This window comes from Megalobrama amblycephala, linkage group LG2 (assembly GCF_018812025.1).
Source record: "Megalobrama amblycephala isolate DHTTF-2021 linkage group LG2, ASM1881202v1, whole genome shotgun sequence".
In the NCBI taxonomy this organism is placed as follows: domain Eukaryota; kingdom Metazoa; phylum Chordata; class Actinopteri; order Cypriniformes; family Xenocyprididae; genus Megalobrama; species Megalobrama amblycephala.
Window position 1 is genome coordinate 28659196 of NC_063045.1, and position 72089 is coordinate 28731284.

A 72089-nucleotide genomic window follows, 5' to 3' on the forward strand; every position below is an offset into this window, starting at 1 on the left:
TGGGGAAGCGAACCCGTAGGGGACGCTGCGGAGGCCACTACCTACCCAATGGGGGAGGAGTTTACGTGGAGAATACACATATGGACTGGCCCGGGGGGCAGTATGCATATGGAGTCCCTGGGATGGCTCCACCTGGGTAGGGGGAGACTCATCTGACAGGTGACAGCAGAGCTGGCTCTGCTAAGGGAAAGACACGGACTCGGCCCGTAGGGAGTTTTAAACCGTGGATGAATACACATATGGGACCGCTCACGTAGAGGAGTCACGACATATGGGCCCCAGCCAACAGACAGCGTCAGCGACGGATGTAGGCCTGGCATCAGACACTCCGCAATGTCCGAGCCGAAGGGGGAGGCGGAGGAACTCGACAGGGTTCGCCAAGCGGGGAACACGACTGGAGTAAAAAGTATGCACGTATCCGGCCAAGGGGCGGGAATGGCATTGCAAGCCGACACTTAGAGCGGGTACAACACGTCTACCGACTAGTGGATGCGAGTACACGTGAAGATACCGGCTCTACACGTAGGCTATAAAACCTAGCGAACGTGTTAGGTGTCACCCAGCCCGCAGCTCTACAGATGTCTGTCAGCGAGGCGCCATGAGCCAGCGCCCAGGAAGAGGCCACCCCTCTGGTGGAGTGGGCTCTCAACCCGAGCGGGCAAGGCACGCCCTGGTCATACCCAAGGCGATGGCATCCACTATCCAGTGGGCCATCCTCTGCTTGGAGACAGCCTTTCCCTTCTGCTGGCCTCCGTAACAGAAAAAGAGCTGATCTTCGCGTTCTGTCCACGTACACACGCAGAGCACGGACGGGACAGAGCAAGCTAGGGCTGGGTCTGCCTCCTCCGAGGGCAGCGCTTGCAGGTTCACTACCTGATCTCTGAAGGGAGTGGTAGGAACCTTGGGCACGTATCCAGGCCGGGGTCTCAGGATGACGTGAGAATCACCGGGCCCGAATTCTAGGCACGCTTCGTCGACCGAAAACGCATGCAGGTCCCCTACCCTCTTCAGGGAAGCCAATGCGACCAGAAGGACAGTTTTTAGAGACATTACTTTCAGGTCGACTGATCGCAAGGGCTCAAAGGGATGACCCCGGAGAGCTGAGAGAACCAGGGTCAGATCCCAAGAGGGTACGGAGGAAAGGCGAGGAGGATTCAGTCTCCTCGCCCCCTCAGGAACCTGATGATCAGATCGTGTTTCCCCAGGGACTTACCCTCAACTGCGTGGTGATGTGCAGCGATAGCGGCAACATACACCTTCAGGGTGGAGGGAGACAGCCTTCGCTCCAACCCTTCTTGCAGGAAGGAAAGCACAGATCTGACCGAGCATGATCGGGGGTCCTCTCGGCGAGAGGCGCACCATTCGACGAACAGGTTCCACTTCAGCGCGTAGAGATTCCTAGTGGAAGGAGCTCTAGCGGAAGTGATGGTGTCTACGACCGCTTGCGGGAGATCACTCAGAACCTCCGCATCCCGTCCAGGGACCACACGTGGAGGTTCCACAGATCGGGACGCGGGTGCCACAGGGTGCCCCGTCTCTGAGTCAGGAGGTCCTTCCTCAGAGGAATCGGCCAGGGAGGGGCTGTCGCGAGGAGGATGAGGTCCAAGAACCAGGTCCGAGTGGGCCAGTACGGAGCCACTAACAAGACCTGCTCCCCGTCCTCCCTGACCTTGCACAGGAGTTGTGTGAGAAGGCTCACTGGGGGAAACGCATATTTGCGTAGACCCTGGGGCCAGCTGTGTGCCAGGGCATCCGTGCCGAGCGTGCCGCCGGACAGGGAATAGAACCACTGGCAGTGGGCAGTTTCTGGGGAGGCAAACAGGTCTACCTGGGCCTCGCCGAAATGCTGCCAAATCAGCTGAACCGCCTGGGGGTGGAGCCGCCACTCGCCCGCAAGTGGAGGCTGCCGTGACAGCTCGTCGGCCGCACGGTTGAGCACACCTGGGACATGAGTGGCCCGAAGGGACCTCAGATGCTTCTGACTCCACAACAAGAGATGGCAGGCGAGTTGCGACATGCGACGGGAGCGTAGACCACCTTGATGGTTGATGTACGCAACGGCCGCAGTGCTGTCCGAACGGACCAGTACGTGCTTGTCTGACAGCAGCTCCTTGAAGCGGGCCAGAGCAAGACGTACTGCTAGCAACTCGAGGCAATTGATATGCCAATGCAGCTGAGGCCCCGTCCAAAGACCGGACACTGCATGCCCGTTGTACGTGGCCCCCCATCCCGTGGCAGAGGCCTGGACACTTGTTCCAGGGGTACTTGTTCCAGGGGTGCTCCGGCCCGCAGGAACGAAGGGTCCGACCACCGGACAAGGGTGCGACGGCAGCTCGGTGTCACGGGGACACGGAGCGTGCCGCGCTGCCACGCCCATCTCGGGACCCGGCCGCGGAGCCAGTGTTGAAGCGGTCTCATATGGAGCAATCCGAGCGGCATGACCGCGGCTGCAGATGCCATATGCCCCAGGAGCCTCTGAAAATCTTTCAGTGGAGCCGCTGTCCTGCGCTTGAGCGAGCTCAGGCAGTTCAACACCGACTGGACGTGCGCCTCGGTGAGACGCGCAGTCCGTGCGACCGAGTCTAGCTCGAGACCGAGATAAGAGATCCTCTGCCCGGGGGCGAGTTTGCTCTTGTCCCAGTTGACCCGAAGACCCAACCGGCTGAGGTGAGCTAAAACCATGTCCCTGTGTTCGCACAACTGCTCTCGCGAGCTGGCCAGGATCAGCCAGTCGTCGAGATAGTTGAGAATACGAACGCCCTGTTCCTTGAGGGGAACAATGGCCGCCTCCGCAACCTTCGTAAAGACGCGGGGGGACAGGGCCAGCCCGAAGGGTAGGACTTTGTACTGATATGCCCGACCCTCGAACGCAAACCGCAGGAAGGGTCTGTGTCGAGGCAGAATCGAGACATGAAAGTACGCGTCCTTCAGGTCGATTGCTGCAAACCAATCCCGGGGACGGATGCATTCGAAAATGCGCTTCTGCGTGAGCATCTTGAACGGCATCCTGTGAAGATACCGGTTCAGGACGCGCAGATCCAGGATTGGCCGTAGCCCACCGCCCTTTTTCGGTACAATGAAGTAGGGGCTGTAGAACCCCGACTTCATATCGGCTGGAGGGACCGGCTCGATTGCATCCTTCGCCAGTAGGACAGCAATCTCCGCCCGGAGAACAGGTGCACTGTCCAACGACACTTGAGTGAAGTGGACACCCCTGAAAACCGGGGGACGCCGGGCGAACTGAATCGCATAGCCGAGTCTGATAGTGCGAATGAGCCAGCGGGACGGGCTGGGAAGCGTGATCCACGCCTCCAGACTCCGAGCCAGCGGGACCAAAGGCACCACAGACGCACCGGGGGTGGGGCAGCAAGGCAGAGTGGGACCCGACTCGGACGGCATGGGAGCGGCCCGGAGTGTGGTCAGACTCTGCAAGGCAGCAGTGCGTATGGGAGACGGCGCACGGGGCGCGGCCTGCACCATCACACTGCCACCTGCTGGCGATGTGAGGGGGGCTGCACGTGACAAGGCAGGGCCTCGCACGCTGACAGCCGCAAGCAGAGTACGGGGACCCGACTCGGACGGCATGGGAGCGGCCCGGAGTGTGGTCAGACTCTGCGAGGTAGCAGTGTGAATGGGAGACGGCACATGGGGTGCGGCCTGAACCACCACACTGGAACCTGCTGGTGAAGTGAGAGAGGGCTGAGAGTGGCAAGGGGGGCCTTGCACACTACCAGCCACACCCTCTTGGGACCTGGAGGATCAGATAACAGTTCTATTCGTGGGTACCGCTGGACTCCGGAGAGCCAGCGGCGGAACAGACCAGAAATCTCCACCCGGCCCTCCTCCGGGGAAAGAACTGTTTACTTCAGCTGCAGGTCACCATATCCCCAGGACCGCCTCCTGCTAACCAACTGGGTTGGCTGCGGGGAGAGCGGGCTGGGTTTTAGGCCAGCTTGTGAGATGAGCACATCGAGAAAGTGTACTTGACGATGACACATCCCAGCAAGACCAGCCAGGGGTGTTTCCGGACCACCATGGTGGACATTGTCTGGCCAGAGGCCTGCGCTATGACCTGTATCATGCGTAGCTCAACCCTGACTCAGAACTACCCACATGCAATGAGTGCTTTGGCCTACCACGGACTTGCCGGGGGCCAAGACCCATGCAGGGCAGAGGTGGTGTGCCCGTAGCACTGCGACCCCACCCTAAAGGGTAGTGAGAGAGAAAAAACTTGTAATGCAGATTATGGCCCCCTTGGCATTCCATATTTAATACCAAAGAGGCTACAAAACTGACAAGTTTTTCAATGCACGTCCGGGCACAGGGGGCGGGGCAAGGCGAGTGCGCGTCACACAACGCCCCCAGGGGCCCGGGAAAGCATGGTTGTCAAGTCTGAATCTGATTCAGCATGAGCACATCACGACTGTGTGACGCTCAGCATCATCTTCATTTTCAGAGCCCAACAATACTCTCTCCAATGTAGCAGTCGACATCTGATCCTCTGCTGGAGCTCCGACTAAGACGCTAGGTCCCTCATGAGAAGGACCAGCAATCCAAGCAGAAGCTACCAGCCACGTTGGACAGTGAACGTGGCCGTCCAACTGGACGACACATGGCGCACTGGGCGCCGACGTGGCCATGTTTTATTAAACATGAACCACCCACGGACATAGTCACAACATGTTTGCGATGCACTAGAGGAGTGGGGGGCCCACGGAGAATGGCTCGGCGGGTATAGCCCCACTGTGATCCTCTGGTCACCCAGGCTTATTAAACAAAGTAGTATTTTTCTTATTCAGAAAAATCAACTAGATCGGGGAATAAGTGAGGGGACTCCACCTCATTAAAGGCGCTCGAGTCTCGACCGTGCATCTAGAGCGCCAGACGACGCGCAGGGTTTCCATGGCAACGCGCGCTGTCAGCCGGCAGCTCGACGGCACACGGCGCGCTGAACGCTCAAGCCCTTACGAGAAAGGCAAGACAAACAACGCGCCGACGTGGGCATATTCTCATAAGAGAATATGAGCCACCCACAAACACAGTCTCAGCACGCTAAGCAGACATGAGAGAAAGTGATTGTGGCCGTCAGTGAGGATAGGAAACGACCGCCTCCAGAAACGCACAGACAGAATGACGTCTTGAAAAAGACGCAGTGTCTGTCTGTGAAGCTCTTTTAGAAGGGGGAAGAGTCAGCTCTCTCGTGCTGAAGCACACAGGGAGTGACGCAATGTGTTCAGGTACACCACTCCCCGAACACACCGGGAGGAACCAGCCCAAATCGCAACAGACAACTGCGTTTTATATGGGAATTCAGTTGCTGTTAAAACAGCAGTTGAGAGCTTAAGCTCAGGCTCCCCGGGAAGCTCGCGACCTCGCTGTTGTGCCTTAACGCCAACACAAACAGACGCTGAATCTCCAAGGCTGTTTAGTTTCACTCTTGTGAAGTCTGAAGCTGGACACCAACTGTTGGCTCCGAAGCGAAAGACAGAGTGCGATTGCATCTGCTTCCTATTTATATACACCTGTCGGAGGCGGTGCGCATTATGCAAATATCGCACACCAATTCCATTGGCTTGTTTTAGTTCACTCGAAGCTGATAGGGCTCTCTAGCGATATCCCAATTCGTCGGTCACTACTGACGTACGTCGAACGTGACCGACTGAAAGGGAACCATAATACATTTTCATATTATTATTAACAATGTTGGGGGTAACACATTACTAGTAATGCAAGTAACGTAATCAGATTACTTTTCCCAAGTAACGAGTAAAGTAACATTTCAAATAAGTAATGCAGAGTACGAAGTTTTCCCATTTATTGACAGACAGCTCTCCTGTCCTCATGTTGAGAGAAACAGGAAGTGCAGAGGCGTTGTGTGGGCTGTGTGAACATAACACACTAGCAAAAAAACATTATTCCTCAACTTTTTGTTTGTTTGTTTGTTTGTTTGTTTGTTTGTTATGAAAAAGCAAGCAAGCAAGCCCAGCCCAGATGAGAAAAAATAACACAAAAATAATGTAATGCATTACTTTCCATAAAAAGTAACTAAGTAACGCAATAGTTACTTTTTAAAGAGTAACACAATATTGTAATGCATTACTTTTAAAGGAAACTTTCCCCAACACTGACTACTGAATAATTAACACATTAGCAATAGTCAATTCTTGGAATTATAAAGAAATATATGATGAAATAACTTCTGATCTACATTTTACTGCTGAAGCTGCTGCCATTTTAAATATTTCCGCATGAACATATTTTACTTGGCATGAATGCAGTTTAAGCATGATTTCAGATAAAGAGGCTACATTTACATTGTTTTTAGATTGCATTGCTGATTTGAAATATGTTATTGAAATCAAAGCTTAGAAACCAGTTGTCAGGTTTTATATTGTAGTCTTTCTCCATTCATTACAAGCCAAGAAAATGGTGATTTCTAAATGGTAACTGCTATGTTGAAAAACTATTGTGCCATTTAGGCTAACGCTATCATTCTTAGCTGCAGCAAATGCACTTCTGCAAGAGTTTATGCAGCAAATGTTTTGTCATTTTCAAAAGTAGCTGACCAGAGACATTGCTAAGTGGGTGCTGAGTAAACTTTATTGCCTTAAAGGGGCAACATCATCTGAAAGACGATCATTAGCATTTGATTGGATTAGCATTCTAAATGCTATGTACATACTGTACATTTCTGATTGTAAAAAAAAAAAAAAAAAAAAAAAAAAGTCTGTTTGCAAATATGTGAATATGCTTGCAAACAGGCACTAATGTAAATGCACCTCAGCTCTTGAGAAGCTGGTAGTCATAGAAACGGCAAGAAAAGAAAAGAGAAGGTAGGTAGACACTGAACAACGGTGACAGGTCATTTCTTTGCAGGTCTTACCCTTAGTAAAAGGACAGCTCCATTCTGTTGAGTAAAGACATTGCTCCTGTGGAGAGAAGGACATTTTCAGGAGCTAACTCTCAGAGGAAGCCATTTCGGGTAATGTGCAACATTACAAGAACTTGTATTGGCTAAATTTGCTTGTAGCACATCTCTCGTTTTCTTTTTTTGTCCATACCTGGAACTGTTTAGCGAGTTAAACCTGCTTTAATCCCAAAGTATTTTTTAAGTAGAACAACTGAAATAGTATTTTCTTGTAAAACATACTCCAATAATCTTTATAACCTCAGAAAATCTATGTTTACAGTGTACTAAAGCTAAATGCTGTTACATGAATGAAAAAAAAAAAAAATGTAGTTAAGTTAATATACTGATTAATTTATAAATTTGATGAATTTTATTTGAAATTTCATTTTGAAATTTTTTTTTCTCCCTAGATTTCGATATCTTCCACTACATAAAAAAAGGATCCTCCTCAGTTTTTTGTTTGTTTGTTTGTTTGTTTGTTTTGTTGTTTTCATGTACAAATATTCAAATATTCCTAAATCAAGATACATTAAGAAGCAAAATGACTTAACGATATTTTGCTTAAAACAAGAAAAACATATCTGCCAGTGGGGTCAGAATAATACTGTTGTTTCTAACCCCGTATTTTTTTATTCTTATTTCAAGCTTAAACGTATTTAATTTTAATACATTTTTTACACCTTAATATCTCAAGTCATTTAGCTTCTCAAGTGAATGTATCTTAATTTTAGAATGTTTAGATATATGTTTGGAAAACAAGACAAAACTAGTGAAGAAGAGCATTTTTTTCTATTTATTTTTTTTGTTTAATTTTATTTTTTGCAGCTTTGCATTGCTTTCTAGGAAAGGAAAAAAATACATTCTGAATAACTTTTGTTTTAGAAAAATCAGAGTTGTGTCCTTACCTACCTAAAAGCCCTTATACTTAATTATTATAATAGTTATTATACTGTAAGTAATATTTAAACATAATTATTTTGTAATATCTCTATAATTATATACCTTTTTATGCTGTAATGTGGATTGTTTAAGTGTATAAATGCAAATGACATGAAAGGACATCAAACATCTCAGTACAACTGAGAAAATCTGGTCACTAAACCAGTTCTCAGATCTTTTACTAATTACTAATTATCTACTCTTCTTTTAACAACTTGTAATTAGCTGTGGAAGGCATAATTAAGAGTTTAACTACAGGAGGCAGCTCTGTGGAAAGATCTGAAGCCAAAAGGATTACATTCTAATCTCCGCAGAATTCTAAAACTTGAACTCTAAATTGTATAGCGAATTCTAAAACTTCAAAGTTCAGCTAAACTGAAAATGCCTAAATGTGACAAAACGTGGGAGAAGTCATTTTTCTCTTTACTTTAATATGAAAGGTACAAACTCTAATACAAAAGCAGTAAAAAAAAAAAAAAAAAAAAGTTAGTTTATGGGAGAGAAAACTTACAAAACACAGGAACACAGTAAGCCATAAATGAGCTCTGAGTGTTACAGGGCAGCTAACTAGCTGTCAGCTGAGAGGCGCTTTGTGGTTTGCTGTCCAAATCCAGACAGAAGTTTGGAGAGAATGGAAAAGCTTAGTGAGTAGCCTTCATTATTTTCGGTTTACCTGAGCACCAGGGATTTAAAGTAAACAGTGGAATACTTTGTTGACACCAATTAGTTTAAATCTTTCAAATGCCTGAAAAGGAAAAAAAAAAAAAAAAACAGTAAATAATGATCATCAGCACACCTGAATTCACATTTCAGGGTAATTGTAAACTTTTAGTGTAAATATTCACTAAGTAATGTTATCTAAAAAGAAATGTGTGTGTGTGTGTGTGTGTGTGTGTGTGCGTGTGTGTATTACAACGTAAACATGGTTTATTAGGACACTTCCTGTGTCCTAAATGGCTTAAAAAACATACTAAACATACTTTTTTTTTTTTTTTTGAAATTCAAAAAATGCAGACAGTTTCCTGTGATGGGTAGGTTTAGGGGTAGGGGTAGTGTAGGGGGATAGAATATACAGTTTGTACAGTACAAAAACCATTACGTCTATGGAGAGTCCATGTAAACCACATATACAAGTGTGTGTGTGTTTGCGTGCCTTACCTGACTGTTTTGGCTGAAGTCTCAGTGGCTACGCCTTCCTTGGAGCCGTCAGTCGGGCTTGATCTGTCAAGAGCACCAACATACACTGCCATTATTCACTCATCTGGCTCAGGTTATGACAGCATGGCTAATCACCAGACACACTCAAATAACGACATTAAACATCAAGCAGGTTTCAGATCTGTTAATACAAGACTATGACTGGTTGTGAATAGTCAGCCATAACAGGAAATGAACTCTGAAAAGCTGAGGTCACTGGCTCTGTTTGCATTCTCATGAGATACGATGATAATGGTTACCTGGTATTACCTTGCAACTGTAGTGCTTCGAACGGCATTCTTGTTAGCTATACTTCCATCTAAAGTTGTGAATTTTACTTATACACAAAATTGGAATATTGTATAAAACATTTGCTCTTTTTTCATATATCATAAATGACTTGCACGCAAATGAAATGAAAAAAAAATAAAAAATGCTGTCATGTTATCTCGCATTTGAATGCGGATACCTGCTGTTTGGGAATGCAATCGTGTGAGACGCTTCTCAGAAGGAATTATACCAAATAATTTTAATGACAGACTTTGGCTCAGTCATTTCAGAACAACCAAACCAACGTTTGAGATGCTGTGCGATGTGATTGGTCCACTGGTTAGTCCAGTTAGCCAATCATATCCATTGATGAGGCAAAGTCAGGCGTGTTTTTTTGTTTGTTTGTTTTTTGCACATTGAGGAATTTATTCTGTAAATGTGTTTCCATTGTAGTTCATGGCATTTGTCTTTTTATTGGATAAATTGAGCACATAAGTTTTTATGCACATTTTTAGAATGTATGTGCGTCTTGGCATTTCCATCCAGCGTTTGTTATGTGATATCCCAAAATTTGCATAAAAATAGGTGGATGGAAACATAGCTATTGTTATTTTAATCAAGGACGAGTTAATTTACATTTAAATTTATGATATGATATATGATATGATATGATATGAAACTAACCATTAAGCAATACATTTGTTACTCTATTTACAAATCTTCGTTAACGTTAGATAATAAAAATACAGCTGTTCATTGTTTGTTCATGTTAGTTCACAGTGCATTAACTAATGTTAACAATATTTTAATAATTTCAACATTTGCTAATACATTAACAAGAACATAGACTAATAAAGGCTGTAAAAGTGCAGTTTATTATTAGATCATGTTAAATAATGTAGTTAACTAATGTTAACTAATGAACCATATTGTAAAGTGTTAACTTTTTTTTTTTTTTTTCTACAACAATCCATGTTGGATATAAAATGGTCAATACTGGAAATTTAATATTCTACTCATTTGCCTTATTTTTACATTTTGCTTACTTTTGCTGTCATAAGTTAAAGTAATCTTTAACAAATATAAAAATAAATATTTTGTTTTCATTATTTTACTACATTTTAATGATGTGATGTTTAAATTCACTTACAGCATTTATGATTAATGATTTAACTAGCTTAAATATTAGATTTTAATATATAATTTTATTTATATTTTATAATTATCATATAGTATTATGTTTGATTAGAAAATCTCATGAAAATGTTCTACATTTCTAAACAAACAGTCTCAAAATCCAATGGTGTTTGGGATGATTTACATCAAATATCTTGATGTGCCATATTTGAATGCATGTCTGCTTCAGAATGCTTGGAATATAGTGCAACAGTGATGTGGAGAATATTTTTGGTAAATTTAAGAGCTCAGTGGCATTTGTCTCCATTCAGTTCATTTCTGGAAAAGAACAGCGTAAACATTCTGTGAAATGTCTCTTTTTGTGTTCCACGTAAGTAAGAAAGTCATACAGGTTTGGAGCGACTTGAGGGTGAGTAAAAGATGAAAGAACTTTAATTTACATTCCTTTTCAGTTCATAAGCGAACCAAGTTGATGTCTACAGGCTGTTTTCAGCGTGAATGAACACACAATCTATCATTCACCATTTAGTTCCATGAAATAAAATGACGCACAGTAAGAATGATAGATCGAATTTAGTCACAAGCATCCAGACGCAGTTTATCAGTTAAGAGGTTTCATTTGAAGTCACTCAGGTGAGAGATGAATCACTACTGAGCTGTTCTGCTGAAGACCAAACAAAAGCATGAATCAATGATTCATCCTACAGTGGTCATTTGCTTTGTATTTCTGTTATAACACAATGAACTTTCTGGACAGGCCGGTATTTCAATGAACTAACAATTTGTATATGATAGTGAATACACCAAATCCATGATTCACCCATACATCTTTCAATAAGTAACAATAAAGTACACAGAGGCATTTTTTGCTCGGAAGTCTAGACCTTTCCGGTATGTGATTACTTTTCAACTTCTCCCAACCCATTTTTCCTCGTCTTTTCTGTTGTCAGTCTAGCAGGTGAGACGGGTCTCGAGGGAGATGTATTGCTTTAGGCTGTACAACAGCAAATTTACTCATTCTTCCCTTCTCTCTCTCTCTCTCTCTCTCTCTCTCTCTCTCTCTCTTTCTCTCTCTGGCCATTTCTATCTTTCTTTAACAGTTCCTTTCATCTCGTCACCTGTCTGCTTGACTGACACGCTTTCAAGTTTATTTCTGGTTTGGAGTGTGCAGTCACACACATAAGTCCCTGAGTTAATATTTGATCAGATCGTTCACCTAACATGCCCGCAATTCTTCACTTATTACTTTGTCTGTCTCTATTATTATGCAAAATTCGTTGTCATCACAACAGTAATTGTATGAGTTTGGCGGCTATGACAGTAACATTTAACAATGACATTAACGTCCTAAAATAGGTTTGGGTTATATCTGTTTAAAGAGTATTCCATAAATATTATTTATATATTTATATATTATAAGCTTAAATATTCACTCGACAACCGGATGAAACAGTCATATTCTTTCCTTCTTAAATGTGCAGTATGTAGTTTCTGCAACACTAGTGGAGCCTACAAAGAACATAAAAAAATAATGCATATTTTGCAAAAGCTCCTTTTGCACAGTGCACCTCCCCAACTTGTGAAGGCATGTGTCAATAGGTAAAAATAGGCTACTTTCAATAAAAAGTCCAGCATATTAGAAATACTTTTAGCTGTGTTGCTATGTGTCATGATGAGTATGCAATTGAGTAGACTAACTCTCAGGCACATTTTTGACATTACCCAGAGAGCACAGGTATGTCTCTAAGATGTCTGCTAAAGAGCACTTAATCTTTAAACAGATTAAAATCTGTTGTGTGCAAACATCTGATAAACATCTTAGAAAAAGCACTTTTACATTCACTCTAAATCAAATATCTTAATGACATTTTCTAAATGTCTATTTAACATCTGACAGGAAATGTCTTAGAGACATATTGCAGATGAGCAAACACTAAATACGTATTTGAGGCCGTTTTACTGGACACATCAAAATAAACAATATAAACTGGAACATTTGTCTTTCTGAACGTGTGCATGATAAAGTTGTATTCTCATCCATTGTAGCGTATTGCATCGCACTGCCTCGTTCGTTTTGACGTGGTCATGACCTGTTTAAGCATTGAAAGTCTAAATGCATTGAATTTTGGCTTGCACTCCTGTACCCAAAGCATTTTCCTATGTAACATGTCAGCTGTGGTCCCTCAATCTCTAAACGCCCTCTGGCTGCTCCTACAACACTAGCCACGGCCCAAACTCTCGCTATTGGTTGAGATGGAAAGACATTTACTGATCTCTCAATGGTTAAATTGTGCCTGGGGGGCTCAATATTGACATTTTTGGGGGAAATAAACCCATGTTTGGCATGCTAATAGTAGTCAATGAACGATAAACTGGGTTAAGAATGTATTTTGACAATAAAGATGGGAGTGTTTAAAGTTAGCATGAAACAGAAGTCGCAATATTCTTTTCTTCAATATTGTGATGTGTGTGTATATATATACACGAGACTTCTGGAAATGGCTTCTCTAACAAGAAAAAAATATGTAGGGTGGGACTCGATGTTGTCATATTTCCAAATATTTCTGTATGGAATTTCTTCATTCTCCATTTTTTGGGTGGAGGGAAGTAGTTTAAAGGGTCATGAAACCCCCCTGTTTTAGCCTGGTCGCTCACACAAAAATGGCCGTGTAAAGCTCTGGAAAAGTGGGATTGTAGAGGGTGGATGAGGGGAGAGAACAACCAATGAAACAGAGACATACAACAAACTCATTATACAGAATAATGAATATGAGCATGGAGAAAAATGACAACAAACTCCCAAACACAAGGGACAAATGCGCAAGAATATTCAAAAGGGCTAATACTTTCATTATGTTTATGAGCACTAGTCTTTTGTCCATCAGAATAATCGTGTCTTTGCGTTCAGATACACTGTGTCGAGTTTGCACATATATTTGAAGAAGACTTGATGAAATATGTGTTCATAAGCCATGCTGATTCTTGTTTGGTGCAGGAGAATGTGTGAAATACATCTATAAAAACTTTAAACATGGATACTTTATGCTCTATAATCCACGTGGATAGTGTTGTTAAACTCATCGCGGAGCTCAGCGCTGAAACCGATCATATGCACGCTCCGCATGTATATCATAACAATTATTCACGTGTTCATATTCAAACTCCAGTTCTGACTCATCGCTGGCAAAATACAAAAAACACTCATGTGCTGCTGTGCTGGGGGAAACATACGGCTCACGTGTCTGAACTAGAGGTCTACAAAGAAGACCCGAGACCCGAGGACCCGGGACCCGACCCGGGACCCGTACGGGTTCGGGACTATATTTTAAATGATCAGCCGGGTCCGGGTCGGGTCCTAATCTATTACTTCGGTTCCGGGGTCTGATTAACATTGTGTGTATACCGGAGCCAATTTGATTCGGAGATCACCCAGCCGTGTTGGGAGTCAGTCAGTGCTGTGCGTGTTTTGTAACTTGCAAAGTATGAGCTGGGAAATAAGGTGAAAAAACACGAGTGACCCCAGCCATCAGAAGCAGAGCGGGCGGAGTTAATGCAAGCGAACGGTGATCATCGAGTTTTACAATTCCTATCGTGTGCAACAGTAATGCAAACAAACTTCAAATCTCAAGAACTGCTTGTAGCCTTGCACATTCGCATTTAAATAACATAGCCTATTTCAAATCATTAACAAAATATGAACTATCACACAAATGTTTTCTGTGACGCTTAAAGCTTATGTTTCAGGTTGCTCCAGCTAACGCGCATGTCTCATGTGAACGCACTTTCTTTCTCCTGTTTTTATAATAACATTATGCCGTCTTGTTATATCTAAAGTCGGCTCAGAAAGCACAGAAATGACCGCAAATAAGTAATGCTAACGTCAGCGGCCATGTCACTGAACAAGCAATCGTTATTATAGTTCAAAAGGGCAAACAGTCAAAGTTATTTTATTATGTGAGTTGACTCGAGTCTCGAGACACAACGAAATAATGCAAAACTGCAAAGTCGCATTTGTCATCGTGACAGCAAGTGAACTTTTAAAGCTGGAATAATGAGTGGATTAAGCATTTCAATCGGCAAAAGAGGAATAACGGATGAACTTTCTTGACAAGTGCATCACAGTCAGGTACAAGGGAGAAAGCTATAGCCTACTAATATTAGGTAAGACAACACGTTTTATTTTCGCAACTTGTTTATTGACTTATTAATAGCAATTTGCTGTGGAATAGACCTATGTGCCGATCGGGTCCAGACGGGTCCGGTCAGGTTCGGGTCCAGCTTAGACGGGTTCGGGTAGTATATTTATGGCATTTCTTGGTTCTGCACGGGTTCGGGTCCAACTTTCAAAGTAATAGTCGGGCCGGGTCGGTTCCGTGCAGCACATTTACGGGTCTCTTCGGGTTTGGGTATGAATTTTTGGACCCGTGAAGACCTCTAGTCTGAACGCAGAAGTGAATGAACAGCACTTTTGTGACATTTGAATTCTCCACTGCAATGCGATCTTATGCGAACATTTGTGCTGGTAGATCACAGCAAAACAAACCACCTGCACCTAAACTTCCTCTAGTACAGTGGTTCTCAAACCTGTCCTGGGGACCCCTCACCACTGCACATTTTGCATGTTTCCCTCATCTAACACACCTGATTCAACTCATCAACTAATTAGTAGAAACTGCAAGAGTTGAATTGGGTGTGTCTGATGAGGGAGACATACAAAATGTGCAGCGGTAAGGGGTCCCCATGCAGGACAGGTTTGAGAACCACTGCTCTAGTACACGATGACATCATATTTTGTGACGTTGCTCCGACTTTGCTTTTCAAACCGGAAGACAGAAATTGCTCTGAAAAAAGCAAAAATAACTCATTTCAACGTATAAATATAATTAATAAGTACATTTAGTGTTTTCAATGATGTGCAGCCTATACATATCTGTTCACAGCTCAAAAAAAATGTGTTCTGGGGTTTCATGACCCTTTAAACACTTCAACAACAACCTCTGGAAGAAAGGAGGAAATCAGACATCTTGCCTGCATAGCAGAGGATATCTCATCACGAAAAACATCACACTGCATGTGACATACTGACCATACAGAAAGAAACAGTAATGTGTGGGCTGATATGAATCTGAAACATAAGTAATGCAGTAATGCAGGTATGTTTCATATCACCTTGAATCAAATAAACAAGTCTGAGTTCTGGAGAAGACGCACTGATCAAAGGAACTACGGGTGATGGTTCAACATCCTAGAACAGCCAGTTTACCTTCACAATCTACAGCCATTTATCTGAAATGAAAACATCTTACTGCTGGATAACATTATACTCATTTCCAAATATCTCAGATAGATTTGGCTTCTTTGTTCCGTATTTATTTATTTATTTTTATTAGTATTATTATTTTTTTTTTTAAGTTAAAGTTTGATAAAGTTCGCTATAATAAAATACAGAGAGGCAGTTCTCTTTCTGGACTCTGCCAAAATATGTTTCACGAACACTCACAAAGCAGATACAATAATCTCAATACTTTTTTTTTTTTCATCCAATGGGTCCAAAACAGTCAAATGCCAAGGTTTGCCGTTTTTCTCAAATATATAGGCAGATATATATTTTCAACACCCATATATACTATATGAGAAAATATTTAACTATCAAATTGAACTGATATTTCAGAAAATTAAAACTATTGTGAATGTATATCCAAGCGGATATACAGCTGCTTGAACATGAAGAAAAAAAAAAAAAAAATGTAGGGCTGGGCTTGATATTGTCCATGGGGATTTGATTGGATGGCATGATTTGATTGCTATTGGTGGATCACATGTGTGTAACAGGTTGCTCCACCCTCATGCCAGTAAACATGTCATAAGATGCTCTTGTAGATTGTTGTAGTTTCCGTTCACTAGAGGCCTGTTGCATGAAGCTAGCTGAACAAACTTTGAGTTTCAGAGTAGGTTTAGAGTTTTAGAGGTTTAGAGGTTTAGAGCTTTATTGCATCAGATTCATGTTACTTTACTCACAGCTGATTGGTCCACTTTAGGTTTGCAATCTTTAACCAAGAATAAAACTTGCTCTGGAGTAGGTTAGCCATGTAGCGTAAGTTACCAATCCACCTTCTTGAGCCCGAAAAACCAGAGTTTGTTCAAACTAATCTCAAACTTTCCTGGGTAGCAACTGAAGTTTACCCAGCTATGATGACTTCTGCTTCTGAGAACCATGGAAATGTGAAAATGGTCCATTATAAACTCAGTGCTTTCCATCCAAAGCTATGAATTTAACTTGTGCGCAAAATTGGAATATCGCATAAATAAATGAATCCCATGAATAAAGCAGTGTTCCATCTCATCTGTTCAAGAGAACAAAATTGTCACTTCCTGGGAAAGTGCTGCAAAATACCTCTAATAAAAAATGCAAGTTGATGCACTATGGCTCTTTTTTCATACATCATAAATGTCTTGCATCTCGGAGCGTGCAGACAAAACTTTGTCATGTTCTGTCATGTTCGGATGCTGGTGTTTAAGAACCCAATCATGTGAGATGCTTATGAAAGGAAATTAAACCAAATCATTCTGGTGACAGACTGGCTCAGGCATTTCAGAATGACCAAACCAACATTTGAGATGTTGTGCGATGTGATTTGTCTGCTGGTTATTCCAGTTATCCAATAACATCCACTGTTTAGGCTCACTGTTAGTCACGTGAGTTTTTTGTATTTTCATTGCAGTATATGCGCATGTCTTCTTATCAGATAAAAAAATGACTTGCATCAATTGAGCGCAGAAGTTTTTATGCTCATTTTTAGAATTTATTAAAGCCAACATGAAATCATCAACTCCAACCACTTTTCACCGTCCAGTCAATTGCTGATGGATAAGATTAAATTAGATTACAGTAAAATACAGTAAAGCAAAATGGGTTTCAAACAACGCTTCACGCTGACTTTCAAGCCCCAGCACATGATGATTATCTAAACAACCAGAAAATAAAAAGTTCCTTGTGAAACTCAAAAGTTCTTTTGACATCAGCCTGTTTCATCTAAATTTATATGTTCAAATATGTGAAAGCTGCCATATTATTATTATTATTGGTGCTGTGACTGATTAATGTGCTTTGGTATCCCAATGATGGAAGCCTTGTCCAAACACAACATGTAAATTGTTCTAGCTCTAACTCTAGTGGAGTACTAGATAGCTATCTGTCACTGCATGAAAAGAAGTAGTCATTTTCATGGCTGTATAGTTGTACCTCTTTACAAGGTAACCTTTCTCTGAGTAGGGAAATGTGCGGACATCATGGGCGTAGTTTGGATTTTAAAGTATAAATTGCTTTTCATCCTTGTTTAGGAGGAAAAGAAGACATAAAATGCCAGGCTGCCTTTGCTCAGACCCCATCAAATGCTATTCAAACATAAGTCAGATTACTTTCCCTCTCAAAAGGATGGATGGCTCAGCGTAGCAACTGAGTGTTTTGCACTAAGTGAACAACAAGGCATTTGGAATGGTGTCAGGAAAAGGACATGGTGTGATTAATACTTGATGTTGTTCTGGCACCGTTTCTTCCAAAGAAGGCAACTCCAGCTGGTAATGTTACGGATACAAAAGGGAGCATCGCTTTATTCGCCAGCAGGGACACATAAATTACTCTTGTAAGAGGCGTTTTGATTTATTTTCCATTGAGGAAATATAAACTCCATGCAACCTTTCACAAATTTGACCCATACATTATACTCCATCATGAATGTATGCATTTAGTTAAAACCATTTGGTCTGTTGTGACTGACGACATTCTTTTTCTTAAATATTATATTAACATGAAATAAAAACGAAACCTGTTGTCTTTGGTAATATACTGAGAATGACTTTTCGGTGCAAAATACTATTATTAAATTAATAATTAATAATAATATAAAAAAAAAAAACAAATAATATAAATTATTATAACATTTCAAAAATTATATTATAAAATTTCAAAAACGTTTGTGTGTGTATATATATATATATATATATATATATATATATATATATATATATATATATATTATAGTATAGTATAGTATTGAACAATATGTACTTATGTGATATTTAGGTTAATAATTTGTAGGGTTAGGGTTAGGACTTGGCGTGGGGTTAGTTGCAGTTAATTACGCATAATTTACCCTTATTACTAAAGAAACCCACACATGTAATATAACAGCCTGGCCAGTCAATACGTAGGAATTATTATGTAACTTTCAAAGACACATTTTTGTACGTTTAGAAAGGTGATGAAATGTACAATATTGATGTATTTATAGCACTAAAACGTAAAAATACTTAAGTTTTTTCAGAGAAAAATATTTCGTGTCATAAAGATATTCATATTTATATAGATCAATGATTTTGCCATTATGATGTCATCTAGTGGCATTTAGCTACCAGTTTTAGCTACTTTCAAATGAAAGCAATTGGCAAGACAGATCAACGAGCGCGGCCTATGACTGTGACGGTAGCTGCTGAGAATGAAGATAAAGATCACCAGATAAAGGGCTGAATTTGGATCTGTTCCTTGCAAATATATGGATTCTAAAGATTTGGAGTACCGCAAACAAATAAAATTGATGTGATTTGTGAATTCATGTTGTGCTTTGGTGTACCTTACTGTTGTCAGTCGCTGCATAGGAGAAAACGCCTTCTGTGTCGCACAGCAAACTAACTAAATATTACAAAATGGTTAAACAATTACAGAAATTGTATTCATTTTAAGGTTTCAAAGTGTAGTCTTGTTTAACATTATGTAATCCTCCGAAACGATTTTGCAGCACAAGTCATGAACAGAAATGTTATTTCATATTAAGTAGATGAGTAAAATGAATTCGACTAAAAACATATTGATAATGATTTGAATATTAATACATGGGAATTCAGACACATTCACAGTTGGATACGTAAATGATTTACATTTTATTGCTGTTAATACATAAGTATTTTTACGTTTTAGTGCTATAAATATTGTCAATATTGTAGGTTTGTGTGCATATGAAAACATAAGTAAATATATGTGTGGTAGAACCACACTTTACGTAAAAATACACACGTATTCTCATGAGATCATGTTGAAAATAAGGTGTAATTACCAATAATAATTAGGTCACTAGCTTGTAGTGGAACTAACTAACTAACTATAGCTAACTAGTTTGGTTAACTTAACAGTACTTTAACAACTTTAAATTATGAGCAGCTTGTCGTTTAACAAACTACAAGCTCAAAACAGCTTCCCCAACACTGGTCTGTAAAGTTAGAAAGTACAAACAAATATCAATCTCCATTACCGTACATAAAAGTAGACTTTTTGAGAGTTTATTTATCTTCAGATTTGTATTCAATGTGCAGAATTTAAGACGGCTCTCTTTTCAAATTCTGCGATTTGTGACGATGCTCTAATGGATTGTGTAAGATGTTTTCAACAGGTACAAGGAGGTGCGGTGCGCAGATGTACTTGTTGGCTTGAGTGACTGAACTTAAAACAGGGCCAAGCCAAACAACTTCTAATAGGAATGAACCTTGTCTTTGGCAATGCTTAAGAACTCCTCCCTGGAATGATAGGACACTCAGTATCCCTCCTTATTTGGCTCTGAGAGGATTGGATGAGGTTATCAGTTTTAAACAAGGAGATAAACTCAAAACATACCAGACACCTTCTGGTCAGGATCTGTCAAGTAGTTTTCCAGCAACCTATTTCATTAAGGACTTGGTCTATGAGGTTCATGGACAAACTTGTTTAAGGACTGTGAAAAGAGGAAAGAAAGACTTCTCACTATTTCTTCCACACTCTTATAAATAAAGGTTCTTTATTGGCATCTATGTTTCCATAAAAAATCTTTCACATCCCTGGAACCTTTCCATTGCACAAAAGGTTCTTCAGATTATTAAAATGTTCTTTACACTCAGACAAATGGTTCTTTACTTAAAGGTTCTTTGGGGAACCAAAATGGCTCTTCTATGGCATTTTGTTGCAAAACCTCCTTTTCAAACTTTTATTTTTAAGATTGCAGATCCCAAAAAACAAGAACCTAATTATACCCCTCTCTTATTTCTACCACCTGTGAACACATCTATCAATCAGTCAATCTGACAGCTGTGCCAGCGGGGCTGAAGATGAATATGGATTTTTGAAATGCTGCGGGTCATTACAGTGAAAAGATAAGATGAGGAATGGACCTTTAGAGACTGATGTGCTGCTTAAGAGTGATTAATTGGCCGTGTCGGAGAAATGTACACAGAAAGAAAAAAACAGCTGTTTTCATTTACATAACTGAGTCAGGAATGTGTGCTTAATATGACAGCGATAGTCTCTACAGAAAATGTACACAAAAACAATGAGAACTGGTTTAATGAAATAAAGCTATATCAAACAAAGTGTAAACGTGGTTGAATTAAAAATATAAAATTTCATTGCATGCTTTTTGAACCCACAATAAAAGGGAATATCTCTTGAATTCAAGGTTACCCCTATAATAGCAGGTATGGAAATGCACTATTAACCTTGTTGAGAGATAGAGAGAAACTTTCAGTTTTGGTATCTCAGTGGAGCAAAGATAAGGCCAGGGCGTCTGCTTTCGGTTTTAAACGTCCCTTATTACTTAATTAACTTGAAACATTCAATATCTATTCTCAGGAGAACTTCTAAAGACTGGAAAACCTACAAACATGCATGACAAAGAAATACCAATTTGTTGGTGTGGTTCTGATGTACACAGTGGAATCTGTGCCAATTTGTTCAAAAATGACATGAAAAAATATGTACATTCATATACAAACTAATCACACCTCTTCTATGGTGAACATTTTTTTTAGCTTCCAAATATATATTTTATATCTGATTGCCAAAAAAAAAAAAAAAAAAAAAAACAATTATAGAGATTAAATCTAAATTATTGAAATTAAATTGAATAAAAACCTTAAAAAAAGTTTTATTTTATTTCTAAGAACAATTAATAGAACAGTAAATTATTGTTATTGTATTGAAAACATACAAATTAAACATTTATCCACCAAATGCAAGTGACCCATTTTCTTATCAGGTGACAAGAAAACCATAAAACATGAATGAATGAATACATACATTTTTGAAAGTAATATGCGACCTGTAAATATATAAATGAATACTATGGTGTAGTTTACAGCTATTGCTGGATTCAGAACTCCATTATTCCATATAAAAACTGTTCCATTTGAGTTTTCAAACTTATCTTCTTCACAAAAACAGACCATCATTTTGTCCCAGCATGCAGCATACACTCGCACAAGACAGTGTCATCCATTCCTGTGTCATCATGAGAAAGAAATATTGACTTAGTGCCTGACTATAAGACAAAGACTATGGTGAGAATTGATCTTATGTCATTGAGTGAGGAACAGGCTTTCGACTGGTACCATCTTTAGCATTTCAAGAACACTTACATCATTAATGCTAGAGGAACCACTCGACTCAAAGTTTAGTATGAGAATACCTACAAAGATCCTGCATTAGTGAGAGATTAAGAAGATTAGAAGCATCTATTTGATTTTCATATGCGTGGTCGGCGTAATTGTGCCTTTGTTTCCTGGGCGAGTTATTCACAGATGATACTTTCCTGCCTCAGTGTTGTTTTTCTCCCAAATGTCTTAGTCATAGATCCAGATTCACTTGAAAGATTCAGTACACAGCTTTGGGCATTGTTCTTCACTAGATAGGAGCAGATAATGCAAATTAAAACTAAAGATGCTTTGGAAACAATGCATTTCAAAAAGAGAGTTGCTTTAATCGTGAATCACTTTTAAGCAGAATTTATAATAATAGTCCTAAAGAACTACGAAATATATAAAAAAACAAACAAACAAACAAACAAACAAACAAACAAACCAACTAACAGGAAGCAATTTTGTTGTCAAACTGACAAGAAGACCATATTACATGAATCAATGTCACAGAAATGACCTCTATAGACCTAAAGAACTTAATGTACAGGTCAGTATTTTCAAAAAAATAAATAAATAAATAAATAAATAAAATAAAAATAAAATATATATAGGGCCATTTTATGAAACCGCAAGGTAATTCATTAATTAATATTTTTATTTGTTTAAATCATGATACAATAATATGTGCACTAATATGCATTCAGTGTGTGAAGCATAAAGTCATGTTAGTAAATTTACTTGATAGTTTCACTATTTGACATTGTTAATAAAGCAAAACATTATATGTTTGGACTTCTTTATGGAAACACAAGGTTAATTTAGGTTATCAAAAGATACAACCTAAAGTACAAGAACAATTTTGATATTCTTGATTAAAAAAAAAAAAAAAAAAGAAGATATTTGTAAAATAAATAAGTAAATAAATAAATAAATACTACTTGATAGTTACACCATTTGACATTGTTAATAAAGTCAAGTTTTTAAAGATTTTTCTTTTCATCTCAGATATTCTTTTTGCCACTGACCCTTTGATGTTATGCTTTGCCACTTATAATTTCAGCAATTTTAATATATATTTTTCAATCAATCAATATTTTTCTTTGATAATTGTTTTGGAAAATTATGATATGTACTAATATTCCCACTAGTAAAGGTTCAAGATGTAAAGACATGTTCCCTTTCAAAATGGAACTCAGCACTGCCTCTTGGATTGACGCCATCAGTGGCCCTGTCCCAAATGGCACCCTAAACCCTCACGGTCTTCCTCTGAGTCTGCACTTTCACGATGTAATGCTGCTTTGACTGCCGGGTAAAGTCCTCTGAGTATCTCACAGTCTTGTGGGCTCAGCAGAAGTGCGCATCGAGGGCGCATAGGAACCGCAAAGAGGGTGCTCACGAATGGGACACCCTACGGTCTTGTGGACTTAACGGACACGTGCACGCAGCAGCCATTGTAAGTCCACAAGACCAAAAGTTCACATGGAGTGTGCCATTTGGGACAGGGCCAGTGTGACCAGTGTGTCTGAAGCACATGTATACACACGACAATTTCATTGGCCAACAAAACTCCATGACATCACTACCAGAGCACTCACATGTATATGAAGCCTGAATGTCTTCAGGAGACGCTTGTTTGTATGCGTGTGTAAAACAAACACTACGAGTGGACCGCACTTGACTTCAGGGAAGCTGGATGTGTTCATGATGATGCACTTGTGAGACTGATTGAAAGAGACTGGTAAGAAGTCTTGTTCTTCCTTGATTCTCACACGAGGGATAGTCGAGGGAGTTGAAGGCACTCATAGCGATGCATCTGTGGTAGCAGACTCTGTTCATGCTTCATTCCGATTGAGTGATTAGAACCTGACTTTTGAATGGAGCGTGTTTGGCTCTCAAGGGAGTTGAATGCATGCTTTGAGATGTGATCGTGGTGAGAAGCTCCATCTATGCTTGACTCTTTCTTGAGGGATGAGAGCTGAGTGCCTACACAAATGTTGCTGGCACATCCAGCCAAGATGAGGTGGATGTGGTTGATGAGGGCAAGGATAATGCTTATAGTGAGCTCTCTCAGCCTGCCAGCTCTGCTTACAAGAAGTTGCTGAAGGTGATAGCCCGCGCCACGACTAGACTAGATCTGGTTTGGGGACAGGATACGACAGGAAGTCGCTCATGGCACATTTTGATGAGCAATTCCTGTCAGGCCATAATCGCCCCATGCTATGTGTGGCAGCAGGTCAGACCAGTGGTTCCTTGCACACAATGACAGTGTTGCAAGAGTACCAGACTGATCTGCTTAAAGACTTGGATCAGGGGCAGGTACTGTCTCATAAGGCGGTTCCTGCCCCACGCCACGGATTTGGACCTCCAGGCTACCAAATAAACTGCCAGTGCCAGTGATTGTTCATTGGCAGTGATGGTGGCCACAAAGAGGCATTAGTGGTTGGCAGACATCAAGGAGAATTGATGCATCAGTCTTGCCCTCTGAAATTGTTGGCACGTCTATAGAGATGGTAATCGGAAGGTTTAGAGAGGTGAGGGCAAGGTCGGCGGCTTTTAGGAGATACATCCCGTATTGGTCTAAGTCTTTGCCTAAAACCACTCGGGGACCTGGTCCGTCACAGTCTTAGGACTGGAGGCAAGGCCAGAGGCTGAGGATGGCCTCTCATGCTCCTCCTCTGATGAAAACAGAGCTCAGGGGAGACTGAACGCTAGGAGGAAGTAATTTAAGGAAGTGATTTGGTAAACAAGGCCAAATCGCAGAGCAGAAGTGACATCCCTCCTCCTTTACGTAGGGGTCTTTAAGTAGGATGGCTCCACTGGTGGCCCCAGAAGGACAGCAGAAAAAGACTGGGGCTTTCCTTGTCACGGGGCATATGAGCTTGGGTAATGGTCAAGGGAATATTACCACTTGACGGTCTATGAGTCTTAAGATGTGCCCCGTATGATTGATGCATCTGACTCCAGCTAAACAAGTCCAACCCATTGTGGTTGTGCATAGGCACAGCTAACCATGGTTCCCTGAGAAGGGGAATGAGACATTGTGTCTCGTTGCCATGCCTCTGGCTTTCCTGCAAGTGTCCTTCAGACAAAAAAAGTTGATGACGTCAATTGCATGTGCCTTCGCACAATGAGCTCCAGTAGTGACGTCGTGGACTGTCGTCGGCCAATGAAATTGTTGTGTGTATACGTATTTCAGACACCTGTCACACTGGTTCCCCATAGTGTTGATCCAAAAAGGCAATGTCTTGTTCGCCTTCTCAGGGAACCATGGTTACATTCATAACCTGAGACATTTTTTTTTTTAAATTTATATATATTTTTACAGAATTTAAAATATTACCAAACTTAAACCAAATTATTGTAATTTGTATGCTTGGAATATGATGGCTGCAAGCAATTCTACGATTACAGTTGTTTGCTGGCATGACTTTCTGTGTTTCTTTTCTTTTACTGCAAGGTTTGACAATACCCTTACCTGTATCACAATCAAATGAATAAGCTAAAGAGGACAAACAATGCTGATTTACTCAAGATGAGGTTGAGGTGCAATAAACTAGTTTATCCTGTGGCTGGTTGTTTTGTCATTTTTGTGGTGAGAGATGACAGCACAACTGAAGCAAAATATTCATTAAGCCTGTGAGGGAGTCAAAAGAGTGGACAGATATGCAGATCAAAGCAACGCTTTCCACGCTGCACTGTCACATGCAAAAAGACTTTAATCTCTCAGTTGCAATATTGAATTAATTAGTCTCACAGTCTAGCGTGAGAACTGTAGACTTGCATGTCTTGGCATGTCTTGAGTCATGAGTTGAGGGAACATTTATGAATTCCCTATAATTACAGGCATGTGGTTGTGTTGTCTGGTTATGTCAGGAACCTCTGAATTGATGCATGTCCATGTTTTGTTGAAGCAAATACGGATTATGTTAAAGGTGCTGTAAGCAAATTTTTTAACAAGCATAAAATGTCTCTATTCCCAGATAGATATCACTAAAATATCTGTCGTGAAAAATCACACCTATATCTGTGATAGCCTAAGGCTCTGTAAACACAAACCATCAGGGGAACAGCCTGTTCTTGTTTAGCCAATCAGAAAAGTAGTCATTTAGAAACACACTCTGTCCATCAATCATTTTGAGTGCACAGGTCAAGGGATCTGAGTTTGGCGGGATAGATGGCAAGTGGTTGAAGTTAGCAAAATGGCCGAAGTTATAACCAAATGGTCAAGTCTTGTCTGATTAGCCAGGTGGATCTGGTAAGTACAATCACCTGGCTGCAAAAATGATATTTTGCCATTGAAGGCCAAACGGAAGTAACTGTGTATTCTGATACATTTTTCAGAATACATTTTTAGAATAAATTTAAAGGAATTTTATGCATTTATGCCTTTTGTTCTCTTTGAATAGTGCAGTATTTCATAGATGTATATTTTTGTATAGATTTTATAGATGTCATATGGCATATGTCAATGGCTTAAAGCTAACTCAATCAATGTAGCTAGAACATGTTGAAACCATCACAAACAACTCTAAATTATTCCTCATTTGAGCCTTTATGAGCTTGTTTACCCGTGTATTCGCTCTGATCCAGTAATAAATTCAGAACATGAAATGAGTCTGTATACCTGTAAGCAGTTTGTAAAGCACTTATGTGTTGCACCACTCATGTGTGCTAGTTTGAGGTTAGACGTTAATCTAGACAACCACTAAAGCGAATCTCATCATCAAATCTCTAAACAGCTGAGATACCAGAGTTTGTTAATGTCCTTGGCGTGACAGCAGTTATGGAGTCAGTCTTACTGGTATGACTACAAGTTTTACATTTTTCATATCACACAAGAATGTATTTGCATGTTTTGGGTTTAATCTACTGTAGTCTGTAATTACTTCAAAACAGTGTTGGGGAAACTACTTTGAAATTGTAACTTCCCAGCTGCAAGCTATATGCAAAAATTAAAGCTGTTATGGCTGCAGTCAAGATTAAAATGGCATTATTTACACTAGAAAATATTAACAAAAACTTAGTATTATATAAATATAGAGTTTCCTACACTGTTTCCTATTAACACATTTACAAGTCATTTAGTTTATGTGACATTGTAAACAAGATTTTCAATGAGAGAAAAACAAAAAATAGGCAGGAATTGATTGTATCCATTTGTTTGTGAAATGTGGGTGGATACTGGAGCAAAAGTTTGAAAAATTGAAACAAATCTGAAAATAATCACTATAGGGTTAGGATTAGGTTTTGGTTTGGTTTAGGGTTAGTTGCATGTAATTAGGCATATAGTTATTACTATTGTAACTACATGTAGCATACATGACAATGACACTATAAGATAAAGTGTTACCAAATATTCTTACTAAACAAAAGTAACAATTTACAGTAAGCTTTCATTTGTTAAAAATAGTTAACAACATTAGTTAACATGAACTAACAAGGAAGAATACTTCTACAGCATTTATTAATCTTATGATCTCAACATTTACTAATACATTTTTAAGATCAAAAGTCTGTTAATATGATGAGTATCAATGCATTATCAATGCACTGTAAACTATAATGAATGATTTGTATTATTAAAAGTTAATAAATGCTGTAATATATATATATATATATATATATATATATATATATATATATATATATATATATATATATATATATATAGTTAATGCATTAACTAACATGAACTAACAATGAGTAAGATATTTTACAGCATTTATTAACTTTTGGAAAAAAAAAAAAAAAAAAAAAAAAAAAAAAAAAAATATATATATATATATATATATATATATATATTTGGGGAGGGGGTGGGAATACAAAACATCCGTAACTTTATTCTTAAAGGCTATACTGTAAAAAAAAAAAAAAAAAAAAAAAATGGTATGAGCTATTTACTTAAAAAAAAATAAAAAAATAATGGTAACAATATTACACACAATATTTTTGAGTAGTTTTTAAGGTTTGATTCTTTAATGGAATCTACCTGAATAAATCATGTAAAATCTCTTAAATTATTTAGTCTATGACACAATTAATTTAACATTTTTAGTGAAATGTGCTTTTAAAGTTTTTTTAAATCTTAGAAGTGTGTGATTTAGAGTGAATGGAAATTACCTGTTTATATTTGACTTTGAGCTATGTTGTATAAATAAAAGACTGTATTCTGCTAGCACAACACACGTAAGAACAAACCTGTTATTGCACTGCCAATAGTAATTATTATTTATTGCTCATTGAACAATGTTTCAAAGCATTAGTACATGCAGGTATTCACAACCTAACCATGAGCTCCACTGCACAATAGTAACGATCAAAACTTCAACATAACAGAATCTCTTTGAAATGTCAAACATAACTGAACATTAAACCAACAAATATTTCCCTTTACTCAAAAACACATAAAATAAAATTTAATTACTCTCCATTTCCTGCCATATGCAAAGCACGCTGGGAACTAACAATGGGGTCTCTAAATAAAACCGCATAATTGAGCTAATTCTCTTAAAATAGTCTAGCTTAATAGTTTCCTCAATTCAAGCCTCAAAACTTAAAAAAAATTCCTTAAAAAAATTAGGAAAATGTGTCTTTTGGCTTTATTAGTGAAATGTTCTCAATATTTTCTATAAAACACTGAACCACAATTTTATTAATAAAATATACACACTATTTTTAATTATCACCTTAATTTTTTTAATGAAAATTACAAGACGTCTCAGGTTACAGATGTAACCCTGGTTCCCTGAGTAGGGAACGAGACGCTGCGTTCCCAATGCATTATACGCAGCGTCGACAGTTCCCACGAAAGGGAACCAATGATACATTTTTTACAGTGTAGCAATAGCGAGCTAGCTTTGAAAGCATAAGATCCCACCCTCCCTTCAGAGCATCTCCAAAGCCACACCTCCTCCAAAACACATGATACAGCAATACATTTGGGAGAAAACAAAAGCATCAAAAGAGATGTCTCAAAGCACATAACATTACTATAATAATGAACGTAAACAACTTAAAGAGCAGTGACCTGTACCACCTGACTGCTGCAGATTCTTTTTGGCGTTGGTGTCGCCATTAAAACGCATAAATTTGAGTCCCGAACCGCTCCGAGTATAACGTCAATCTCTTGCAAATTATGGTAGTTATGGCTTGAACGCAGCATAAGCTCGTTCGTTGTTTTTTGGTTCAGGAGGAACTGGAAAATGTGGCTGATGTTTTGGTTGCGGTGCTCGTGACTGGAGTCTGTCTTAATTCTGCATAGCATGAAACGCACTGATGAAGTATGATGTCTGTGTGAACAGGGTGCTCGGTGGTATGTAAAAACATACATTGACAGGCAGGTAGGACATCCTATCGTATCCCTCGGACCGGGTTTCTATAGCAAATCACCTACCCTGCCTTTAAGTTTGAAGTTATGTTAAAGGTTACTTTTTCTTAAGTTTATTCTTAAGTTAATTTCTATAGTGATCAATCTATGTGTGTGTGTGTGTGTGTGTGTGAGTGTGTGCGCGTGCACATGTGCATGTGTGTTTTGGCTCAGTAATTCTGGACAACTGCAAAAGTTAAAAAAGATGTGGAACCCTCTATGGGAAAACTTTTTTTATTACAAAATTTCATGACAAACAGAATGTTATATCAGTTCTAAATTTTATGGGAGCTTCCAAAGTCACAATATCCTACGTTTTTCTGTACCTCCTTTGTGTGGGAGCAGACAACACTGCCAGTCTGTAAATTATAAATTTGTGAGAAGGGGAATGATTAGACAATGAGAACAGAACTAAAAGCAGAGGCAGACAGTAGATGGGACAGAGCATACGCTCTGGTTGAATCCAACACCCACGGCGTTATGCTTCACAATGTGCTGAGGCTGGGGTTAAACAAATAAACAAACCAAACTTAAACTATCAAAAGTTTATCAAAAAGTTAATTTTGTGCAGTTTCTGTTTTAACAGAAACTGGCAGAAGCAGCTGGCAGCATGTTTAAGAACCGTCACAAACAGTATTCACTGAGGTCATTCAAAATGTCTGTTTTAATGTTGCAGGTTTACATGGAGGGGAGTCAAAAAATCATTTCAAGCCGAGGTCAAAGTAATTAATTGGGGGTTTAGCAGCCAAACAAAGCAGCAACTTTATTCTCTAAACTTTATTAAAAAGACAAAACAAGCAAAAACAAGCAAAAAAAAAAAAAAAAGTTCTCTTTGTTCGGATTGATGTTCTTTCCTTCTCGTTGGAGATAATCACTTGATTAAATTCCTGGAAAATAAAGAATAAAGGCTGATTCAATTACAGTTAAGACACACTCACTCAGAGCTGAAATTGGCTCCTAAACTATTATTGTACAGAAAAGAAAATAGACAAACTGTGAGACAAATGGCTCATTTATGAGAAGCATAAAATGGGACATCATTATGTCCTGCAAGTAAAAGGATGTTGAGTCAAATTATAGATTTCAAAATGCTAGCTATAAGTTTTTAAGCAGATTTAAACATAAACAGTGCTCAATCATCCCTGATATGATCATCACAGATAAGATCTTTCAAGCGAATGTTTGTTTGTCTCCTGCCGCTCTTTCCAAATGCATTGGTTTTGAAACGCTGTAACTTAGAAAATCTCCATTAAGCCAAACTGAAATCGTTCTCTTTATAACTGGTTTCAAAGAAGGCTAACGGAGAAAATGATTGTTTGCTCTCGTTCACTCAGCAATTCAAGTTCATTTTCCAGTTTATCATCTGCCACAAGTCGTCCCGATCTCACCATTCTTACAAATGGAAATTTTACAAAAGAAATCTCCCAACTCAGTGGGCCAAACCTGAATTGTGTCTAAATTGTAGCGTTTTTCATGTGTAAAATGGCATTTCAGCTTGTGTTCTTTACTCAGATGAATGAAAATGAATAAGCTAAAAAAAAAAAAAAAAAAAAGAAAGTAACAACTTCAGTGTGAAAGGTGAACTGTGAAACAGTGAAATTAAATGTAGGGACAAAAATAACAAGGCGGCATCAATAAGTTTAATGTTGGCTTGACAAAGCTGTGAAATATTAGCATGGATGGATGGATGGACAGACAGATGGACGGACGGACGGATTGATCCCTTTAGAGATATTAATTCTCTTTTTGGATTGTTTGAAAACAGGTTTGGCAGTCTACATTCTTTCATGTGTTTTATGTGTGCAAAATCTACATACCTCATAGGCCGTAATACACATAGCAGATGATCACTGGTCGTTCATCTATGGCCAACACGGCTCCTTCAACACCACGTTCTGTGATGTGAATATGAGCAATGGAGGACTTTGAACATGAAACCAGGGTGACGCTTCCAAGACACACTCACTGCAGTGAAACATGGAGTATGGAGTCATGGAAAGATCAACATCTATGATGATAATGAAAGGGAGAGAGAAAAAGAATGGAATCAAATCAAAAAGATAAACAAAAGGATCTGGCAGAGCATTAAGAATTAAATGTAACCTCTTATGAACTCTAGCGACGCCCAATTTAGGGAAAGTACACATTCATTTTCAGAGATGAAAATGACGTAGACGTCAAACTTAAACATCAATAAAAGTTTTTTTCATGTATAGTGCAGATTATCATTTCCCTGCATCACATTTTCTCATAATCCTGGTGCCCAGGAATGTGTTCCGAGTCGCCACACCTGCAATTTATTTTTCCCCTCTGTTTTTAAATGTCAAAGGAGCCCAACCTCAAGTCTCCACGACATTGTAGTCTTATATATATATATATATATATATATATATATATATATATATATATATATATATATATATATATATATATATATATATATATATATGTCTATAGGATTTTTTTTTCAGACATTTTATCGTTTGCAAAAAAAAAAAAAAATCTGATCACTTTTACAAGATGTGCATTCTAATGATGCTGAAATAAACAAGGATGCACACACACACATTTGTTCAAGTACAGAACAACCCATATGCTGACTGGGCCAGGCTCAGTGGTTGTTAATGACAGAGCAGAGAAAAGCATCCAGGTGCTGTGAAACTGTATTCCTCTCTGTTTCTCACACAAATACACACAAACTTGAAAAGGAGCATTGTGGGAGAATGCCAGGACATGTAGACTGACCCCCCACCAAGAGCTCCAGCCTCAAGCTAAACATTAATTAAATCGTAATTCCACTTCTCCAACAGTTGAGCATGTTTCTCAGGCCAAAATAAAACTTGGTGGAAACAGAGGCAAAATATTTCCACACAGATTTCGCATCAGGTACACCTTAAGTCTTAAACTTATAGCTTGTTGAGAAGAGCTATGCAACCTTCCAGAACACACTAGCAACCACCTAGCAATGACCCAGAACAAGCTAACAACACACACCATTGAAGAACAATTCAACAAAGAGGTGTGCACCAAGGCTCAATTTCGGGACCACTTTCCTTTTTTTCCATTTATGCAAATAATTTACATATAATATTTTTTTTTTTAATTTTTTTTGTTATTTTTTATTGTAATTTTTATATTATGCATATCTGATGTCTATATCTGACTATTCGCTAATCAGTGTATTTTGTTGTGTATTTACTACTGGCCATTTTGTGGAGCTATATGTTCATTAATGTTTTTGTCTTGTTTGTTTGTTGATGTATTGACAATAGTATTTTTGTCTTATTATTATTATTATTTTTTGTTGTTGTTGTTGTTGTTGTTGTTGTTTTGTTGTGATTATGTTACGTTGTATGTTGGGACCCCTCGAAGACAAGATGGTATCTTGAGGGGTTAATTCGAATAAATGAGTTGAAAATTGATAACTGAGATCTCATGAGAAAGCATAACTAAAATGTAGGTTTTCAGAGGAAAAAAATGAAGGTCCACCCCTAAATTGAACCTTCAGTGGGAGCATACATAAGTACCCCCCCCCAAAAAAAAATTAAAAATTAAAGTAAAATAAAATAAAATAAAATAAATAAATATTTAATACACTTCATACAAATCTGCACACATGTAAAACAATTAGGAACTGCCATGAGAGTGTGTTGTGCCTGACCTTTTTATTTCTACTTTTTTTTTTTTTTTTTTTGTGGGCAAGTAAAAATCGTGTTTTTTTTATTAGCATAAGCATCATAAAAAGTGCAAATTTGGTTTGTGTAACAAGATAACATTAATGTGCGATAGATGATCTAACTATGTTTGTCTTGGAAAACATACCATGGTTAGCTGTCATTTAACCTGGTCATCGACATGTCAGTTTTCTTCCTGGTTTATTGTTTTGTTTTCTACTTAAAGCATCATTAACATGTACTGTCTTTAAAGCTTGAATCTTATTTGACCAGGGTTTTATATATTCAACTTAATAAACTCCAGTAGGAAAGCAGAAGACCTAGTATGACAATAGAAAAATACACAATAATAAGCCGGTGTGTGTGCGTCACATGATCAGATTAATCATCAGATGAGGCAGCATGACGACAAACCATCTCAAGATAAGTGCTTTACGACCGTCTCGGACTGTGTTGTGCCTCCAGGTTTAAGCTGGTGCAAAGAAGGATACTTTGCATTCCTCCAGCATTGATCTTATCCTGTCTAACCTTATCTCTTCTTCTCAAACCCCTCCTTCTGGATTACTCAGAGAAAGACAAGACTGAGAGATCACCGATTCTAACATGTCTGTACCTGCTGTGTGCTCTTTAATGGATGGATTACGGTACAACCACGACTGTGCTGACATCAAAGTTGTTTTGAATGCAGTATCTCAATGTCTTCTACGTCTGCAGACTCTGTTTTGCACCCAAACAGAATATGTTGACAATGATAAATGGAGAGTGATGAATGGAAGGAAACGTACATCAGTTGTGCTCATCAATGCTCATCTCATATGCCTAAAGCAAGAATAATCGATGGCTGTGTTCTAAAACCTAATGAGCTGCCTACATTCCACAAGTTAGATACCTTCTTTTTGGTGAAATTCTGAAGCAGCATCACACATATTTTTAGCACTAAGAGCAATCCATGCTCAGTGGAAAAACAAAATAATAATACAAAATAAAGACAAAATGTAATCAAATGGTGCACAAAGCAATGGAAATGCTAATGACTATGTTGGTCAATTTTGAGGCAGTATATATGTATGTAAATATTTTTGCTGGTAATTCAACAAAATGGATTGTTTAAGCATATGGTAGTGCCTATTTCTGGGAAATTCAGACAACACAAAATAAAATAAAATGAAACAAAAGAAATGTTTGGATTATTGAGACAAAAAAAATAATGTACAAAACAATGTAAAACAAATGTCTGGATAATCCGGACAAAACTAAATAATTTAGCAATAAAATGTTCTTTATTTTTCTAATTTGATCATTTTCTCACTGGAATTGGAATTTCAGTCTGTTGCCTTACAAGGGAGTTGGATAAAACAGTCAGCCAGCTCACTAAGTTTTAATAAGTCGGTAATACTTTTAAATAAGTTGTTTATTTATTTTATTTATTTATTTATTTACAAACTTATATATATATATATATATATATATATATATATATATATATATATATATATATATATATATACAGTACACTCCAAAAGTTTGGAACCACTAAGATTTTTAATGTTTTTAAAAGAAGTTTCGTCTGCTCACCAAGGCTACATTTATTTAATTAAAAATACAGTAAAAAACAGTAATATTGTGAAATATTATTACAATTTAAAATAACTGTGTACTATTTAAATATATTTGACAAAGTAATTTATTCCTGTTATGCAAAGCTGAATTTTCAGCATCGTTACTCCAGTCTTCAGTGTCACATGATCCTTCAGAAATCATTCTAATATGCTGATTTGCTGCTCAATAAACATTTATGATTATTTTCAATGTTGAAAACAGTTGTGCACTTTTTTTTTTTTTTCAGGATTCCTTGATGAATAGAAAGTTCAAAAGAACAGTATTTATCTGAAATACAAAGCTTCTGTAGCATTATACACTACCGTTCAAAAGTTTGGGGTCAGTACGAATTTTTATTTTTATTTTTTTGAAAAGAAATTAAAGAAATGAATACTTTTATTCAGCAAGGATGCATTAAATAAATCAAAAGTGGCAGTAAAGACATTTATAATGTTACAAAAGATTAGATTTCAGATAAACACTGTTCTTTTGAACTTTCTATTCATCAAATAATCCTGAAAAAAAATATTGTACACAAATATTTTGTAGAATTGTACACATTAAATGTTTCTTGAGCAGCAGATCAGCATATTAGAATGATTTCTGAAGGATCATGTGACACTGAAGACTGGAGTAATGATGCTGAAAATTCAGCTTTGCCATCACAGGAATAAATTACTTTGTGAAATATATTCAAATAGAAAACAGTTATTTTAAATTGTAATAATATTTCACAATATTACTGTTTTTACTGTAGTTTTAATTAAATAAATGTAGCCTTGGTGAGCAGACAAAACTTCTTTTAAAAACATTAAAAATCTTAGTGGTTCCAAACTTTTGGACTGTACTATATATATATATATATATATATATATATATATATATATATATATATATATATATATATATATATATATAATTATTATTATATATATATTTTTTTCTATATTAGTTACATAGACATCAGTATGTCTATGTAAAGGCCCCTTAAAACATGGAAACCAAAAGAGAGAGAGAGTGTGTGTGTGTGTGCGTGTGTGTGTGTGTGTGTGTGTGTGTGTGTGTGTGTGTGTGTGTGTGTGTGTGTGTGTGTGTGTGTGTGTGTGTGTGTGTGTGTGTGTGTGTGTGTGTGTGTGTGTGTACATTTTTGTGATTCATGAGAACACATATTTGTATAATGACATGGGTATTCCACTGGTATTCTGACATAAACATAAAATATGACGACATTTCATGAGTTCTCATATTTAAAACAGCTTCAAAAACATACTAAACAATGTTTTATTAAAAATGTAAAAATGCAGACAGTTTTCTGTGATGCATAGGTTTCGAGGTAAGGGTAGTGTAGAGGGATAGAATGTACAGTTTGTACAGTATAAAAACCATTTTGCCTATGGAATGTCCTCATTTCATAGCAAAACAAACCTGTGTGTGCTTAATATATATGTAAACATTTTAAGAAGCTTTTAAGAAACTTTATTACTGTATACTTATTATAAACTTATTGTTACCAATAAGTTTTGAGCCTATGATTCACATTACCAGAGTTAATTTTACCTGCCTTGCCCCAGGATAGCAGATACAGCTAACAGGAAGTAGACTAGACAGACGCCTATGGCGTGACAGACCTAACAATACACTCCCTTTGGGGGTTATTACACCTTGTGTTGCTGTATAAAACCAAATTTGTGCAAACTCTCAAGCTTCCTTCTGAAATTCACAAGGAAATGGTGACTTCAATATCCAGAATTTGCATGTCTTATCAGGCTGATCTCATCCATCACTTGTTAATGTAAGATATGGACAGAGATCTCTCAAACAAACACTTCCTGGTTTGGGTAGATGCTTTCTACAGTTCTGGGGTCAGTGATTCATCATGGTTTCTGAGAAGAGATTACTCAGGATGTGTTAACCCAGGGCAGTCCCAACGGTGGGGGTTAAACTCACCCTAACACTTCTTATCAATCACCATCTTGGCCCCTGGAAGACCCTCAGGGTAAACCGACTGCTCACTTTCCTGCTAACCCAGACGACACTTCTGCCTGTCCAGAGGGACTGCATCTTATAAAAACACTGAACACTGTATAAAAAAAGGTCAGAAAACCTTTTTAAAAAAGTACTGCGGTATCATGTTACAGTGATGCATCAGATGGTATTTACTTGGTACTTTAAGGTGTAGGGTACTTCAAAGAATATATCCAAAATTATTATGGTACGCCCTTAAATAGCCTCACGTGCATGCGACCGAGGCATTTGACACACAGTGCAGGTCGTTGCTTGAAATCAAGAAAGAGCACGATGGCTGGCAAAGATGAAGATCCATTGTGCTTCATCGAGAGGAGAACAAAGCAAGTTCCACTAAATGCGGTCGCTTAAGTACAAAAATAAAAATATCCAGCAAATAGCTTAACTAGCACGGGCCAGATAAACCGCTTCCGAAGAAAAAAATCTGAGGAGCAGATGGTGCGTTGACTATATATCAGACAATCAGCACCTTCCAAGGGTGTTTCCCATGCTTCATTACTAGGCAGCATTGAAAGAGAGCAAAACAAATGTCTGGATAATCCATACTAAACAAAACAAATGTCTGGATAATCTAAGCAAAACAAAACAAACACTTTAACGATTAAATGTACTTTATTTCTCATTTCTTATTTGATCAATGTCTTTATGTCTTTATTTGGATTTTCAGCAGCTGTGTATGAAATGACTAACTAAATAAATAAATTAAAAATAATTTATTAATATTTTTTTCCTCCTGGAAAAATACCTGGAAAATGATGGTGCATGCAAAATATCACTGATTCATTCATTATTTCTAATTCTAACTGATGCTTCCAAAACTCTCACACACCATTCTCCCACTTTCGACAAAATCTCATCTATGTTAGCCAGCAAGTTAAGATTTATTTATTTATTTGGTGGATATATTCCTTTATTTATTTATATTTTGGGTCAGTTTGTTTTTGTATAAAACTATAATGGGAAAAGACTATAAACAGGAAAAGAAATTGGAACAGGAGATATCATGATCCCATGAAAGACATTGCAATTCCACCGAGCAGAAGACTCTAACATCTGGCCTGGAGACTGAATTGGTAATGAGTGATAAAGACAGCACTTCCTGTCTCCCAGGGATGTGATATATGTGTACAGGTGCACTAAAGTCCACCGCATGACTAACTTGAGGAAACAAAGGTTTGCTATCTCTTTGTTATTAGAAAGGTTATTTCGCTTTATTTATTTTTTTTTCTCTCTTTAAATTACCCTCAAATTTATGGCCAACCCAGAGAACATATTAACTTGTATCAAATGGCCCCAGGTAGGCATGTCTACTCAAATAAATACCAGAATTCAACCAGCAATAGATGCATTTTACCCGCTGGATGTAACAGCCTCATCATTCACAGCCTTACTGGGGGAAATGAGTCGTTTTTTCTCTCTGGTATAATACTTGATTTTTTTGTCAATTCCCTATATGTTTGTGCAATATTGCTTTTGTGGTGTTTAGGGTTTAGGGAAAAAAAAAAAAATAAATACTTCTGTATAGATCTGACAGTATTTTAAATTACTAGGAGGCTGATACTCCAAAATAATGTTCACAACCCATTTCACATCCATAATGATATTGAACATGTTTCAGATGTGTAGTGTGGGATTTCATTTTATTCCACATATCCAAAATGGCGGCAAACATTTTCATGTTAAAGTTGTGATGAAACAGAAGTAGCAAATGTTTTTTTTTTTTTTTCTTTTTTTTTTTTCTTACATATCGTGTTGTTTTCTGAGTGAAATGGATTATTGAAAAAGGAGACAGAGGAGAAAAGGACTTTATTCTATCCACAGGTTTTTGATTGGATGGAGGTAGATTTGAATGTGAGCTTGCAATCAATTGTAAGAAAGGGAGGGGTTTATCTGGACAAAATTATTGGAGAATTTTTTTTTATTGGTTTGACATAAGTATGTATTTGACATAATGTACTTTTTTTAGAGCTTGCAAAGTAAGAACTTATTCAAAATAGGTACCTACTCAAGAGAATGTTTGGACGTAGGCGAAGTCTTGTCATTTCACCAGAAGATCCAGTTTTGACATTTTAATTAAAGGGGTCATGAACTGGATATTTTTTTATTATTTAATTTTTTTTATTATTTTTTTATTATTATTTTTTATTATAAATATTGCATGCAATACTTTTACTACATTTTTACTATTACAGCAGTCGAAATTAACAAATCATGAAAAGTGTTGATTATTGAATTATATTTAGATATATTCCCATCATATGGAAGGTTGCAGTGATGAGCATTTAACAGATGACAGACAGTCTGTTGATCGTGTGAATGCAGTGATCTCGTCATTGCAATGCAATTTTGCACTCTCACTAAATGCTTTCACCATAACTAACAATGCTAATATGATGCAAATACAGAAAGAGATTCATTATGTAGTGTAAGAGCGTCACTAAAACGGGAGTTTTGGCAAGTGTCCAGAAAAAACATGTGTAATCGACAGCTTCAGCCATTATAAAGAAAGTGTTCTTTGAAGTAAAAATACTAGGATTATTCATTATGAACTTAACTGTCATTACCGGTTTAAAAATGAAACGTTAGATACAGTTTGCAGGGTCCTTAATTGCTGATTCCAGAACAGTTCAAAAGCTTTTTTTTTTTACAGCTTGATTATATAAATGCTTTTTTATTGTTGACGAGGACGTTTCAAGTTCTAGAACAGAATAGAATAGAATAGAGGATGTATTAATGATACAAAGAGCTCTTATATGCCAAAAGATCAAGGAGCATTTTATTTCTCATGTCATGACCACTTTAAGAATTACGAGGTCAGAAAACAAAAACAAAATCATATGCACGGATGAACTGTTCACAATAAAATCAATAACATGCATTTGGAAAATAAATGGGGTGAATTTTCATTTCATGCTTACTTTATTATGAAAAACTGTGTGAATAAAGAAATGGGCTTGCACACTACCAAAACAACAACCGCAATTAACCATAATTCAGTTGTGTTGTATGAAATGAAAACCAGCTTCTCAGTGGTATGTCACAATTTCCACACCTTAAAGAGTCGTAATGGAAGTACCTCACATCTCCTATCAGTTCCTGCCCAGAGGGGTGATGGTAGATATCAGACTTGAGGTGTGGAGGTTCTTGGAAGGTGTCCACTCATGTGCCTGAAGGTCTTTCAGCCATGATACTGCAGCTCTCTACTACTTGAACCATACTTGTTTAATTGGACCCAGGTAAGATCTGTGCTCAGATGTGGTGCAACACTGCTGTCAGGAATGTTTGTTTGGTTTTTTTGGAATATTAGGCATCTTTTTTTGGTTCCTCCATAATTATTTCAAGCTGCATGTGACACTCTTTGATTGGTTTTCATTTGCTTCTTCTGTCTTCAAATATGTTCATGGTTTGGGTGCTAATAGATGCATAAGTACGTCATTCTAGGTATAAAAGGCATTTTTCTACAAAAGTAACCAATCATTAGTTTGAACAAACCCTGCTGATTTCTTACAATCAACTGCAAACTTGCATGGAGCTATATGGAGATCAGTGATTTGTGTTCTAGTGTTCATATCGGCACTTGAAATGTAGCCTTCACTATAAAAATGTCCCCGTAAATTTACAGTAAAATACTGGCAGCTGTGGTTCCAGACATTTACAGTAATCTTATGGTTTCAACGCCATTTTTCCAGTTAACAGCTGTTTACTGTAATTCAGCAGTACCAATACTGTTGTTCATTTTACAGCTTTACGGTAATTTCACAGTAGAGTACTGGCAGCTGTGGTTCCAGCCATTTACCATAATTCTACCATTTCAATACTGTTTTACATTTTACAGCTGTACTGTAATTTCACAGTAAAGTACTTGCAGCAATGGTTACAGCTATAATTCTACAATATAAAAAATAATAATAATAATAATACATTACATAAGCAGTACATAATTAAAATATTTAGTATATATAATGTGCACAGACATGTCAAACTATATTTTAACTAGATGGAGAGTAAATAAATAACAAAGAAATAGACAATGGTTCATCATTTGCTATATTATTAAAACACAGGCAGAATGGGCATTGCCAAATTGGTTGAAACTGACCCAAAATGAATATCAGCATAAACACAAACAATAAGTTAAGAAAAAAAGAAAATAGCACTTGATTTAACCAACACAAATAAGATAATCTATATTTAAACAGTATAACAATTTTAGGAGGAAAAAACAATGTCAAAGAGAAAATTATAAATTGCACAGTCCAATGAGAGGAACTAGTGTGTGAATAAACCTTAAGAAGAGACAAAAAATTTTTTTTTTAAAAAAAGGCCAATACATCACCAAATTTGGAAGGATCAAGCAAGAAGTCTGATGGAACTGATCAACACGCCCAGGTCTGAGGGGAAAACGGAAAACATTAAGAAAATGTTAGTGACTATATGTAGCAGCACGTGGCAAAAGATAATCATCATATACATCTTATAAATTAACTGTTTAGTAGATGAACATAATTAGAAATGTATAAAGTAAATAAATGCCCAAAAGTTTAATGCACAAAGTTTGCAAGAATACATGACTCTGATCTTACTAAATCGGAATGTAAATCAATTTAAGGGTTTCTATAAAAGAAAACCAAATAATTTTCCCAATATTACCTTTTTATACTATAGCTGTTCCAGGAAAGTCCAAGTAGTTCCAGGCATCTTGAGGATTTGACCGCATTACAGTTCCATATCACTTCGCCAAACAATTTCAGCTATCTCAAACATCCTTAGAACCTACAACAGCAAAAGAGCCAACACCCACAAAAAACTGATCAAGCAAATATAGCAAACAACAGGATAAACCTGACAAACTTTTTTCCCTACTCCTTATCCCATTCAAACGCACACACATATATTGCAGAAACACACTCGCACATGTACTTAGATGTATAATTACACTGTAATACTGACACCTTAAAATAAAGTGTAACCACTAGGCCAGCTAGTAAGAGCTGTGCAAGTAAACCTCACTCCTCTGGCCTCAAGATGCACACTGGCAACTGACGCTAGACACTGCAGTCTTTAGCTTCCTTGTTAGCGCACCCACCTCACATGCCAGAGTTGCCAGTTAGAATCCCGATTGGAGCGGGTCGAGTAGGACTGGTTACACTTGGTGCCGTGACCCAGATGGGAGTGAGGTTTAGGGGGGTGAGTAACAGAGGCAAGCTAGTAAGAGCTGTGCATGTAAACCCCACTCTCCTGGTCACAAGAGGTGCACTAGCAGCTGACGCTAGACACTGCAGTCTTTAGCGTCCTTGTTAGCGCACCCGCCTCCCATGCCGGAGACGACGGTTCGAATCACACTCGGAGTGGGTTGAGTAGGTCCGGTTACACTAGCAGTTGAGCTACAAGGACATCATATAGAATGTCAGTGGACATGAATCTCATTTATAATCTACATCTTCAAAGTATCTTTAAACTGAATAAGACAGTATTTGACATCTGTGTCATAAAGCCCACAGACTAAGATTCATTTTTTCTTTTGAACAGAACTGGAATGTTTTTCTTTTCTTTGTTTTGGTCGTTCACAGATCCATGAAAGTATTTAGCTGGTGCCAGACAAAGCAATCTTCTTTTTGTGCATGTTTTCATACAAATGCCAGACTCATTAATGTAACTTCAAAGAAATAGAGTAATAAATATATTTGGCTAATAAAATATCTGCTTCACAGATGCATTCTTGGTATATCTTTCAAATCGGATCAATTAAAGTCATCCCGGTAATGAAGTCCTCTTCCTGTGTGGTATCTGGTTTTTGTTAATAGCATGAACCATATGGCTAATCCTGCTTTAGCAATGGAAAAGAAATATTTAAAGGGGCAGTTCACCTGAAAATTAAAATCATGTAATTATTTCCAAATCCAAAGCAGAACATAGCCACACAATTGATTTGTCACACAAACAAGATGAGTACATTACATCTTGAATGGTCAGTTTGTCCCAGTGGTCAAATGTAATAGGCAAAACAAAGGTCAGCCAGGCGTTCTTGCTGTAGTTTATGTGGGGAATTTTGTTTTTCATTCAAATCCAACTTTAAATGCTAATAAACTGTCAAAGAGCCATTTTGTTTAGGACCTACATATGAGTCCAAATCTGAACTATGGAAATGAAAGTCATAAGAAAGACATCCTAAATTGAATTACCATGTGATGCTTGTTGATTACAGTCTCTTTAATTTGATTTCTCCCTCCCATCTCCCTCTCTCTTTTTCATTATCTCTTCCCATCATTTGCTAGTACAAAGCAGTAGATTGGAGAATGAATAGAAATCAAAGTATTCATTCATGAATGTACGACATGGTGAAAGCAATGAGTGACATCAGCAAAATACAAAGAAGGATGGTACAACCACAGTTCAAATCAAGGTTGTCATACGTTTAGTTCTTAACTTTGGAAAGATTCAAATCATTGCCATTATGCTTTTGCATATGTCATCAAAATGGTGATTTTGAGAGGACTTCTACGTTTAACTTCTGGGCTTGTTTGGAAGCTTTACTTTGTGTAATTGTCAGTAAATCAGTTTCTTTGTGCAATGTGCCAAAATTTGTTTTTAGAGAACATGAATTTCTCATGTCTTGAGCCAGAGAATAACTAAAACAAGGAGATCATGGGAAATAAGGGCATAAGAATCCTTTCTTGGACAATGATTTTCTTTATTTTTCATTTGAAACTAAATTTTGAAATTGTTGCACTCTATGAAAGATGAAGGGACAGATATAAACATTCAAATTTTAAAACAACAATAAACATTTGTTGATGTTGTAATTCACCAGCATAATGTTGACAAATGAGGTTATTAAAATCACACTGTTATGACAGTTTGTTTATAAAGTATATTTGAGACTATAGATCTGGCTATGTGAGACTATATTTTGAATTAATCTCTTTTCTTTGCATGACACACTGACACTATAGTACAGAATAGCTCTTTCGGCATTATCCTGAGCATTGTATAAGCATTCATTTCATGTGTCACTGAATGGAATAGAGGCTCTCGGGAGCATAACCATCACATCCTTTTGATTTTCTCTGCAAAAACATCCCGTGTCCTTCACATAAAAATCAATCTACATGCTTTCATTGACAAGGAAGTCAGGGAAGCAGGGCCGTGCACAGGGGGGTGGCCCAGTGGCTAGAGCCACTGCTCCTCTGCCCTCATTGGCTGACGTGCCCCTCTCGACCCCCTCCCTCACCACTCAGAGCAGTCCCATAAAAGCATTCTGTTATCACTCTGCTAAAGATTCACTGATTCCAATAATCCGCTCAAGTTTTCCCGCTCGCTCCCCAGCAACACTTACAGTCTGTGTCCACTCTCTGGAGAGTTAAGAGGACGGTTCCAGAATGTTGTCCCATTGACAGTTAAATGCATTACAATCCATATTACAGACAGTTGATATGCAGAATTAGTAATTTGGTAGTTTGTTTTTGTATTTCTGTCAGTAATGTTTTGCTCCTGGTCTGCTAATAGTGCTAACAACTTGTACAAAATATCTATGTTCTTGGAAGAGAATTAGAATTCTTGTCTAATCAAATTATTGTACCTGATCTGATCTAATATAATAACACCAAATTTGCTGTTGTTGGCACACTTTGTAGACCTTCACAAAAAAAAAAAAAATACAGAGAGAGAGAGAGAGAAAGAGAGAGCAAGTGCCTTTTTTCAGTTTTGGAGTAAAAAATGACCTAGACATTCCTTCATGCAATAAACCAGGAAAACCTGCGGGGGAAAAAAAAAAAGAGTAAAATCTGGAAATGGAATGGAAAATTTATTAGAGATTTATATTGTGTATTCAAAATGTTTAAGTTTTTCTCTGTTCTAAAATATTTAATTGACTGTAAATTACTCTTTTAGAGAGCATTCTTAAAATAATAATAATAATAATAATAATAATAAAGATTTAAAAATTCCATAAAATACAAATATCACACATGGCTGCAAAAGTCATTGACGGTCATTGGTCAAAAATATATGCAACCCTTTTGAAATTCACCCTTTGATACTTTTGACAGGTCGCACACAATAAATGTGTATTACCTGACATAAAGTGAACCCTCTAACACTATAAGGTTACCCCGTGCACATGCAACCATAAATTCTACGCGCCCTTAATGCCACTGGATAGGTGCCGCCGATGGGTAAATCTCTGATAACTGTGGCCAAACACAAAGCACTGTTGAAATCAGAGCCCAGAAGACAGCATCTGGTAGCCTGAGGACTGAGGCATGATGGGAGTGGGTGGAGGGCGGTGGGCCGTACCAACTTCTGAAGTGTTTTTGTACTCAAAGATGAAAAATGCCAATTATGCGACCTCTCCAAGGGTTTTGGCAGGGTCAGGCTAACTCAATACACTCCTTCCTTCGTCTCTCGGATCTCCTTGTCTTTCTCGAGAATGTGAAAAGAGATATGCTAGGTGTCTGACTGTCGAGTCATGCGGAGGGGTCGCTTTACTGTCAAGGTGTCAAACAAAGAGCCGTTTTGTAGAGGAACTGTAGGACAACCTGTAATTCTTATCCTCCTCTCGCACTCTTCCTTGGCACCGAAGCTCTCTGTGAAATAGGAAACAAAGCAATAACTCGACACCACCAGCATTAACAAATTGCTTTCTTGTTTTCTCCCGTGTCCCGAGGGGAGGAAGAGGTGACGGGGGAACGGGAGGTGTAGAGAGCAAAGGGATATCTTCTTCTAGACAGATTTTCAACATCTTTTGTGCTTCTGTCTGGCCCCGGTGGTTTGGGTTCTCGGCTCTGCCGAAGAGCATACATCATTCTACCGTTCCTCTTCTTGTAAACAAGGAACCACATAGTGTTACATGAAAGATCTTTTCCTGTAAAGGCAGCATGGTTTGGGATGTACACTGTTATTAGTGTCTGGTCTCGGCTTTGAATCGCATCTACCTGTATCGTTTTATTTACGCTTTCAAGTTTTTAAACAGCCACACCTGGGAAGTTCAACCGAAGTGTTGATCTATCAGCAGAGGCTTTGGATGTGGTGTGCGTGGATGACTGCATGTGCTGAAAACCCAAAAGCGTGTTTTAGTCACACCTTCCTATCGAGCCTCAAAACTACCTCTTGAAATGCCTCAATGGTCGAATATCCTACACACAAAGATGGATAATGATTGAATAAATCAAACTATGCTTAAAGACAGAATTAACCCTGCTTTAACTTCCTTAATTATTGTCCTAATCTTTCATCTTTCATTAAGCTTAGTCATTTGCTGGGCTTGTGAAACCACTTTCGGTGCTTCTGACACCATTCCACATGAGTGGAAAGCAGATAATATAAGGAAAAAATATTTGAAAAAAATATAGTTTAAAACAACTTTATGCATTATGCTGGATTCATGGTTTTGAAAAACTTTTAAACAACTTTGAAGAAAAGTTGGTAACACTTTACAATAAGGTTCCATTTGTTAACATTAGTTAAGTACATTAGTTCATGAACAAAAACTGAAAAATACTAAAAAATATGTTAATGTCAACATTTACTAATAATACATAATTAAAATCAAAAGTTGTATCTATTAATATTATTTAATGGACCTGAGCTGACATGAATTAACAACGAACTGATGTCATTAAAGATTAATAAATATTGTAACAAATGTGTTGCTCATTGTAAATGTTAATGAGACCTTTCTGTAAAGTATTACCCAATAGTTTAAATTCAATGAAAATATGTCATATAGTGTAACCATCAAGTAAAAATATTTTTTTTTTTAGGTAAACAAAAACAAAAACAACAACAAAAATAAATAAATCTTGAATTAAGTAATATTAGTAAATTTTTTTAGGGAATTACACCACATGACATTTTACATCCTGAACTAACCTTGCTTTCTCATAACAAATTCAAATTAACTGATATTTTAAAATACTTATTATTAGTTTTATTTATATATGTTATGAATGTTGGTCATACCGCATAACTTTTGGATGACAAAAGTCTTTCAAATATTAAAGGTCCCGTTCTTCGTGATCCCATGTTTCAAACTTTAGTTAGTGTGTAATGTTGTTGTTAGAGTATAAATAAAATCTGTAAAATTTTAAAGCTCAAAGTTCAATGCCAAGCGAGATATTTTATTTAACAGAAGTCGCCTACATCGAACGGGCAGTTTGGACTACATCCCTCTACTTCCTTCTTTAATGACGTCACTAAAACAGTTTTTGACTAACCTCCGCCCACAGGAATACACAAGAGTTGCGTTTGTAGAGTGTGTTAGTCTGATTCCGGCTCAAATTGATAGGGTAAAATTAAAGACATGTTTATAATAACACGAGCGCATGCATCTCCACGTTATGGTAAGAGGCGTGAATTTTCCGGGCACGGTGCGCTCAGAGCTGCACTGTAAAAAATGACCGTGATTTTAACAGTAAAAGACTGTAAAAATGCTGCGGTGAAAAACTGTCAATTGGTTTACAGAAAGTTTCTGTACTATATACGGTGAATAACTGTAATAGATCTAACGGTACATTTAATGTAATTTTACGGTAAAATACCGTTACATTCACAGTTTTTGGAAGTGAAAAATAACAATTCATTGTAAAATTTACAGTGAAAAACCGTAAATTGACATTCCCACAATTCCCTGCGTGACACTTCACATTTGATATATTTTCGTTGAAATAACTCTGTTTCTTCTTAGTTTTTCTCATTTTTTTTCTAATCAGTTATGTACATTAGGGTTTTATGTTACATCTAATGTTGTTAAATTAATGTTTATTGCATTTTTAAAATTTCATGCATGTTACCATGATGGTGTTTAGTGTGTGTGTGAATGACACTGTGTGCACCTTCTATATATTAGTATTGTGCTTCTCAGCTTGTGGAAAAGCTGCTTGTGATGAACTTTGATTCATCATGTGACTCTCATCACCACTGTGTTTGGTGACTGTCAGTGTATTACAAAGGTACAAAACAGATATTAGTACTTCATTAGGTTGGTAAATTAACATTATATCAGTTAATGAAATACGTTATTTTACCGTAAATTTTACTGGGATTTTTTTTTTACAGTGTGTAACAATGATGTTAATATTACTGAAATCCAATGTTAAATATACATATTTAAAATGTAAAATTCACATGTAACTCCGTAAGTATGTTTACGGTTTGATGTCATTTTTACAGTATTGTTCTGGTAACCACAGCTGCCGGTATTTTTCCGTAGAAACAACGGGATTTTTTTTACAGTGTGTCGAATCACAACACAGGAACCGCTGGCACAATCAGAACTCGTTACGTATTTCTGAAGGAGGGACTTCATAGAACAAGGAAGTCATCAGCCCGTTTTTATGACAGTGGAAACAGCGGTATACAGATAAGTAAATTATGTGAAAAATACTGTGTTTTTTTACACGCGAAACATGAACACATGTTATATTGCACACTATAAACACAATCAAAGCTTCAAAAAAACACGAAAAACAGGACCTTTAATATGCAGTGAAGCAGTTTAGTTTGTTTATTATTAATAATAATAATATCATTTTGATTTGAAGGGCTGTATGAATTGTATTTTAATGTATTTCAGAATAAATCAATAGACATGCACACTCCAAACAAATCTAGATAAAATCAAGTCCTGCCGCATATTTTATATTCTAACTTTATTCACAATATTTCAAGGCTTTTTGTACCCTATATGTTAATGTTCAGAGCAATGCTACTGTCACACTTGGGTAAGTGTGTCACATTATGGAAGTTAAACATGTTGCAAATGTCTGTGTTTTTAAAATCAGACACTACAGCTGAAAGTTACCAAGAAATCACTGCATACTGCATTTCTTTGAATAGCTATTTTTATTGTGCTGGTTTTGAATAACCATCGTTGTGAACTTCTTTGGGTTATAAAGTATTCAACAAGAAGATCAGGGCCATGCCCTGTCCAAAAACAGAAGTCATCGCTTCCAGGGAGTGTATTCACGTCGCTCAAAGAGGCCAGGCTCATGCAACACAACAGATGGGTGCAATGAATTAGTAAAGGTTGGGTTATGTGGGGGTGAGATGTTCTCTTCTCTGACTCACTGTGACTCTTCACTGTACGCCGACTGACTCTCCTTGTCTGAAGCCCACTGCTTTCCACATAAAGGATTCAATCATATCTGCAGGTCAAGCTGTTAAAAAAAACTTCAACTTCTATTTTCCTTCTGAGTCCTTGTGCTGTGATACTGGTTAAAGAAAGATGATTCATAAGGTTTGTATGGTATACTTCAGTACAGTAGCTATAACCCATTTTTTCCTCAAGACATTTTAAACTACATGGACAAAAGCTTGTATTAAAAATATCCGCAAAAGGGTGAATCATACCCCTTATCATTTGAGATTTACCACAAAAAAGAAGAAAAAGAAAGAAAGAAGAAAGAACTAGTTTTATTGCTAATTTTTTTTTTTTTTTTTTTTTTTTGGGGGGGGGGGGTATTAAATGTAAAATGTATTAAATGTAATATATGTCACAATATCTAAAAAAATCAATTAAGTATTTAAGTTAGGCTGATTTGATAGCAATAATAATAATAAATAAAATGTTACATTATTTACTGATATAAACTAAAATTAGTTTGTTATATCTACAAGAATCATCATTAAATAATCCATTAATTTTCAGTCGTGTTGTAATACAGACAGTCCAAGGAGAACGGGGTGGCCAGGTTTCTTGGAGGCAGTAGGTGGATTACTGGAGTGTGTGAGGAGACCAGAAAGATTAACATTCCTCTGGGATTTTTAACACTCTGGGTGACAAATTTGCAACACTGGCCCTCTGTATTCCCTGAGGGAGCCGAGAACTAATCTGCCACTGAGTTTGGGAGAGGTCAGCTGGAAAAGAAGTGGAAAAAAACCCAGTCCGAATAAGTAGAGAGGATCAACAAATGACTGCGCAGAGAGGGGCGGCTCTAGAAACAGGAGCTTTCTCATTAACACCACATGAACTTGAAGTTACCAGGACATGTGTTTGATTTATCTAAAATGTTGATAAAGGGCAATGTGTGAATGGACTATAATAACTCCTACTAATGATAATGTTCTTTTCAACATCATTGGATTAAGATAAAACTCTTCTACATTTGGTCTTGAGGCGCCTTCATTAACCGAAGTCGGCTGTGGCTGAAAGCGTAAGGGACATGACACTCATTATTAGGCTAAAAAAACCTGAATAACCTAGTGCACTGCAGCACATGTAGGTCTACCAAGTTCACACATGAACTAATAAGATGAATAAGTCTACATGTAATGGAATTCGCAATCCATTTTACTTCCATTCTGTGATTTATTTCTAAGTGAAAAAGGGATTTTTGAGGAAGGTTTGATACAATTTTATCCATCTGAAATTATACAGATTGTGAAAAGAGTCCATCCAGTCAGGTGGTTAAAGGGGAGGGGTTGAAAAATGAGCAGACTTGGTGACATTGGCCATAAAGGAAAGTCGTTTCAAAATTATTAGATTTGGATGCAAGATTATGACCCTGGAAAAGTAATAACTGCTGATGAAAATGATAATTTTAAGTTATCACATTTTAAAGGTGAACTCCATATTTTTTATTTATTTATTTATTGTAATTTAAAAACTTTCACACACAAAAATAAATGAATACTACTTTTGAAAACTATGTTCCTGATGAAAACTCCAGTTATCAGTAGCCTATAACGAAAGCTGTTTATTGTAAATGCATCGGTTTCCCTCATGGGGTCAGTCATGTTGAAATCACATGACTCAATAATACTCTCCTAATTTTGGACGCTGTTGTTTAGAAATGGCTAATTTTTAACACAAATATTGCATTTTTTATAGCTGAAGTTACTGAAAATCATTGTGTTTGCATGATAATACATCCATACCACTAGGTGTCAGTACTTCCAAAACCGGCATAACAGCTGGTTACAGCAAATATATAAAATATATTTTTTGTTTCAACAGTAAGAACATACACACACACACACACACACACACACACACACACACACACACACACACACACACACACACACACACACACACACACACACACACACACACACACACACACACACACACACACACACCTACACACACACACACACACACACCTACACACACACTTAAGTAAAACTAAACCTTAAAAATTACTCACATATTCTTTAATTGAAATAAAACTAAAATAAATAAAGTATTCGATGAAAAACTAATTTTATACATTTATTGTGAAAACTTTAAGCTGAAGTACTAAAATGACTAAAACTGAACTAAAGATAAATTAAAGCTAAATTGAAATCACTAAAACAAACCTAAAATTAAAATGAAAACCAAAAATAAATAATGATAGTAAACAAAACTAAAATACCATTACACATGATTTCATATAATATATAATATTTACGTTTTTAATAATATTTAATACGTTTTATCGTTTTGAAAAGTTTTATATAAAATGATTTTGTTAAAAGTAAAAATAATTTTAACAAAATATCAAATATGTTGAATTATTTTACACTATTATTTCAAATAAATAAATAAACAGACATACATCACAGAATGTGAACTAAAGTACTCATTAACACGACTTTTATAAATAACAACATTTTATTGGGAATTCTACAACAGGTAGAACCACTTCTGCTAATCAGGCAATCTGGCACAGTTATCATTGTTGAAAAAAATGACAGAAGGTTGGCGTATAAATGTATTAATCATGCTGACTAAAAAAGATCATGGAATTAATTATGAATAATAATTTCAATCTTTTCACAAGTAGTCAGCTATCCATACTAGCCTTCATATGCCTTGCTAGTAGATATAACAAGGCAAGCTACATGTTTGATTTGAAGTTAAAATGCACCTTGTCCACGTCTTCCATCAGTCACTACCCCTACACCCATGTTGAGCTGTTGTTAACATGATGCAGAGCTTGAATGGTGCCTCTTGAAGGGGTGTATGACATGTTGTATGCTCAGGGGTGTTAACAGCAGGAGGTTTTGTTTAGCGCCAGTGTCTGTTTTTTGTTGGAGTCAGCCATCCATGTGTGCTTGAAGAAAGCCTGTATATTAAGCCTTTGATACATTGATTTTTGCTGTGAAACGAGATATAAAGGTCATTCTACTGGTTTCAAGTGCTATGGCTCAGTATGCGACTGCTTTAAACCGTGTTATTATTACTGATTAAAGTCACCAGGAAATCAAAACAATGTTTTTTTTTCTCCCCTCTGGAATATTGCAGTATTTATTATAAATTATTTATCTCTGCATATTATATTATATATGGAGCTGTGAAATATTCCCCCATTATCAGCATCGTTTGACCATTTGTATCACTCTGTTTGTGGCAACTATATATATATATATATATATATATATATATATATATTTGTAAAAAAAAAAAAAAAAAAAAAAATATATATATATATATATATATTTTTTTTTTTTTTTTTTTTTTTTTTTTTTTTTTACAAATACTACTGTTATTGTGTCACAGAAAGAAGTTTTAAGACTTTTTTTTTAGCAAGACTGTAGTCGTTTAGACCTCAAATATGTTACTCATATATAAACATACTGCCTATTTTACAATTTGTTTAGACTCTTTGCAGATGTAAGCTCCAGGCTGCCAGCGGCCATTCAGCACTCATGTACCCGCAGAGAACAGCTTCATCTCGGCCAGTGCTTCAGGAATTTGCTGCTGGCTCTTATGTAGATAGTGGTTAAACATGAGATAAATGGCAGCAAAAACTGTCTTTATGAGTGAGTCAGTAGCAAATTGAAAGGGACTGGTTGTAAACAAGGAAGTTGTTTGAGCGCTGTAATGGGAAATCCCCTTAACTTTTAAAAGGACAAAGACAAAGATATCACTTTCCTCAGCTGACATTCAAACTGTGTCAAAGTTCGATATATGTCATAATATGGAAGAAAAGACTATCACAACTTCCTTTTCATGTTGACTTTGACTTGATTGGTCAAACACATAAATGAAAGAAAAAAGAAAAAAGAAAAAACAAAAAAAAAAAACCACTGACAATAGCTTTTAACTCTGCCCATGACAGATTTGTCCTTCATTTATGACACTACGCTCCCCCAAAATTGACTAGCTTTTCCGGCAATCCATGTTTTTACTGTTATATGGTTATTAAACATCTACGTAATACAGGTGAAGAAGAAGCAGAAACAAGTGATAGAAGCACTGCTTATGAACATGTAAAATAACTTGATCATCAAACATTAAACAGCATATAAACCAAATATTTTTTTGATAAATAAATAAATAAAATAAGGAATGCACGAAGCTAGAATAAAAGTTGTTGTTTGTTTGTTTGTTTTAGGCAGAGATGTGTTCAATACAGATATTTATACAACAAAATATTTTGGGGGTTAAAGAGACATAAGAGACAGGTCATTTCATTGGTTTTAAGTACTATGACTCAATATGCAACTTCTTTGAATCTGATTATTACCCATCAACTTGATTGGTGAAACACATGAATGGAAAAACCACTGACAATGCCTTTTAAAGAACTAATATAAGAACTATGGCTGACAAATGCATTGGGCAAAGCCACTCCTTTGACTTACCTTTTTAAAGGGTCAAAGGGACAAGGCCCACACACAAACACACCTGTCCAAACAGGGGCTGCCACATCTAAAGAGAGAGAGAGAGAGAGAGAGAGAGAGACAGAGAAAGGGCACAGTGCAGTGAGTGATGGGTAATTCATTCTCAGCCATAGACAGGGAAGCCCATGCAGAAAGCAGCATGTCCCATTGAGATGCATTACGTTTACCCACCTCGTCAGTGTGCTGAGAGAACCACTGTCATATAATTCATTCTCATTTCCTCTTCTGTCCACACACATTGAAAACAGCCACAACCGTATGCATGACAAAACAAGGGTGGAGACAGGCTATCTCACCTGGATATGTGAAGTAAAAAGAACAACTGTAAACAAAAACATTTAAACAAAACATAAAACCTTTATGGAAAAACATTTAAACCAGCCTAACAGGCAACAAAGCAGGATTCCACTGATCAGGCGAATGAAGTTTGACGGTTTCCCTTGTGAAAAAGAACTGCGTTTCATTGTATTGAATACTCACTTGTGGTGTACTTCAAATTGTAAAAGTATATATATATATATATATATATATATATATATATATATATATATATATATATATATATATATATATATATATATATATATATATATATATATATAGCATACTTAAAGAAAACACGCATTCTTAAACGATTAGTTCACTTTCAAATGAAAATTACCCCAAGCTTTACTCACCCTCAAGCCATCCTAGGTGTATATGACTTTCTTCTTTCTGATGAGCACAATCTGACATATTTTAATAAATATCCTGATGCATCCGAGTTTATAATGGCAGTGAGCGAGGATCAACGAGTATGAGCACATCCATCCATCATAAGCATACTCCACACGGCTCTGGGGGGTTAATAAAGGCCTTCTGAAGCGAAGTGATGCATTTGTGTAAAAAAAAATATCCATATTTAACAAGTTATGAAGTAAAATACCTAGCTTCCACCAGACCGCCTTCTGTATTCTACTTACGAAGAAAGTGTAAGCTGATTTGAACGCTCTGTTTAAAGGGGCGTGTCTGCTGTGAGACTTCGGTGTAAACACCCACTGCTGTGATTGGCTGACATCTTCGGAATAGAAATAAGTATTACATGTGGAATCCTCTTGAATAATTCACTTCATTTGTACTATTACAGCTGTTGAAATTAACGAATTGTGAAAAGTGTCGATTGTTGGATTATATGTAGATCTATTACAATCACATGGAAGGTTGCAGTGATGAGCATTTGACAGATGACAGACAGTCTGTTGATCGTGTGAATGCAGTGATCTCGTCATTGCAATGCAATTTCGTACTCTCACTAAATGCTTTCACCATAACTAACAATGCAAACACGATGTAAATACAGAAAGAGATTCATTATGTAGTTTAAGAGCTTCACTATATCGGGAGTTTTGGCAAATGTCCAGAAAAACTCACGCTGCATGATCGACAGCTTTAGCCATTATAAAGAGAGTGTTCTTTGAAGTAAAAATTATTGGATTATTCATTATGAACTTAACTGTCATTACCGGTTTAAAAATGAAATATGTGAAAAATGTACAGTTTTTGGGGTCCTTGCTGGTTCCAGAACAGTTGCACAGCAAAAGTTTTTAGGGCTTGTTCTCAAAACAGTTGCTGGTAAAATGTACAGTACAAACACACAAGTCAGCAGTGATGTGACTAGGACATTCATTAAAATAAACTGAAACCATTTTACTCTGACATCAGTATCCTTCGGCAGCTTATGCAAAGATGAAGCCAGGAACAACAAAATGTCTGAAATTTTAAAAATGTGATGCTTTGAGCGCTGTTGAGCGGATTCGTAAACACCTCTGATTGGCCATTGTGTTGACGCAATTATCGGACATTGGCTCTATTGGCTTCAGTGATCCGGGTAGTGGGTGAGCTGTTCTAAAGTCCATTTTTGGTTTAGGTCTTTACTCGTAAATCCAGGGAGAAACTCAGGAGAACACAACCATGTTAAAACATAGACAATACTGGACCAAGAACTGAATGAACTTAAGGCCTACACAAGGGAGGATAATCAACAGAAAAGGGAACATGTGTTTAATTCATTAATAATTTGTCTATGTTTTAACATGGTTGTGTTCTCCTGAGTTTCTCCCTGGATTTATGAGACCACCTCTGCAGAAGAAAATCACTTCCTGCTATCACTGTTGACATTTTTTGTTATACTGGTTGAAAGTGTCCTCATATTTTGATAGAAATCACTATGTTAAATGGTCTAAATGTATTTTTATAAATATACATTATCTGTGGAAAGTGTATGGCCCTAAAATGTTCACCCAATCATTATATTCAGTCCGAATTAAATAATACAATTCCTGCCTGTCAACGTATGTTTTTACATACGCTCGAGCACCCTGTTTGAGCAGATATTATACGTCATCAGTGCATTTCATGCTATGCAGAGTACAGACCGACATCGGTCATGGAACACCACAAACAAACATCAGCCACCTTTTACAGTTCCTCCAAAACAACAAGCTTAGGCTGCGTTTACACCATAACTACCATAATTAAGAGATTGCAACCTGTGACTTTCTAACCGGAGCTGTTCACGTCCTTAGACTCTGAATTATGTTTCCATGTCACCAGTATCAACACTGAAATGGATCTGCAGCAGTCAGGTACAAGCTCACTAAGTTGTTTATATTCATTATAATTGTAATGTTATGTGCTTTGAGAAACGAGGTAGCTTAACGCCATATGTTGTGACACTTGGCTGAGAGCAGCTGTGTGTGTGCCTTCATGTGTTTTGGAGGAGGCGTGGCTTTGGAGATGCTCTGAAGGGAGGCTGGGATCTTATGCTCTGAAAGCTAGCTCGCTATTGCTAGCCTATCTGAAAATGTCCTGTTGCACCTCAAAAAACTATGGAAACAGACAATGACAGGGAACTCAGGCAAACAGGAACAGAACCAAAAACCAAACAAAAACACAAGGTACTAACTAAACATACCCCTAATAATTATAGTATTAATTAATATTTTCAATTAGCTTTTATTTTTATATTTTCATTTTTTTTTTTTTTTTTTAGTTTTTCACTTTAGTTTAAATTTTAGTAATTTTGTTATGTGATTTTGCCTTTACACTGGACCTCAAGCACTGGACCTCAAGCAATGTGGATTGTGTGCCTCTCCTCTCTTCCTCCAGACTCTGGGACCCAGATTTCCAAAGGAAATGCAAAATTTACTTTCATCAGAGAACATAACTTTGGACCACTCAGCAGCAGTCCAGTCCTTTTTGTCTTTAGCCCAGACGAGACACTTCTGACGCTGGTTGTTGTTTAAGAGTGGCTTGACACAAGGAATGCGACAGCTGAAACCCATGTCTTGCATATGTCTGTGCGTAGTGGTTCTTGAAGCACTGACTCCAGCTGCAGTCCACTCTTTGTGAATCTCCCCCACATTTTTCAATGGGTTTTGTTTCACAATCCTCTCCAGGGTGCGGTTATCCCTATTGCTTGTACACTTTTTTCTACCACATCTTTTCCTTCCCTTCGCCTGTCTATTAATGTGCTTGGACACAGAGCTCTGTGAACAGCCAGCCTTGTTTGCAATGACTTTTTTTGTCTTGCCCTCCTTATGCAAGGTGTCAGTGGTCGTCTTTTGGACAACTGTCAAGTCAGAAGTCTTCCCCATGATTGTGTAGCCTACAGAACTAGACTGAGAGACCATTTAAAGGCCTTTGCAGGTTTTTTGAGTTAATTAGCTGATTAGAGTGTGGCACCAGGTGTCTTCAATATTGAACCTTTTCACAATATTCTAATTTTCTGAGATACTGAATTTGGGATTTTCCTTAGTTGTCAGTTATAATCATCAAAGTTAAAAGAAATAAACATTTGAAATATATCAGTCTGTGTGTAATGAATGAATATAATATACAAGTTTCACTTTTTGAATGGAATTAGTGAAATAAATCAACTTTTTGATGATATTCTAATTATATGACCAGCACCTGTATATATATATATTTTTTTTTTATTATTATTTATTTATTTTTTTTGATGTAAAAAGTTTTTAATTAAAAAAAAAAAAAAAAAAAAAAAAAAAAACAGGAACACATAAGAGAACTCCAGGAGATACTAAGCAACAGAACAAAGGTAAAGAAAATAAAGGTAGAAACAGAACAGGTGCGGGTAAATAATTAACAACCAAACCAACCAGTGGTGGGAAAAAAAGAACAAAGGAAACAGGAACTAGAATAAAACCAAAACAGAACATACACGTGACAGTATGTCTTACTGTAACAATTATTTATTAATTTTCCTTATTTTTTGGTAACACTTTACAATAAGGTCTCATTATTTAATGATAGTTAATTCTTTCATTAACATGAACTAACAATGAGCAATACATTTGTTACAGTATTTATTCATCTTTGTTAACGGTAACAAAAAATACAACTGTTAATTGTTAGCGCATGTTACAGTAGTTCAGGTCCATGACAACAGATACAACTTTTGATTTTAATAATGTATTCGTAAATGTTGAAATTAACATTAACTACTGCTAACAAATGAAACCTTAAGGCCTGTACACACCGGGACAAATAACGCGCACAACTATCAATGAAGTTTAACGCCTTGTTCCTAAACAAAGGGCGCCAATGTGAGTGTGCACACCGATGCGAAAAACAGCAGGCGTAAAAGCGTCATTTTTTAAAAAAATGCCTCGGGTTCGTTTTTTTTTTTGGTTTGACACGCCGATTAAAAAGTGGCCGACCAATAAGATTGGCGCTTTTGTTCACGTGCCTGGAGCTGCTGAAGTTACAGTAAAACACGACTTGGTGGCACTCAAGCACAAAACGGTCTTGCCGAGCACACATTGATACCAAGACGACGAAGAGGAAGTAAGTAGACGAGGAAGACCCCTACAAACTATGGGTGCTCTGCCAGTTCTTGGCAACACCAATAGATGTGTATTATATGCCATTTTATTTCTGTATTTTTACTGTTCTAAATATAGTTGAGAATGTCTATTTCATAATTTTTTTTATTTGCACTACCGTTCACTTGCACTATTGTCATTGTGACTTATTTTCACCACCGTTTCTGAATACCATCTCCTTGTGTTATGTACATGCCATATATGCCATTTTATATCTGTATTTTTATCTTCTTTCATGTTATTAATATCATACATATGTTTATTTGCACTATCGTTCAGCACAAGTGCCATATACTGTCAGGGAGTGAATTTGCACGTTCACTTGGTGCATCGGCAGTGAAAATCGCTTGGGTATGAACACGAAAAACGTCTCAAAAAACACTAGTGATAAGCGCGCACGATAATCATCCCTGTGTCTAGGAGGCTTTATTATAAGATTTTACCTTTTTTTAATGGACAGACAAGTAAAAATTATTTTAAGTAGTAATCAACATTATGCCACAAATGCTGTAGAGCTTAATCTGTACTGAACTCAGAACACTGCTTTTGTTAAAGAAAGTATGTGTGCCAATTTATTCAGTGTCACTGTTTTGTCTCACTTGCTGACATTCTAGATCGGTGACGCAGAGAGTATGCAGGCCTGATTCATGCATACCCCTGATTCATGAACATGGGGAGGGAAAAAAAAAAAAAAAAAAAACTTGAGCAAGAAAAGATTTTATTAAGTGCTTACCTGAATGGAAAAAAATGGAAAAATCTGATGCATGGCAAGCATAATAGCTCAACTTTCAGTGTCAGCAAAATATGTGACTGCAGTATGCATATATAAACAGAAGAATTTATGCACTGCCCATCAGACCAGGCAGACATGGTGGAGAATGTGGGCTGCATTTCCTATAATCTCAGAAGTAATTAGTTTTCAGTGGAATAAAAATTTCAGATCTAGTTATTGAGTCATCCATAATGTTTTGATGAGACTTCATTATCTAAGCACTTATACAATAATTAATTAATCTTTCCTGTTACTCTCAATTTATCAATGGCTTTTTGGTCTGACAAATTAGACCTCTTATATGGAGGAGGTGGAGAAAATGCAAATAGTGATGAATTTGCACCATCAACTCGTTCTTTTCATTACAGATGCTGTAACTGATAGTCGGCTGGAGGAAATACAGATTCCCACGTATTTTGAATAATATATTGGAGATATGTGTTACTAAAAAGTAAAAAAAAAGGTCAAATGTGTGTTTTCTGTAGCAGTGCTTCATATGTTCGAACACCTTTTTCAAAACGTTTAAAAGGATATTGGGTGACATTTTATGTTACATTGTCCTTGTTACACGTTACATGTAGATAGTAATAACTACAAATTATGTATAATCGCAACCCTAATCTTACAATAACCCTATAACCCTAAGTACATGTAGTTAATTAATATTAATCAGTACTTAAATGTATAATTACACTGAAACAATGACACCTTCAAATAAAAGGTTACACTTTATTTTAAGGTGTCTTTGTTGCACTGTAATTATACATTTATGTACTAAGAAATATTAAGTAACTACATGTACATACTATAAGGTTAGGTTTAGTGTTTGGTTTGGTTTAGGGTTAGTTGACTGTAAATATGCATAATTATAGTTATTACTATTGTAACTACATGCAACATATGTAACAATACACTGTGAACTAAAGTGCTAACGTGAACACAATAAAACCACACTGGCAAACACTGAGACAATTGTCAATTATATAATGAAGATAGATTTGAGTTAAATGTTGAAAAAGTGTTTTAATATGTTGTTCAGTAATTTTATTCATTCATTGATCCTTATACAAGCTTCTAGGGTCATAGGGCTGGAGCCTATCCAAGTTTCTACAGTCATTTTATCCACTGAATGAATTACAACTTCTGTTAGCTAAGACTTTATAAATATGTAAAATATGTAACTTAATCTGTTTGCATTTTTTTTTTTTTTTTTTTTTTTTTTTCATTTTCTTCATTAACTGTTTTACAGTTTTAAGTTTGCTTAAAAGTTATTAAATATCATATGATGGCATTTTTCTTTTTCTTTTCTTTTTTCCTATTTTTAAGAAAATGTATATACATATAAATACACTACCGTTCAAAAGTTTGGGATCGGTAAGATTTTTAATGTTTTTAAAAAAAGTTTCGTCGGCTCACCAACAACTTTCACTGTTGTTAGTTTCACTCAAACCACCCTTGTTCACATTACTTAAAAAACTCATGTAACTACATGAACGTAATTTAACTGTGTTGTTTCTACTAAAATTGAGTATTGTCAGCTTTACTTAGTAAGTGTTTGTTCAGTCAACTTAACATTGCTTTGTGAAACGCACACATTATTGTTGACATAACTAACTGTGCAGTGGATCCGTAGTTCCCAGCATGCTTTGCAAGGGACTTAATTAGGAGAGTAAATTTAGGGATTAAAGTGTTATTTTATGTGTTTTTCAGTAAAGGGAAAGATGTTGTTAGTTTATGTTAGTGTTTAATGTTCAGTTATGTTGGACATTTAGAGTAGTTTCTGTAATGTTTTTGCATTTTGTGGTTACCGTCATGCAGAAGAGTGTCGCCTGTGTTTAGGCTGTGAGCACTCATATACGCATGCTTATAGGATGAAATTCCTGTTCTCAATTCAATTGAGTTTATTCAATTAGTTATTTTTTGAGCGTGTTTTGGGGTGAGGGGCTGCATTCTGATATGTTGTATCCTTTTTATTTAAATGATTATTCAAAAAAAAAAAAATGTGTTCACCTTACGTAATCAACATAACATTATTAAATAAACTGCACATATAAATATTATGTAACAGTGACGTTCAAATGATTTGTATTTACTCAAAGAAATTTTGTCAGCGTTACTTGAATTTGTTTTGTTCATTCAACTAAATAGTTTTTTGTACAAATCACTCAATATTGTTGCATGGAACCACTTGACGTTTTAGATTTTTTAAGTAAATCCAACAATTCATTTTTTTGAGTGAAGGCTGCATTTATTTAATTAAAAATACAGTAAAATCAGTAATATTGTGAAATATTATTACAATTTAAAATAACTGTTTTCTATTTGAAAATATTTGAAAATGTAATTTATTCTTGTGTTGGCAAGGCAGAATTTTCAGCATCATTCCAGTCTTCAGTGTCACATGATCCTTCAGAAATCAATCTAATACAATATTTTTTTTTCAGGATTATTTGATGAACAGAATGTTCAAAAGAACAGCATTTATTTGAAATATAAGCTTTTGTTACATTTTAAATGTCTTTACTGTCACTTTTGATCGATTTAATGCATCCTTGCTGAAGAAAAAAAAAATAATAATAATAATAATTTCTTTAAATTCTTCTCAAAAAAAATAAAAATAAAAATTCTTACTGACCCCAAACTTTTGAACGGTAGTGTATAAAGCTTTGTATTTCAGATAAATGCTGTTCTTTTGAACTTTCTATTCATCAAAGAATCCTGAAAAAAAAGTATGCAACTGTTTTTAACATTGATAATAATAATAAATGTTTCTTGAGCAGCAAATCATCATATTTAAATGATTTCACAAGGATCATATGACACTGAAGAGTGGAGAAATGATGCTGAAAATTTAGCTTTTCCAACACAGAAATAAATTACATTTTATATTATATTCCAATAGAAAACAGTTATTTTAAATTGTAATAATATTTTACAATATTACTGTTTTTTCTGTATTTTTAATTAAATAAATGCAATCTTGGTGAGCAGACAAAACTTCTTTTAAAAGTATTAAAAATCTTACCGATCCCAAACTTTTGAACGGTAGTGTATATATATATTTTTTTTTTACATTTATAATTATATTATACTAATTATTTATATATAATTAACATTGTAACATTGTCAAATGTTGGCTACCAAAGTACTTTTATGTTTTATGTAACCCCACTTCTGACAAACAACAATCCTCTGATCCAACCCTGCCATTATAGTACACAGAATTATATAAATTTGTCAGTTCGCAAAAGAATGACCCAATCCACTTTGATGTATTACAATAGAGGGTTGATCAAACACAAAAACAGATAACAAATGTTAAAAATGAGAGAAACCAATCAGTTCATTAAAATCCAGCACTTCTGGACCTCCCATGGTGAAGTCATAATATATTATGCTGAGAGAGTTATAAAGCTGCACTGGGCTTCAGTTGCAGCATTTGATCAAACTGTGATCGTATCTGGAGGCATGCAGCAATGCCTCGCTCTTGTTCTGCTTTTGTTGGCACGCACCAAAGGACAAGACAGCAATTATTTTGAGCTTTTGGATACGTTTTATGCACACAACTGTTGTACTTCTCGGCCATAGCACTTATATTGCATTCTGAATGGAAAAATATCAATGCGAAATAAGTTTTACATGCAAAAGTTATTATCCCATCCCTGCTGTTGTACCTAAAACTAGTCCAAAGCCTGTAGCACAGCATATCTTTGAAATGTGACCCACCTTTGCCACCAAGTGGCTAAACACCAGTGGGACTTACATGGCATTTGTTGTTGAAAGCTAGAAATGCAGTCGCTAAGCTTTCCTGCACAATAATGCTCTGTGTAAATGACAAACAAACTTCTTCTTGCTGGAATTTAACTCATATGACGTAGGCTGTAATTCACTTTTATGGAAACACTCGAACTATCCAAAGAGCTAATAAACTAGTGCTCAACCATCTTGGCCCAAATTGTAAACTGCAAAGCTTTCTCATAGGTTCACTGAGAAAGTATCTGGGTTCAAATGCAGTACTGCAGGAAAATAAAAATGCCTTAGTCGCTCACTTTAATACAGGCCACACTGTTTTTCGCCAGGTGCAGACAGTTGATTTATCATAGCCAAGGTAGAAATGTGACAAGGAGATCAGCACATTGCTGTGAAACATGATTCTAGGATGCTAATATACAGCAATTCAATTTCAAACCAGTTTTGTGGTATTTGCTAAGGCAACCCTTGTTTTAAATGTGCACTTCAAATCTTAAAAGTATTTTAAACAAACAAAAAAACTGTACTTTCAGATTATAGAATATTAATAAAAGGCCACTTAAGTGTGTTTATAGAGAGCACACTTTCACGACTATGTTTCTTAAAGGGATAGTTCACCCAAAAATGAAACTGATGAACACAAAGATGAAAAATGAAAATAAATCTGCTGAACACAAAGAAATATATTAGAAAGAATGTCAGTAACCAAACAGATCTCGTCCCCCATTGACTACCATAGTATTTATTTTTCTTACTGTGGTAGTAAATGGGGGGCGAGATATGTTTGGTTACTGACATTCTTCCAAATATCTTCCTTTGTTTTCAGCAGAACAAAGAAATTTATACAGGTTTGGAACAACTTGAGGGTGAGTAAATTATGACAGATTTTTTTTTTTTTTTTTTTTTTTTTCTTTAACACCATGTTTTCTTAAAGGGCACTTTGTAATAATGTCAAATTAAAAGGTTTACTTTAAAATACATTTTAACACAGTTTTTTTTTTTGTTTTTGTTTTTTTTTGTTTTTTGGTCACGCTTTAAAGAAGTACACTTAACACTTGATAATAATTTTACCTGTAGGGTGTTAAAAGAAAAATTATGTTTAAAGTTAATATGTTTTAAATGTTCTAAATTGCAACTTCATCTTTTATAATATATAAGTATAATACCTGACAAGTTTCAATGGAAATGACATTAAATATCTTAGTTTACCATAAATTGTTGTCCGTATGTGTCAACTATATTTCAAAGACAAAAGTAATTATGAAATTATATATATATAAAAAAAAAGATGTGCTACTTACAGTAAGTGGCTTAAAAGCACTCTTAAGTTCAGCTAATTGCATTTAATATAAATTATTTTCTAAAATTTTTTAACATTTTCATTTAATTGCAACTAACATTCAATTGACCCTTCGCAAAGACATGAAAGACGTAAATACACACCATTTTTCAAGTTCAAGTCCACCGAGGTTAATCTTCTAACTCCTGACTGCTTTGTCGGACAAAATGGCGGATTCGGCGTTATGATTGGTTAGATCGCTTGTCAATCAAACTCTTGCCGAAGGGTCAATTGTCTGAAAACATAACATTAGTTCACACTTAAGTTTATTCTTTGAAGTTTATTGTTTCCATAAGTACTGATTTTAAAAGTATGCTAAAGTGTACAGTACTTCTCTTTCACAAGGGAAGAATCACTACTGCTCATAGTATTTATATAACCAGAACACATAACCAATATGCTAAAACCCACTCAGAACACCTAAGCATTTAGGTGGCAAGTTTTTCACTAGCAAACACCACGTGCAGTTTAATTTTTCAATTCTGATTTCTAGAATTTTGTGGTTGGTAACTATGTTAACCAGTGCAGCCCATTACTATCCACTCTCAAGCACTTAGTTGTATTTAAAAGCTCAAACAGAACATGCTTTCTGCTCTGTAATAAAACTGTAAAATGGTAGAAAGTATGTGCTTTACCTTTCTTGGGTTTTATAGTGCCTTAAAACATGTTTACATTTCCTTTGATGGTTGGGCCCCCAGGGCCAGTGAGGTGGAAAGGTCATCACGGGCATCCTATGATTACAACTTCCAAAAGGTCATCTCACAGAAATCAGCAAAACTAAACAACTTTTATAGTCTTGTGGGTTATTCAAAAGTCATTAAAAAACAATGTAAACAATGCTATCTATTAAGAGTGCTTGTGGTACTTTTAAGTAATTGCCATTTTCTTGCAATTACTTAAAAAAAAAAAAAAAAAAAAAAAAAACTAATACAAAGGTACAAAGGTAATACAAACTTTTTTTTTTTTTTTTTTTTTTTTTCTTTCTCCCAGACTTTGTATCTATAGTACTACCCCAGCATTTCTAAGTGATAGCTTTCAGTCAGGTTTGCACAGTAAGACCATGCAGCTCTGGTCTCTTTATCAGGGTTCATGGTCAAATGTCCATCTGAGAGGAGCACAAGGGTCCCTCTGCTTGACTGACCCCATCTGTGAAGCAGCATAATGATTTTTTTACGCTGCATTAAGTTAACACTGCACTGCCAGCAAGACAGTCCAGGACCTGGCCTTTAATTGGGGATTTGTGTGTGTGTGTGTGTGTGTGTGTGTGTGTGTGTGTGTGTGTGTGTGTTGTTGTTGTTGTTGTTGTTGTTGTTGTTATAATTCTTGTTGTTGTTTGGTGGTGTGAAGGATATGAATCTTCCCTTTTCATTCTTTTTGGACTATCTCATCTTTAAACCACATTTTGTTTCTCTCTGAATCATATAATAATTTGCAGTGTACAGTAAGCTGTAAAGAAAAGAAGGTTTGTTTGTTTAAAAAACATGATTATACTAAGTTGTGGGTTAGAGTTAGGTCAGTTAATTAATGATTTAATGGTGACATTGCAATTACTGATGTAATTACAGAAAGTATATTTTTCTTAATTTTTGAGTTAATTCTGTCTTTATTAATTAAGGCTCTTTAGCATATAACATAAAAACTAATATGCATTGAGCTTCATGGGCTCTTTAAGTGTAAATGTAATAACATTTAGTGAGACTTAAAACAATTTGCCCTTGTGGTAAGATAAATAATGTTTAACTTGTATATGGAAAACACTGTAATATGAAATATTATTACAATTTAAAACATTTTTTTTCCCCCACTATTTTAATATATTTAAAAAAATATTTTAATTTATTCATGTGAACAAAGCAGAATTTTCAGCATCATTACTCCAGTCTTCAGTGTCACATGATCTTTCAGAAATCATTCTAATATGCTGATTTGATGCTCAAGAAACATTGATTATTATCAGTGTTGAAAACAGCTGCTTATATATTTGTGATATATTGCTGATATATTTGTGGAAAGAGTGATAAATAATGACATTAAATTGATCAAAAGTGTGAGTAAAGACATGATTATACATATACATTTTTATGATTAAACATATAAATTTTATTACATTTACACTTAAAGAGCCCATGAAGATCAATGCATATTAGTTTTGATGTTATATGCTAAAGAGCCTTAATTAATAAAGACAAAATTAACTCAAAAATTAAGAAAAATATATTTTCTGTAATTACATCAGTAATTGCAATGTCACCATTAAATCATTAATTAACTGACCTAACTCTAACCCACAACTTAGTATAATCATGTTTATATATATATATTTATTTATTTATTTTTTATTTTTTTGTTTTTACTTTGTAAATGTCTTTACTCACACTTTTGATCAATTTAATGTCATTGCTGAATAAAAGTATTAATTTCTTTCAAAACATACATATTACTGACCCCAAACTTTTTAATAATAGTATGTTTATGCATATAAACCTTTTCCCCCTTTTTATAATTTGTTAAGAAGATATACACATAAACTATAATGTACATTTACTGAATAAATTCCTTTCAATATGCTGCTATTACCATCATGAACTATCATTTACTGCATATATATTTTTATATATAACAGATTTTTTTTTTAAAACAAACCCTCACATTTTTTTCCATGCATGCATTCAGTTGTCCGTGACTTCCCAATGTGTTCCTAATTTCAATGTGTTTAACGCCAGTTTAGACTTAAATGGCTCTTAGGCTTGATCCATCCATAGACAATTGCCTTAGACACATTCTACCACAACGCTTTTCACATTCAACAGACACTGAGCAAAGACTCAAAGCTATAACTGAAGAAATTAATTTAATCTCAATGGGATTTAACATCATCTGCTTCCAAAGAAATGGATCGCATGCCTAGGAATGGTGCAGGTCACACAAGAATTCAAAGGCCGAGAGCGGATTTGCCATACAAATTCCCAATTTTTTGTGTGTAACACAAAAACTCAATATACCAAGATCTTGCAGATGTGAAAAGAGGGTGACAGATTATGCTATTCTTTAGCATCACAGAATGTTGGATGTTGGAAAACGTGCACTAGGATTGCCATTTACAGATTACATGTTGTTCTGTTTGGTTTCTCCTAAAATATGGAGGGAATTTTCTAAAAGTTTAAGGGGAATGTGATGATTGCTATATCCTTCATTCTTAAAAATGATGGTTCTTAATTGGTATCTATTGTTCTATAAAGAACCTTTAACATCAATGTAACATTGTCATTGCACAAAAGATTCAATTGAGGAAAAATGTTAATTAGATTATTAAAATGTTCAGCACTCTAAGAAAATAAATGGTTCTTTTAAGGACTGTTCACTGAAAGGTATTTAGGGAAACCAAAAATGGTTCTCCTATGGCATTGCTGTGAAAACCCCCCCCTTTTTTTAAAGAGTGATGGCTACACTAGCATGTTTTTATCTCAATTATACTACGGCAACGCTTAAAAATAATGGTTCTTTTTTTGGCATTGATGGTTCCATGAAGAACATTTAACATACATGGAGCCTATCCATCCCACAAAGGATTCTATAGAGGGAAATGGTTCTTTAGAACTGTTCGCTGAAAAGTTCTTTGATTGGTTGTAGATGGTTGTACAATGATCCTACAACCCTTGGTTGTAGATGCATTGCACGATCACTGTTTACATTGGAAACCACATCTCAAAGGCGATAAGCTCAACGTCCCTCTCGAAAGCCCTTTTGGGATAAAGAAGCCTCTGCTAAAGCAATGCCTGCCTCATCAACTCTCGGAAAACAGCTGTTTTTGGTTCCCACACATCGGCCAGACATAGATCTCATTCTCACATCACCCATCTTAAAAACGCAAAAGCCCAGAGACGCTCGTGTGTACACACACATGACATTCTCCCATTACTCCACCTGGGATCCTCATCCTTCTTACCCAAGCAGCACCAATGTCTTGTCCAGGTGATAAATGCATCTTTTTCTCACCGAAGTCTGGCCATGAATTACTAAAGCCTGTGGAAACGACTTTCGAAATAGCACAAGGGCTTTTTAGGGAAATGGTTCCCCCTCCTCCCCCTAAGTTCTCTCACATCCATCGACAACACCGTCCACCCACCTTTTACTCTCTGTCTTTAAATGGGTTATTGATGATTATTCTACAGACCCCTGTAGCCCTTTTGCATCTCTCAATGCCTCTGAGCTCTCCTTTGAAAAATGCAACGGTAGAGTCAGAATGAGGTCAGGGGACGAACAGAGGGACATCGCATACAGTTGTGCTCTGCGGCCGGAGAACGTGACATCAATAAAACATCCCAAGTGTGAGGGGTTAAGCTACTTGTTGGGAATAGATAAAAGGATTGATTGTGTTGACTAGGTAGTTCTTTGTCTCCAAAGGCCTGGCGGTAGATCACAACAGACATTCAAAAAAGTATAAACAGTGTCATAAGTCAACATGAAATCCAAATTTACCTCATTTACTTTAATGTTCTTTTTGCATCAATAAATAAAAAAAATAAAAAAATCCAGCTTAAATATACAATGACTTTAATTTCTTTTAGAACTAAAATGTATTTAATTTCTTATTCTGAGGTGTATACAATTGTATGTATATATTGTTTGTTTTTTTTCTTTTATTTGATGGTTACACCACATGACATTTTTAAAGTAATTAGATATTGAATTAATTAAACATTAATGAATTAATTATAATTTAATTAATCATTTTTGTTAAATGATATAGTTTTTTTGTTGTTGTTTTTTTTGGGGGGGGGGGGTGCATAGAAAAAAACATCTTATTGTGAATAACAATAATTTTTATCATTTAAAAAAAGAAAAGAAAAAAAAAGGTTCTTTATGGAACCATAAATGCCGTATAGAACCTTTAAAGTCCCTCCTTACTTTTGCCCCTCTTTTTTCGCCTTGAATATCCTATTTCACTCGGAAATACGTCACATTATGGAGGCAAAATGGGTTGTGAACTCAAGTACGGATGGTTTCATGATCTTTCATTTTACTTAATATTATTATTTCAAATTGTATAGTTATTTGTACATTATTTCTTCAGTTGAAGTAATGGGAAACTCTCTTGCTTTTCTGTCCACCATTTGACCTCCTCATTTTTCTTTGTTTTTCTTGTACACAAGCTTTAAAACTTGTCATCAAAGTTCCATTCAGCCAACAGAGCAGCAGTTAACCTCTGACCCCTCACCCACTATGCCCTTTCGGAAGTGGTCTCCCTTATTTTTTAGAGACTGACAGCTTTTTGTAAAGGAAGTCCTTCAGAGGGATTGGTACGGAAGGAGGCGAAGCCATCGAGAAGAGAAAAGGGTGATTTGAAAGAGCCTTAATTTGCAGCATCACTCTTTAAGCACTCCCATCAATCTTCTTTTTTTTTTGGTCAGTCCTTCAATATTTGCCAACAATTCATTCTACATCCCGGTGTTTGCACACTGCTCACTTGCTGGTAATTAGAACCCCAAATTCCTCCCCCCGCACTTCATCTCAGCATCATGCTCAACCACTAGTGGTCCAAATCACCTTGTCCAATAAGACATGCCAAATGTCTCTCTTGGCCCAAGCTATTTTCCTTGTTTTCATGAGCCATTTAGTGCCCTATAATCAGAAAATGTTGGCATTCCATGCTCTAATCTTGGTGGGATTCAATCCTCAAAATGGAATTTAGGTATTCATATCCATCAAATGCTCAGATGAAGTGTTCTCTAAAGTGTAAGAGGTTGAGCATGTTTGAGAATCCCAAAATGTGTGAACACTATTTTAACAATTTTGCTTCTTTTCTTTAAAAAAAAAAAAAAAAACACTTTAACATACTTTAATAAAATAAAATACTCTATAAATAAGTGTACTTATGGAAATAATATACTTTAGAAGAACATTTTTAAGTGTGAACTGAATGTTATGTTTCTGGACGCTTAATGTTATTTACACAGAATTAAAATGTGAGCACAATTAGTTGAGAGCACTTTTCTGACCCACTTAAGTAGGACTTAAGTATGTCTTTATCTGTATTTATTTAATTATTACTTCTTTTGTCTTTGAAATACGTGTACCTCTGAATGCACTGACAAGCATTTATAAAATAAGTTAAACTAATTCTAAAATAAGTAAACTAATGTCATTTTCTATTGAAACTTGTGTCATACATTTAAAAATATTTGCAATCGCACATTTGTAATGATAAAGTTGCAATTTAGCACTTTTAAAATATATTAACTTTAAATGTAATATCAAATCACACACTACAGTTATAAATTATAATCAAGTGCTTTATATGTGCTTTAGTATTTTAGTCAACACATCAAAACAAGTGTACACAACAAAATATATTTTAAAATGATTTAAAATGTATTTTGAAGTAAAACTTTTAATTTTGCACCTTTTAAAAGTGCACTTAAGTGTGTTAAGAAACAGTAATGAAAGTGTCCTTTTACTTCATTAATATATCATCTGCGAGTGCAGTTTGTTCAAAATATAATTTTAAGATTTGGTACATTACAAGTGAGCATTCAACAAAATTAAGCACACTTCTTTTTTTTACAAGGGATGTCAAGTATGTTAATGTATTTTTATTTATTTATTTATTTATTTCCCCCCTGATGATAATGAATAAAATGAAAGGCCCTAGAGCTGGTCTTCTTGGTTGTTTACCTCAAAATGAAGCTCTGGAAATCAAAGAGGTTTTGAGTCATCAATAAAGTGCTCTGACTACTGGCTGCCAGACACTGGTGTTTAAGTGCTGACTTGCTTCTGAATACCCTCAACGGTCTTTATCCATTAATCATGGCGAAGAGATCACTACCACTTATTCACGGTTATCTAAAAGTGAATAAATCAACAAGAACAGGGATGGTTTGCTGCAGTCCATGTGCGGCACAAAGTCAAGTGCCTTATACAAATTTTTAACCTCCATATTGCAGCTGAAGCAGTGCATAAAACAATTATGCATCATATAAAATCAAGATATTTAATCGTTTGTAAGGGAAAAAAAAAAAAAAAAAAAGCTGCATGGTTTACGGAGCTATGCGTTTTCACGTAACAAGAATTGAAGGTAACCAAGCATAAGGACAGATGGTGCTCACTGGCCATGTGGTCTCAATTTTCGTTGCTCTGACATTATTTACTGGCTTTGGAGTCAGGAAATAATGGAGTCAAGAAAAGACGAAACTCCTTTCTGTTGACATGCTGCACTTTTAATGATACTAAGAGGTAAAGCTCACAATGGATGTTGCCAACAGCACCTTCTTTATTCTTGACAGGATTATTACCTCCTGGTGCTCCACCTCATCAAAAGGAAAACATTGCAGTTAGATGGATTCCCTCCCTTGAAGACTTAAAGGTGTATTAACAGAGGCTATGCTGACCTTTTTGTGTCTTGTTATTTGCTCTTTTTTCCTTTAAGCCCCAGGAAAGTGGTATTAGTTGGAAAGCCTGCTGTTTTTAGGCACGATAAGGTAGGTTTTTGTCTTCTTGTAATATAAAAGAAACTGTTATTATATTTCTCACAATAATTTTACAAAGCAATATACTTTTAAACTGTAAATATATGTATTGTTTTGTCATTGATAAATACTGCTATATGGTACATAGAGCTAAATTAAAAGTATTTTAATTACATGTATTACATGTATTACAAGTATTTTAAGTCTATTCCATAGTTTCCATAAAGCAATCTGGCCTCAATTTAGAAAATGTGTTGTTATTTATTTACAACCTTTATGTAAAATAAAGCTAATGTATGTAGAAGAAAAAACTCTGCATGTGATTGATGGAGATTTTGTTTAATCTCTGAGACACAAGTCTTTTGAATCTGTAAGAATTGTTCAGATTTGTTCAACTACAGGTTAATAGGTGGCGAAAAGTGGCTTGTGATCTGAGTGAGTCATATAAACCATTCACTAAACCGATTCATAAATAAAAAAGTTGTTCACGACTGAAACGTGCACAATTTATTAAAATGTACTTGTGTATGAATCTACTATGTCTTGATTTTTCCATCCTGTTACTGTCCAAGAGAGGTAATTGTTTAAAATATATGGAGCCCTGCACATGACATGCGGGGAAAAAAAATATGTACTGTATATCGTGGCCACAAATTAACAATTTGTTCCCACGACCTAGAAATCAGCAAGTTGTACTAATTCAGTCCCTTATTTT

The 72089-nt window shown here is 36.4% G+C and overlaps 1 long non-coding RNA gene across 1 annotated transcript; it reads right to left on the minus strand.

Moving 5' to 3' along the window:
* Positions 1-6701: 6701 nt before the first annotated feature.
* On the minus strand, positions 6702-9197 carry LOC125262861. Its single transcript, XR_007183644.1, has 3 exons — positions 9008-9197; positions 8361-8594; positions 6702-6929 (listed from the first exon to the last, which is right to left on the minus strand). It is a non-coding gene; the product is annotated as an uncharacterized LOC125262861 (long non-coding RNA).
* Between the last annotated feature and the right edge of the window lie 62892 nt (positions 9198-72089).